The following is a 72089-nucleotide window of genomic DNA, read 5'->3' on the forward strand; positions in this document are numbered from 1 at the left end:
CCACTTACTTTACTATAAAAGTAAAATAAGTATAGTAAGTATATACTTACTATACTTTACTATAAAATTGGCCAAACTTACTTTTGTGAGGGTAGCAGTTTTGCATGTATGTGAGATATACCTCCAGAATGTTTAACAGAACAAGTTCCTCAGCAAATGTAGGCAAAGCAACATCTTGTTTCCAGATCTCAATCTAGTTTTGGCAGAAGCTAGACACAAACTTGCTCAGACTGGGCAGAAAGTCTAGACACCCTAGTAACAGCATTTCCATGTTTGAACTGGCTACATCAATGCATTTCCGAAGCAAGGAACCAACTCAGCAAGATTCATCAGAAACACGGTTTTGGATGTAGGCAACGATGTTATATTCTTTGTGTTTAAATTCTCATTTGGATACAGCCACTATACTCATCATAATTTAAATGCTTTTAAAAAATGTTAAACATAATCATATTCAAATAAAAGTGTGACAGTTGCTTTATGAAGGTTTAGATACATTGGCATGCTGTGTGATTGTTCATTATACAGATAGGCTTATTTCCATACTATGAAGGAACTGCTTCAGATGGGTGGAATAATTTCCCCCTTCCTTTGTCACGGGCCGGGATTTTTTGCACGAAAGGGTGCTGGTTTACATCATAGGACTTGCCTGATCATGAGCTTCTTTAGCAAAACAAAACAAATGAAAAACACATACCAGTACTAATTATCTTTACTAGTTATTCTTCCTCCTCAGAGCAGTCCCACGTTTTTAAGCACCGTATGTAATGTGACTAAAGGAGATGATATGGAGCCATTTATTAGTAATAGCCACCACTGAAGGACTTTTCCATTTCCTCCCTACGGGTTTGAACAGGTTCTACAGCAAACTTGTTGTAGTAGTTTTACTGTGATGGCGATGGTAAATATATGCTTTAACAAGATTTGTAAGGAAAATTATATATTTGCAGGGAAGAAAGAAGCAGGCTTTCAGGAAGACAAACACAAACCTCCTCAGACTACAGGAAAGACACTTTTGTCTGCACCCATGGAGACATTTAAATGACTGATTCCTTTCCCAGAGAGTTAGGTGTTTAAATCATATTCCATTTGTACGGAATGTGTACCACCATGTTCCCCCAAAATGACAGAAAAATGATCTGTTATATCAACTCATTGATAGGTAGAAAGTTTTGTTATCCTTTCCATTGGTTTAATATTGTTAACTAAAGGTTTCCTGAGGGAAAATAAAAAGAACTACAAACCAAAAGGAAGGAATGGGAAGAAAGTCAGTAATTTAGGATCCAAATAAACATTTAACTACCAGTATGGTTTTATGTGCTGAAGTTTGACAAATGCACATATATGAAAGGCCACAGGGAACAACCAAATTGACACCTGGAACCCTTCTGGTCCCTGAAAATTCTGAGTTTATAAAGGAATAAGTACACAAAACATTTTTTGCAACTGAAATAGAAGAATAAGCCCTCACTAAAATAATGAATTGAGAAAACCATTTAAACTACTGTTCTCTTTTTTTTTTTTTTTTTTTTTTTTTTTATAAAAAGATCTTCACTGTCTTTGGAAAGATTCATTTCTAACATCTGGTACTTTTAAGAGAAAATGAAAATAGAACTAACCCTCAGTGTAAGCACTATAGGGTAAAGGATTAGAAACATAAAGGAGGTAAATTGTTTTAAGATAAAGGAACCTGGCTGTAGGCACCTAATGCATGTGTGGGGAAAGTGAAAAACTGAGAACTATGAATTATCGAGAGCAAGGGAAAAGCCAATATTATTCAAAAAGTACCTGTGACCAAAAGGTGACATTTTAAGTTAAAATAAAGGCAAAGAAGAAAGAAAAGAGGAATATAGGGCTGCAGGCTTGCCTATGAATTGTGCCCAAATTGGGCAAGAAACTATGTTTCATATCCATTATTGCAATCTAGTGGCCAGCTCTACTTCCACTTGCAATTTATGAAGTTAGGAGCTTTGATTCTCAACCTCATTGTATGTAGAAAGAACGACATTTTCTTTCCCTGAAGTATTGTGGATAATAACCAGTATCTGCAAGATAAATTTTGAGACGGTTATAGAGAGGTGGCAAAGCACCCTAATAATATGTTGACATTCTAAATATAAACATTGCAATTATGTTACTACAACTACAACTAGGAAATGCCTTGCACACAAAGGAAGGAAGCAAACTTAAGAACAGACACTGCACTGAACGGAACTAATGCTGTGCTTGGGAGCCTTGCTGAATCACAGCTCTTTTGAATGGGACCAACTGTTGAAGCATGGCAGTGAGAGACTCTTTAAAAGAAAGTTTTGTAATCCTGAATGCAAGTAATTTAAACATTAGGTAAAATTCGTAGCATAAATGGAAATATCAGTTGAAGATAATCAACACCTTAAGTAAAATACTTTATGCTGTTTTTAACATCTAAGAAGTGAATATTTTCTTAGTTTTTATCAAAAAGGAAAGGTTTCAGGAAGGTCAAATACCAATTTTCTTGGCTAGACCAAAGTTAATGTACTCTCTTGAAAATAATTAGCACAATCGGCTTATACTTTTTTTCTCAATTTGCAATTATTTGGCTAGAAAAACAAAGTTAGATTTTTAGACACACTAAGATTTTTTAAATGTTTTGATGTATATTTTTCAAATTGCTATCTTAAACAAAATTTTCAGTTATTGTTAAAAGAGCTTTGTTGGCTTGCTTACCTTTTGACCAAACAGAAATTAAATTTACAGCTTGCCAGAATATTTATAATTTGCAGTTTAAGGAATCTTCAAAATATATCATTCAAGGCCTAAACCATCATAAATCTATGGTGTTCTGTATAGAATGTACAGAACATAGTCACAGAATGGGTAAGGTGGGAAAGGACCACAGTGGGCCACCTGGTTTAACCTCCCTGCTCAAGTAGGGTCATCCCAGAGCACATGGCACAGCATTGCATCCAGATGTTTTCCGAATATCTCCAGTGAGAGAGATTCCACAACCTCTCTGGGTGACCTGTTCCTGTTCTAGTGCTCAGTCAACCTTGCAGTAAAGAAGCAGAAAGGGAAGTAAAGCAGTAAAGTAATAAAGCAAAATAGAAGGACAAAACTTGCATTCCAAAGAGTTAACAGATGAAATCTGAAATTTTGGAGCAAAAGTGATGTCATCCTCCTTGACTGGTGACTTTTCAAAGGCTGACAGGAAGCAGAGATGACCTAATGATTTTCTGAATTAGTCATAACCCTTCATGTCAACAAGCTAAAAGATAAAAATGCATTTTGTGTCCTCTGATATTACGACTATAAATTGGACTCTAAGGATACCTTAAAATTCAGGATAAATGTACATATATTTGTAATTCTTATAAATAATTTATATATTTGTACTAACTTCTTTTGTATACACACAATTATTTCTCATTATTATTGAACCTACACCACGTAGAAACTAATAAGCCTTACATTCTCGTGATGTCACATTTAATGAAAAGGAGATGCCAAATGCTACCCGTGTGACTTGATTTACACATCAGCTTCGCAGATGTCCTGCTCATGGGAGCATAGGGTAGTAGCTGTAAATAGGGTAAAACTGGGCCAGAACAAAGCATGGAAAAAATTAGGATTTCCTTCCCAATTTTAATGTGTACGCTTTACAGTGACTTGGTTCACACACCAATTTGCCTTGTCTTCCAGCATTATCGTCAACAGCTTCTTGGCTGCTCTGGAAGGAGCTATATTCGGCACTCCACTGTTGCTGCTGCTGCATGAGGCGGGTGTCTTGTCGCCTCGGCCGCGCGCAGCCCAGCAGTATCCCCAGCTATGCCCAGGCACACAAACACCCTGCAGGCTGGAGCAGGGGACGCGGACGGGCTGTGACCGGTGCGGAATTCACACCTGCTTGGAAACGGGGAGTAAAATAAGGCGTGCGGGGGGAGTTACTCGAACGCGCTCCCACGCGTGGGGAAAGACCAGATCCTCCCAGGGCTGTTACTGTACAGCCGAGGCGGGGGCGGCTGCCGCTTCGCAAGAGCCCCACTGCTCATTTTTAACTTTCTGCGGGGAGCGGACGGGACCGTCCCAGGTATCCCTGCAACACTGAAGGAGCGCGGGGCAGGCACGGCAGCCGCCGGCACTTCCCTCCACGCCGTTCCCCCCGCAGCGCTGCCCCTCGGGCGGGACGCAGGGTGGGGAAGGACGAGTACAGAGGAATTGGGGCTGGCACAAGGTTCCAGGCCGTGCCTGCGGCGAGGGGCGAGGGCCGCGCTCCCGCTGTGCGGCGGGACCGCGCTTCCCCCGGCCCCTCCCCGCCCCGCCAGCCCTCAGCGGGACGGTGCCGCAGCGGCAGCGGCAAACCCCGCCCTCCGCCCCGCGTGTGGCGCGGCTGGGCGCACCCTCGCCATTGTCTGCGCGGCGGTCCTTGCCTGCTGCGGGCACCGGCGGGAGGCGCGGCGCTTGTGGCCGCGATGCTGAAGGGCTGCGCGCCCCCTCAGACGCGGCAGCGGGCTCCAGCCCTGGGGAGCAGCCACCCCGCCTGCTGAAGACTGAAACTTTGCGTCCCCGCCGCTTTCTCTCCTCCCTCTTCCTCTCGCCTTCCTCCATGCGCTGAGCGGCCGCGGGGCGCCCGCTCGGCCCCATGGACGCCTTCAGTGCTGCCAAGGCCAAGATGGGGGCGAAGAGTGGCGGCGAGGCGGCGGCGGCGGGAGTGGCCGCGCCTCAGCCCGCCGTGCCGGCCCCCAGCCCCGCCGGTCCCGGCTCGCCCGCCGCGCTCGAACCCGCTGCCTACAAGCTGGAGGACCTGGAGACCCTGGCCACCGTGGGTGAGTGCGGGAAGGAGGGGAACAAAGGAGCTGCCGAGGTGCCTGTCTGCGACCGTGCCCGGAGAGAGGTGGTGCCCGAACAGCTGGCTGCCCCCTTCCCAGCGCCCTCTTTTTTGTGTTCTTTTCTCTCCGCCTCCTCCTCCCCGCTCCGCTCCCTTTTCTCCCGCCGCGCCATCGCTGGCCGGTGTGAGGGCAGCTGGGGTGGCTGTAGGTGCCTGTGGGCGGCTGACGAGGACGCGCCGCAGGCTCCGCGCAGTTCGGGAGCCGCGCTGCGGGGTTGCGGGTATTGTACGGCCCAGTGCTGCCGTGTTCACCGGCTCCGGCTGCGGGATCTGCAGCAGAGCGAGCCTGCACCCAGACCTGGGTTTGGCTTGTCTCTGGGTTGAATGCTGACGCTGCTGACGCTGAAAGACCTTTTGGTATAAAACCTGGTTTATCTGGTTTAACTTCATCTACCTGCATCATGATAAAAAATTCATCATTTAAATTAGCTGTCGGGCCAGGGAAGAGATCAAACAGGTTAACCGAATGCACCTGAGTGTATGTCAACCCCCCTACACGCTGTTGCCCTGAATATTGATGCAAAGATGCTTTGCGTGTGTAGAATTTTGGTAGAAGGTAAGGTCTCATCTCACAAGTAACACGCTTAGTAAAACTGCCTGTAATCGGTGGCACTGCAGGGTAAAAGCATGTGCCTAATAAATAGGCTTTTCAGACATCCGTGATGTTCATGGTGTTCATGTGTGTTGTATCTGTGCATTGTATTTGAACATACATACTGACAGTTGTATATGTTTTTGCACTTGGTTTGAAGGCTTGTATGTTCAACTACATGGAAGTTTCATTCAATTTTTCATTATAGGACTGTGAAATTATCTTGGATAGATTTATTCCAGTAAATAATGTGATGTAAATCTTAATTTCCTGTAATCTCTCTTCAGCCAAAAGGTATAAACCCTTTCTTAGTGAAGTTTTGATGGCTTTAAACATGGAATTGGAAAGACCCAAGAGTGTTGTTGTCAGTGAAGAACACATTATCTTCTCCAGAAGTGCGTTGTGTTTTGAGATAGTATTCCAATTTGAAATGTGGGCAGACATTTTACTGATAAATTATTTGAGATTATTAAGAGACTTCTTGAAAGGTTTGTAATTTTTTTTTCCCCCTCCAGAAGTGGTTGCTTTTCTTCATTACATCATGACTGTTTAGTCGTCACTGAGGATTAAGACTTTGGGTGAAACACAGATTGCTGAAAAACAGTAATTTTTAAGGAAGGCAGCGTAGTCATGGAAATATTCCTGCGGCCAATGAAGAAATGCGGAAATAATCCTGGTGTCAACTTTAAACAGTATACCTTTATTAGAGTGTTTAAGATGCTCTGTAGAGACTAAGGAAAGGGAAGATTGTGATTCCACAGAATTTAAAGAGAGACTTAAAAAAAGTGAGACACTACCTGTTACAAAGAAACAGAGAAAAGAAATAAAAGGTAAAAGGAGCAGATAGCTGCCAGTCTGGCAGCTATATACGCACTGGCATATATAGTATATATAGTATACTATATACGTATATATAGTCTCCCTTCATTCTCTGTCTTCTCCAACTTGATTTTTTTTTCTCTTTTTTTCCTCAAATAGCTCTGTCTCAAAAGATGACCATTCTATGCATCTGTTTTGAACTGTATCATTGTCATTTTATAGGGAAAATAAAGCTAAAAAAACAAAACTGGAAAGGCATAAAACTGTGCTGAGATAAATACATAAAGCCTTACCTTGTCAAAGGTAAGCTGAGCTGGCTTATTTTAAGTTGGTTGAAAAATGAATTTATGACGTGCCTGTGTGTCTTGCTCCTGACTAGGAAGCAATATTGCAGCCTCAAGGTGATACTGAAACTGAACACGTGAATACCTGCTCTGAGTGGCCAAGTTTATAAAAGACGTAGTGCCCCACTAATGCTTCTGTATTGCATTAGTCAGGGATCTGAGTCTGCGTGAGGTTGGGCAGCTCTGTGTGCACCTGCTAACATGAAGCATTGGACACCTGATTTAAATGGGCTGCAAGTTAAATCAGTGCAAAATATTGAGAAACTTTTTTGCTTGGCATAGACCTTTTTAAATTCAGTTAGTTTAGTACACTGTAGGTTTATATCACATGTACTGAAAGAGTATATCTACAGTTCTTTTTAGCAGTGGTTTAAGTCAGTAAGTCAGTATTACCTTATCCTCCATTTTGATCTCCCTGCTCAAACAGATGGCATTAATGTCATCAGTTACAGCAATTTAGAGTAGACTGCAGTTTGACTGCTCTGATAAGGATAACCATTTTCTTCTGCTGATGTTCTTGAAAGCTGTATACTTTGTCTGAGATAATTGGGGATGGGAGGGGAAATACCAAAACTTCCTGTTATGTAATTTTTGGGTATCTCCTTTAGTAGAATCATTGCTTATAGATATACCCAGGCTTAGAAATAGTTTTGGTTTTGGAAACTATCAACTTGAGAAAGTTGAAAGTCAAAATAGGGAGATGAGTTCCATGTTGTTGCAGCTGTTTAATATTTAAGGTAACAGAATTGTGTTGCTGTCTGTGAGATTGTAGTCATCCATGACTTGATGCAGCTTCTCTCTGAGGATGGAATAAAATCCATGTAAAAAAAAATGTTGAATGCAATACCTGCTTTGAATACAGCAACTACTGTTTTAAGTATCCTTCATAGTCTGAGAGGATTGAAATTTCTCTGTTAACCTGACCACCATAATGCAGGCTGGATTTTCTGTGACAAGTGTTTTCTGTGATTTCTGTTGGGATGCTGTGCCTGGTTTAGCAAAGGTGTAAAGGTGGGAAGAGCAAAAGGGAAGTACGGTTTAGTGTAATGATTCAGAGGACATTTATCTCCCCCAAACATCCCAGGATTCAACCTTTGTTTGAGTGTTTGTGGACCCTTTGTTAAAAGGCAATTGGAGCAGAGTCTGGAGTGCAGGTTTGCTTTGAAGGGAAGTGCTTTAATATTTAGTTGATAAAGTGAAGTTACGGCTTTGGGGAGGGGACAGGATTGGGGCACGTACTGGTTTCGGCACTAAGAGAAGTTAAACAGGAAAAATATTTCTTTGAAGGTACTTCCTGAGGGGTTGAACATGTGGCTTTGAACCTTTGAAGTGTATGGGTTTTTTAACTAGTCTCCTTGTATGAAAGTTGAACACTCTTGCTCTGGAGCCCTTGAAGTTGCCTGGTTGTCCTCATCTTGTTTTGAATTAATTTTCCTTTCAAAGGAGGGTGAAATACAAATGTTTGCTCAGCACATTCAGAAACTGCTGTTCAGGCCAGGCTGAAATACTCTGAATCTCAGTGAATTTATGTACTCAACTGTGCCAAGATTGAGTTAGTTTTGTGTTGTACAGAAACAAAAAAATTATATGCTATGACCACCATGTTCATTCAAAGTTCATGGCCTGTGCTTATCTGAACCTATTTCAAACTTCTTGTGAACCTATTTCAAACCGGTCAATGAAAGAGGGAGACTGAACACTAATGGCATAGTTTCTGAATCATCCTTCGTTGTGATGAGCATTTAATATGGGCAAACTTCTTGTTCCAGAAGCCACAGTGCCAGCCATTGGACACCTGACACTTATCTTGAAATAGAGATGCTAAATTTTTAATAATGCCATAATGAAAAAGTAATTCAGGTAAACTACAATAAGTAATAAGGAAAACCAGAAGGTACTTCTTCACTTCTGGGTACATAAAGGTGGGAAAAGTGTTACATTCCCAGTTGAAAATCATGGTGATGGGAAAGGGAGAAGGAAGAAAACACCAGGAGGAGAAAGGTGAGAAATTTTTTCTTGCCCTCTCTCCTTTGAGATCTGTTTCTTGTCCATTTTTCAAAGTGCAGTGAATTCCATAGCAGACTGTGTAAATGTAAATTTGGAGTTGTGAATCTGTTCAATTGATTGAAATATTTTAATTAGGGTATTTTTATGTAAAAAGATTCTTTTAAACTACTGTTCCCATGAATTGCTTTACACTAAACAAATGCAGAATAAAACATTGGGCATACCAGTATTTTCATTTTTATGCACATGGGAAAATTTAAAAATGTTCATGGGAAAAATGAGCTGCTACATATTTTCAAATACTTAATTTCTCTATGTTCACACACAAAATATGCTAGCCAAATATATTTCAAGTGGCATTGTATCAACATGACAGTAGGTACACAGCTGTAGTCTAATGCCAGGGAATTGTCTGAGTAAGAAATTGTGCCCCAGAGTAGCTAAGTTCTTTACATGAAAAGAATGCTGGTGGCTTTTTTCCTTTTCTTAGAAGCTTAAATTAGTTCACTTTCTTACCAAGTGTTATTTTTGTTTCACTACCAAGGTTGTCACCTATTTTAAATTTTCTAAGGCATGTATGAGCATTTTTTCCCTGTTTTGTCACATTTTCTTGATACTGCAATGATAAATAATAATCCATTATTTTACTTGGCAATGTTCTTGAATACCACACATTTTGAAAGAAAACATGGTCTGAATGTTGTGACTGTAATGGTGACCTGAATTCACCATTACGTTTGTACATCTTTGATGCTTTAGTCATAAAGCTAAATTACTTGGATTTTGTTTTCACTCTCTCTATTTCTTACTTCATTTTTCCCTCCCACAAAATGACACTTGTCCCAAAATAAATCATTATTATTATAGCTGCTGTTGTAGAGAGAAATGATCAGGTGTGTGACTCAGCTTTCTTCCCTTGCTTTTCCTGTTATCCACTGCTAAGGTGAATTTCAATACCATAAGGTTTATTGTAGATTAGGCAGCAACAGGTTTTTTCCTATAAGTTTCTTGTTCTCTTTAGGATGGAAAAAAATGGATTGAAACAAGTATTCTCTCTTATCTTTCAGAGAGGTCAGAAAAGTGAGAGTGTATGGAAGAAGTCTGAACATGTGAAAATTGAAAGTTCAAATTTCTGCTTTTCTATCTTCAGTGTTTAAAATCAGTCTTGAGGTAAATTGTTAGTGTTTGCCTGTCACCTGTTTCTTTTGTCTGAATCTAGTTTAGATATTTAATTGATTGTAGAAAGAAATTCAGTATTTCTTTTCTGATGTTGTAAATTTGACAGTTATAGAATATGTTATAGAATAGGCTTTGACACTCAAATATGCTTCTTAAAGATAAGTAATTTGTAAAGTCCTATAAATAGCCCAGAGATGCCCAGAAGTGCTTTTTGCAATGCAAATAATCAAATAACCTGGAACACAGCTAGTATTAACATTTCAGAAATAAGAAGCATGCAAAACTCACCCACAAAATCAAAAGTACCTAACACCATACATTTCCCCTGCCAAGTTTTACACTTAAAAAAATCCTGATGTACCAGGTGAAAATACTTCGGAAAAATTCCTCTGTTAAGTGTTGTGTCTTAGCCCAAAATGAAGAAGATAAGAAACCTGCAGAGAAATGGAGATTTTAACTATTTTTTTTTCTTTTTCCTTTTTCAGTGGGAAGAAACAGGAACTTTAAAATGCTAGGGGTTGAAAGCATGTAGGCTCTTAGGGCTTGACTCAATTTTTTCTATGTTTAGCTTCTTGAGCATGCTTGTCTGGACTATTTTTAGAGGACAGGGAGAGCAGCCTTTTGGAGATGACTGTCTTGATATTTTGGCTTTCATGTAATGAAAACTTAGCGAAACAAATCCCTTCCAAAAGTGTGTTTAATCATGGTTTGGTCCACTTTTAAGGGTGATAGTCAGTGTAACTAGAAAAAAAAAAAAAAAGCCAAGTGTGGTGAAATTTATATACCATTTTGTTTATTATGAGAGACATAGAGGTGTATACAGCAATGAAGAGTGTTTTTTTGTAAAGTAAAGATAAGAACCTGTGTTTCCTTTCCAAGGTCTTGTCTGGGCATAAGTTGTTTTTAACCAAATTACTTAGCTCAGTGTAATTCCCCTACTGTTGACATTTACCAGTGTAAAACATTTTCAGTATTAGCTTGTACTACTAAGGAGTAATTTAACATGTTTTGTTTACTTGGGAAAGCATCCTTTCATCTCTGCAATATTTTAGAGGGTTTTTTAGCAGATTCAAACTGGTACATAAAATTTTGCTGAGTACTGTGTGTTAGTGTGCACCTGGGATATTTAGGGTAGAACAATTCTCAAAATTAGACTATTTCTGTTTTCTCATAGAAAGACTGTCAAATAAATGACTGAACAAGTGTTGATTTCTTTTTTTAAAAAATAAAGAAGGGAGAGATATATGATACAACTTTTTTTGCTAATAATGTTCAGTTTGTGAACTGCACTGTTTGCACTTCACATTAGAGCACTAGTTCGGTTTTTTGTATAAAATACGGATTTTTTTAATCCTTATGTTTAATACTGGAGTGGATCAAATATGGCGATCTGTAGAATTTGGTCTTGAAAACTTTCCACTTGGGTGCCCTTTTTCTTCTGGCCAGTTTCTTCACTCACGTCCCAGCTTGGAGCAGTTGCTAGCTGGTCTGTTAATTAATGGACTGTAACTTTTGTGTAAATGTGTTGTCTTTTTTCTTCAGGGAATCAATTGGTCTGCTTCAATACGTTTCAAATCAGACAAATCATATGTGTGTGTGTGTTATTTATTTATTGATAACTGAGGCACATTAAATGAAGGAAGCATCCTTTTCATGTCACTGAACTGTATGGTACAACCTATTTCTATATGCTACTGATGGTGATGGAATGTGAGACTTGTCTGCTGGTTGATCTGGTCAGTGGAACCATTGCGAAAGTATCTGATTTTCTAGTCTTGTAACTCTTTTATTTGTTAGGGAGAGTATTTCATAACCCTTATGCCAACCAGCTATCTTGTCTGTATATCAAAAGAAAAATTTTTACGTGAAATCTTTGCTCTTGTTTCTTTCCTGGATATTTGGTTTGAATATCACCTACAGCTTTTTCTATTGGATTATACATTATATATGTAAATATGTATATATATTTAAGTTTACACAAAGTCAAAAATGTTACATTTTACTGTTCTGCAGCTTGGTAGAGGAAGAGTGAGAATATGTAATTCTTCTGCTCATTTTCTGTCAGCATACTTGGACTTTTTAATGGCTATCACACCAGATCTTTGTTTTTAGAAACTATTCATACAGTACCTACAGTATGCAGGAGTGAATTTTTTTTTATTTAATTTTTAACATGGGATATATTTTACTTCCTCAAAGGATTGGTTCTGAGCTAATTTTACATGAAAGATCATGTACCTGTTATTTGTTAATTTGATTCTAATATGCAATTTGTATATTCGCGTGTAATTATTTGTATTTTATATTTATTGGAGTGCTGGAGAAAGGGAACTCAAAAGCAGAAGATCTATATATTATAAACAATTATCAGCAGTTTAACACGTGACTTAGATGTGTTGTTTTTTGTATATAGTCTTGCTATTGTCTAAGGCATATTTTTAAAAGCACTAAAGCTAACAATGCAGTAAATTATTTTGTCTGGGAAATATGATTATAGAACCTCTGACATTGTCTAATACAAGAGGAAATCAGGTGAAAGTGCCAGGGTGTGGGATTTTTTTGTTTTATTTTCTGTTTGGTTGGTTTCTTGTTTGTTTGTTTCTTCGTTACTTCTTCGTTCCTTCTTTCCAAGGAGATAAAGGCTGATTACCAAAATCCTATAAAATGACAGTTTAAGTTGTCCATTATGCTGTGTTTTTTATGAATTTTGAAATTGTTCTTTGCCAAAATGTAGCTTCTTACAGAGCATTCTTGGTATTTGTTAAAGTGTTGTTATGTTTGTTTAGGGGAATATGGTGACTCAGAGCAATTTGAAATATTTATAGTAATGGCTCTGCCATTATTGTTGAAGGAGCAAGGTGTTCTCTAGATGGAAACAAAATGTCTAGTTAGTACTGCTTTTTATGCCTCTCAGGTATTTGCTCCAGTCAGTAAATTAAATGCTCTGAAATGATTTAGGTTGATGTTAAGGAAACTATCCCTCTACAGACTCTTCCAAAAACAGGCTAAACTGGGTATAAGATTTTTACTTGGTCTGCTAATGGGGTTGCACTGTAATAGCTGTAGGCATGGCAAGTATAAAAAGGGAGGGGCTGGTGGCTGACTGTGCTCATACTGAACTTCTGGGTGCTATAATAGCAGACTTCTCATGCCACCTGCCCCAAAACTGATGACAGACTTCTAGCCTCAGACCTCTTCCCTCCCAGCTTGGAGTGGCTTCCTACAGCTCTTGGCTGCAGGAGATGATAGCCTGTACAGTTTCAATTTGCCTGGCCTGCCAAAAGTACCTTCAGAGTATGCATTGTAAAATTTTTGTTTGTTTTCAGGAAAATTAGTGGGTAACTTGTTGTCTGTCCCTGGAGAACAAACAATGAGGACAATGCTGGTCAGTCTGTTTCTAAACTGGGATTCTTGTCCTCTCTTTTATGAAAGTTTTTTCCGATTGCATGTCACTATGTTGAGTTTGTGTTCTGAGGCCATTAAATTCTCCCTGATTTCCGTGACTTTCAAAACCCTATAAAAACTTTGGCAGTATGTCTTTATTTAAGCCACCCAGCTGTCACACTCAGAAGTGGTGAATTTAGAATTTATGGTGAAGTAGCACCATTTTTCTTCCTCATTTTTTAGTTACCAACGCAGTTCAATTCCCATATTTGTAGAAATTGTTCATTCTTTCATATATTTGGAAATAGTGGAATTTGGGTTATAATAAATTTTAAAAACATTTCTAAAATTTTCCCAGTATTGCAACTTAAATGAAATTATTAGTTTGAAAGCTTTTCTATATCTCTTCTAGTATTTTTACAATGAGTAGCTGTGTATCCTTGGATTTGGTTATGGAAAGTTTTTTCTTGATTAAAGTTGAGTTTGTTTTGTTTTGTTTTGTTTTTCCTGCTACAAATGGCAGCTGGGAAGAAGCTGTGAGAAAGAGTGTGTCCTACAAGACAGAGCCATTAGAAGGAAAAACAAAAGTAACTGAGAAGAGAAATGGAAAGAATCTGGAAAAAAACCCTAACAGTTAATGCAAAATATTTTCAAAACCATGAAGATATTTTTTTTCTGGGGGGGGGGAAGAGTTTTTAAACATTTTTTTTTCATTTCAGTTTTACATTTATTCAGGCTTTATACATCATCAGCTGAAAAGTAGATGCAAATTGGGGCGCATCCAATCCTGATGCTGTGAAATGACATCTATCCTTTTTAAGTAATTTAATAAAATAAATTATATTCTTTGTTCTAATAAGTAGAGAGTTTCTGTATTTATCTTAACTCTTTATCTGCAACACTTGACTTACTATAAGGTAAAAGATTTATTTTGGTGGCAGTGGTGATAAATTTTGCTGCCTCGGTTCTTAGGCAGACCTAAATTTTTCAATGCTCCTAGACTACTGTTGGTTGTGGATTAGACAGAGTACAGCCTGGTTTGTTTGATTTGGCATAATTCAGTGAAAACAATTTTTTAAAAATACAGGTACATGAAATACATATGATTTATGCTGTCTGGAGGTGATGTTTCTTATCAGTGAATTCTTGATCTGTCGAGAAGAGCTTGCTAGATGTGCTAATCATTAGTAGAGAGACAACATTGTGAAATGATAAATGAGGAAGACAACTGGTTTTGTGACTAACTAACCAGTGTCTCAGCAAGCAGTCTTTTTTTTTTTTTTCTGTATTTTTTTTTTTAATCTGGACAGGTTTGCAGGTAAACCCATCTAATTTAAGGGTAAGGCAGGAGTTGATTTCATAGTTAGCAATTTCATAGCTTAGTGTCTGCCTGTTTCACATTGCTTTAAGAGTTTCCCATGATTGTACCTGGGTGATAAAAGACTGCAATAAAGATAATTTTGTCTTTGAATTGCAACTGAAATGCTTTGGCATAGTATTTGGAGACAAGGGTTTACACTTCTGTGTTCAATATTCTTTTAGAAATTTACTGATTTTGTGTGGTTGCTATTTGCATTTTTAAAAGAGGATTCTTGGTGAAATGGGGACTTACCAAAATAAATGAATAATAAGAGAAGGCTGGCAGGCAGTGGAGCTATGTGAGGTTATACCTTTGGTACAGAATGTTGGAGCTCCTACTAAAAATGGTGTTGGAAAAAGAAATAATAAGGGGGCTTAATGCTATTTTGAGACACTTCCGTTTTGTATAGGTGGGTTTATATTTCCTGGATAATTGTTTCTTTTCAGAGCAAAACCAGTAGAACTGAGTGAAAGTGTTACCAGGAGCACAGTTGGGTATTCTTTGTGATTGTAAGTGAAGAATCTGATGTCACTAGTTCTTGATAAATGCATCTGAATGTGTAGTTCTGCTAGGTAATAGTAGGTGTGCAATGTCATCTATTCATGTGGAAATAAGTCAGCTATGGTGCTTTTTTGATGGATTCTCTGATATGCTCAGGTTGGGCACTCCTGCATGAAACATGGCCAGTTTATGTCCTGTAATAAAATATATTGATAAACCTCTCTCTAATCTTTGTATGTTTTGGCATTTAAAACATTTGTACAAGGGGGGAAAATCTCCAATTGGCAGTTGGGTATAATACCTGTGGGGAGATTCAGAACTTCAGGTCGTCCAGTGATATTTGAGATTTCTAGTCTGATTGGCTTTCATTTTTGATAGAAGTGTTAAGAGCTGCATTGTTTGAGAACAAACAAAACTTTGTTGCTTGGTCTCCTTTAATTCTCTGAAGTATGAATTTAGATATAGAATTAAACAATGATTGTAATAATAAGACAGAAAAAAAAGAGCCATCTAGAAATACAATACCACTTGAGGGAAGGGGGAGCGAAGAGGAGAAAAGCCATACTGTGATCACTTCATTTTGGAGAGCTTTTCACAGCATAGTTTTATAAATTTTTATAAGCAGACAATTTTTTTTGGGGGGGGGGGAGGGAGGGAAGGGTGGAAACTCAAATGATTTGCCATAAAGTACAGTCACCTCTAAGGGGTTTTGCATGTTGTACACAGACCTCATTTTAGAGACTGAAAGTAAGCTTGACTTAAAAGGGCACTGTAGTGAAAACAGGTGCTTAGGGACTCTAAACATTGATTATACTTAGCTTGTGTACTGACATGTCCTGCAAAGGATAACATTTTTTTTTTATGTCAAGAAGTATGAAATTTTATTAGTCATTGGCAGAGCTTTCTTCTGGTACCTTGCGAGGAGGTGTATTTTATATAGTGCAGTGCTAGTTTCTTCTTCCATTAGTGATGTATGAGGACCTCATATATATGACACAAAAATTTCATCAGTCTGTCTTACCTTCTGAGACTATTACTTGTTCCTAGGTGATCTGCAAGCATCTGAATCTGAAACAAGCTTCAATAACAGTAAATACCTAATGTGCCTGCTAATTTTTCTTGTTTGGCTATTTCATCTGTCTTCGGGGAAGAAATACACCTTTTGGCTTTGCTACTAAAAACTTACATGCTTCAACTTTTTGTAAAAAGTGTTAATGGATAATATAATAACCATCAGATTACCAGTAGCTTTCATTTACAACTGATTTAAATATGAGCAGGCCCAGATAGATTGGTTTTGTGTTTATTTCTGATATTAAATCTGTCCCTGCCTTCTAATTTTAGCAGCCTTGAGCTTCTTTCCTTAAATGTAGATTCTGAATTATAAATGATACTGAACTGTTTGTTCTTTAAATTCAAAACAAGTCAAAATATATTTCTGTTGAGCTGTGTGCTATGTCAGCTATAATAGTGAGTGACCCTCAGCAATGATGTTTCAATTTTGGAGAAACAGGGTCTACAAAGGGCACATTAAGTACTCTTGTCATGTGAACTATAACTCATTAATTCAATTATCTGTAATTTAATCTATCCTATCAAAATAGTGTTTAATTTGCTATTCATTACTTCCTTTACTACTGACTGTGGTCTTGTTTTTAAGTGTATCAGACAAGGTGCAGGTAATTCTGCGGTTGTATGGGGTGAGAGAATTGTATAGAGTAGAAGTAAGAAGCAACTATAGCAGTAAACAACAGAATAAATTTACCTGAGTTTTTGTAAATGGATGCGTATGTAAACCTCTGTTACTTACATGAGAAATTTGATGTATGATGAAGACATACATGGGATGTAGAGTGAAATAACAGAGTGAAATAGCAGAAAATCTGAGAGGAATGTTCATTCTTATGAAAAAGTGAACTTGGTTTTATTTTCAAGATTTGAGTAGTCATAAAATCAGAGAATGCTTTGAAATGGTTAAAAGGGACCTTAAAGACCATCTGGTTCCAACCTCTCTGCTCTAGGCAGGGACACCTTCCACTAGGCTGCTGAAAGCCCCATCCAAGCTGGCCTCAAACACTTCCAGGGATGAGGCATCTAGAATTTCTCTGGGCAGCCTGGGTAATCTAACTTAACATCTGGCCTAAACCTACCCTCTTTCAGGTTGAAGCCATTCCCCCTTGTCCTGTCACTATCTGCCCATGTGAAAAGCAGTGCTTTATTTTGGTTTTTTTAAGCCCTCTTTAACTGCCCAAAAGTCTCAATAAGGTCTCCCCTGATGCTTGCTTTCTCCAGGCTGAGCAACCCAGCTCTCTCAGCCTGTCTTCACAGGAGAGGTGCTCCAGCACTTTCATGACCTTTGTGTTCCTCCTTTGGACCCATTCTAACAGGTCTGTGTCTGTCTTGTGCTGAGAACCCCAGACCTGGGTATCCTACTCAAGTGGGGTGTTACCAGAGCAGACTAGAGGGGCAGAATCCCCTCCCTTGACCTGCTCACCCACACTGCTTGTGATGCAGCCCAGGATGTGGCAGGCAGGCAGGCTTCTGGGCTGCAAGCATGCATTTCTTGTTAATAATTTCAAATCCGATAAATTCTGTATTATGCACATATATTTACTCTTTAAGTGTATTTGTTCAGTCATTGCTAATGAGATTTATTCTGTAATCTTGTCTGTCAATCTTCCTTTTGCACGGAAAAAAAGTATTGTGTCGGGAGTTCACTTCTATCCTTGCCTGTTCGTGATATACTGCATCTTTCCACCTGTCTCTTCAGATGTATGAAATTTGCAAACTGTGTTTAAAACAATTTTTAAAAACAATTTTTTAAAAGAATGAATATTGGATGATGTTATACTTAAAGAAAAATTAAAGGAAAGATTTTATAGAAACAGTGTCAACACAGAAATGCCATCATGTTGTCAGCAAAAAAAAATCTTTCCTTATTGTTGCAAAATTAATGATACTGTTAAAATATATGCCATAGCCTCTGAAACTTACTCTAATATTGACTTGATTTCTCTTTTCTTGCAGAGTTAATTTCTTAAGAGTTGTTTGGAAATTCAAGGTTGTTTTGTGAAAGGAATTTACTTGTAGCTTGTTTTCAGTGTACTTTTAAATAAATTCTCAAGTGTTCTCATCCTGGTCCATTTAAAAATGTCAGTTATGTACAGTGTTCTATTTAGTCTTATTTGTTGATTTGGATGGGTTCCTTGAGCATGATATTGAGAGAGATAGTAACAGAGAGAGACTGGATCCCAGTTTTGATATGGGAAGGAACGGAAATGTGCATAAAACTCAGGGGAAGATGAAACTGTGGGAGATTGATAAAATGACTTTTCTTTCCTATTAAGGAACTGCATAGTAAAAATAGAACAAAAACTACTGTATCCATTCTATGTTTCAGTCATATAGTTGGCTGATAAGAAGTTAGAACAGAATTTAAGTTTAGCCTTATTTTTCTGCATTCTAGAGAAATAAACAGTGACTGGTCCATACAATCCTGAATAGCATGAAAAATTCAGACCATGGTCCTTTTCTGATAGAATATTTAAATGTTAAATTGCCATTGGCATGTCTTCAGTAACATTAGGTATTAATACGAGTGATATTTTCAGTATTTAATTCCATTAGTAATGTAATTCTTGGGTACTATCAAGATTTTTTTTCCAATATATTTAATTGATATTTGAGAATGCAATTTGGAGACTGGGATTTTGAAACTTAATATTTTGTTAGGGCTTTTGTTCCAGTTCCATATCAAATACAACTTTTATTTGGATATTCTAGACTTACTTCCTCTTTCTTGGATAATAGCTCTTTATGTGGAGATTATGGTGATATTCATTCTAGTGCCAAACAACGGTGATTTCATCATCTTATCTTGTACAGAGTTACACTAATTTTTGTAAGGTATACTATGTGAGAATTTGGAAAGGTAATGGAACACATGAAGTAAGATACCTAAGATACCTAGATACCTAAGGCATTGTTATTGTGTAGTCTCATAGGAATATCAGTTGATACTGCCTTCTGAATATAAACAAAGCCTTCTCATTGAGGAATACTTTTTTCCACTCATGAATTCTTAGTGTATTAACCTTTAACCAAATACAAATATATTTGCAGTGCTTGTTCCAGATTTAGATAGTGTTTCAGGAGAAAATACTTGTGTGCTTGTAGTTTAGTTTTGTTTTGTAAAATTTCATTTGCAGAAGATAGAATGCAGTGTTGTGGTGGTACTGCAACTGTTCGTAACTTGTAGATGCAAAGGAATTATCTGAGTGTTTTGGAAAGGCTTTCCTTTTCCTGTGGTTACAATGCCGAGTCATTTGCACATATTATAATAAAATCTCTAGTACTCACTACAATCCATTCAAAACAAAGATCAAAATAAATAGATTTTTAAGAAAAGGTCATAGTTATATCAGAAATATTTTTCTCTGTCAGCATAATAGGTCAAGTGTGAGAGTAATGTTTTAAATATCTTCTAAGACTATTGTGCTATATAAACTTGAAAAACATATGTAAAATTACAGACTATAGAGATAAATTCAAACTTGTAAATCAGATGTGGTTTGAACCATGATTATTTGTACACACAATATCCTTTCCTGTGTGCAATGTTAAACTATATCAATATTATGAAAAAAATGCCAGATGAATGAACTGTCATTGTTAATACCGCATTTGTGACACTGGATCAGTAAGTTAGGTAACAGTGTTGAAGATTATAAAGCAGTATAACTATCATTTGTAGGCACACAGTTTGTGATAATTGGGAGTGGGGCTGCACCAGAGCCTTGTCCCCAGTGGGCCTCAGCTGTGAAAAGCAGGTGAGCAGTATTGAAGGTAATGAGACATGGAGTGCCCAGGTGCACTAGCCAATCACCAAAGGGAACAGAGGGCACAGAGGTGCAATGGATGAACATGAGGGGTATAAAAGGCTGGGCTAAAGAACAAGAAGGGCAGGTGCACCTTCTGATGTGGTATGGTGTTATTCTGTATGGGTTGAAGCCTTTTGAAGTGGCATGACGATACTCCATGGATCATGGCTGTCTCAGCTGGGACATAATTTGGCATAGATTTCATGACATGGAGCCTGAAGAATTCAGTGAGTTGCCAACAATTCTTTTTCAAGCCTTGCAAATTTATATGCTTTCTTACACAGATTAGCATATTCTGTTTCAGTAGTTCCTATGTCATGATAAGTGTCATGCACTTATCAAGCCATGTAACTTTGAGGTAGTCTCTTCTGTCTGAACGTAGACCTATGCACTGTCAACAGATATCAATCCTATGTGTTTAGAGTCACCAGAGGGAAATAAGTAATTCTGGGTTCATAAGTTAAATGTGTGAAACCACTCTATTGAATACAGAAATGCTGTTTTTCTCTTCTGATAAATTGCAGGGAATTCCTCTTGGCTGGTCCAAAGTTAAGCTGTGCAGTAAGTGAAGACATTCTGGCTCAGGGTGTCTGCGGAGACTGTTGATTATTTGCCTAAAAGATGGGAGAAATTGTATCTCTCACCTTGTGTTTGAGGTATTATAACAGCTTGCACATTCTTAGCCTGCAACTTTGCTACTTTCTTTTTTTTTTTTTGTATTGTACAATGAGTTTTTATAAGTTTCTACCATAAATTGGAACAGGCCAAGAATAATGGTATTTCTTTCAAAGCATACACTTACTGTGTCTTTTAATGTCCAACCACAGAGAAGATAGTATGAGCTATTTTGAGGTGGTGCTTTGTGGTATTCTGTCTTTGAAAGTGGAAGTTTTACTCCAGTTTTCAAAAATACCAGTCCTAATGTTTTACGGTATAATGTGAAGACTGAACTTTCTGATGCATTGAGGTCTTTAACTACTACTGAATGGTCAGGCATTTTCTTCTGTGGGAATGTCCAGAGGTTTTGTTTGTTTTGTTTTTCCATATCCTGAGTTAGCTCTAGGTCAGTTTAAAATTTTAAAATGAAAGTGACTGGACTAAGGAGTTCTGTGTTTAATTGTGTGGTAACAGAAAATAGCAGGGAATTAGTAATCCAGGAGCACTTTTCTGTTAGTTGACTATTTACACATTTCCTGAAACACATGAGACAACTAAAATGTCCTGAGTCTTAAATGTCTCACCTGTCTTCAACTAGAAGCTCTTCAACATAATTTCAGTAGTATACTTTACAATCATTGTAGTACATATTAAGTAATAAATAGACAATCTGTTTGAAAAGTGTTTAAAAATACACGTTTTGTGCACTGTGTGGAATATCTCCTCTTGGTTTGTGACTGATTTAGCACTGCTTTCAGTGAAGATGGAAGTGAAATGTAATTTAAAGGAATGTATTATAAGAGGTACTAGTCCCTCAAAGGATTCTATCCAGCACTGGTGAAGGAGGAAATCGGTCAAGTACAAACAATGTGGCTTTTATTACCTTGGGTCAGCAATAATAAACCTTTGTACTTCACAAGACTTTATTGTTTGCTTTTTAAAAGGACACTAACAAGGGTATTAAGCTCATGCTTTCTTTGCATTAACATGGGACTGACTTGCAGCAAGTAACTGTTTAGGAAAAGCTGAGTTTCAGGACAAACTAAAAGATGATGATTGTGTAAAATCATACAAGTATGTAGAGACAAATATTTCTGGGTTGAAAAGAAAAGTTGCTAATCAGATACTAAGTACCCCTGTTTAAACTTACCTAGTTCAGAGGGGGCTGCTGTTAAAGTTTTGATCTGTAATGTTGCATGGATTTGATTTTTATTAGACTCTATATAGTGTGAACTTCTTTGGAACTAAGTGCTTCTAAGTCCTTTATGGATTATTACATTGGTGTTTGCTTCTTAGTCATCAAAACTTTATTTTTATTTCTTTTTCTGGCATGAAAATGTGAGTTTTGTGCCATGTTTTGTAGTTGTTTGGCTGGCCAGTTTTGTTTTGAGTTTCTCTTTTTTTCTTTGGGTGTAACTGTGAGCTTACAATGATGATGTGTATAATTGTTTGATGGTAATATATGCGACCTCATAAGTTCAGCTGTAGCAACTGAAAGAGCAGAAGATACTGGAACAATATTTCAAATACTTGAACAATCATATATCTTCTGCAGAGGCGCTGTTTTAAACTTGGAAGACCTTAATGGCTGTGTCTTTTAGTTGAAATTACCTAGTTACCTGAAAAGGATTTCAGTCTGCTAAAACTTGTTATTGCTGTGACATGGCAATTTATTTAGCTTTGGTTCTTTTATTTTATTTTGCAAGGTGTGTGGTTATTTTTTTGTTTTGTTTTGTTTTGTTTTTTTTTTTGTTTGTTTGTTTTGTTTGGTTTTTTTTTTTTTTTTTTTTTTTTGGTTTTTTTCTTTGGTGGAGAACCAACTAAATTTCTTCATGCTGAATTTGAGTAAAGCAACCAGCCAAAACAGTTCTGTAAATACTTCCTGTCACCAGGGAAATTGAAGGTGAAGATCTAAGTGCTGATAAATGATGAGAGAGAGCTTTACTTGTCCTTGTGGGTAAAAATTTGATTATGAGAATGAAACTTAGAAACAGAGCTTTTTTTTTTTTTTCCCCAATATGAGATGTCCCTGCTTTTTTTTTTTCCTACTTACCTTTTTTGGAAGGGGATAAAGAAAATCATTGAGAAACACTTTTCATTAACTGAACAGAATACATGGAAAATGGTGTATTAATGATTTATTTGAATTGATTCTTTGTGTAGTACCAGAGGTAAACTGCAAGTTATTCATCCTCATTGAAAATTAGAAGCCTTTTGGCTTATACTGCTTCTGGGACATCCAGTTCAAGATACTGAGTGTACTACTAATCCCAGCTCAGGAAGCAAGAGCTGTGTATTCACAACTCACATCTATTCACAGACACAAAATCAAAGAGTATCTGAAGAGAGATCAGGATTCATTTCTTTGGATTGTACTAGAAAATGTTTCTGTCATAACATTTTTTGTTACTTCTTTTAAACTATCAAGACAAATCTTATAGACTAAAATTTGAAGCTTTATGATATCTGGCATAGTACTTTATTCATCTTGTTGGTTTTCCTTCTTTTTGCTGGAATCTGGGTTATTTTGTGTCTCATTTTGTTTGTGGTAACTGGAAGTTTAACACACTTGAATTGAATATGGTAACTTCTGTCCTAAACATCCATTTGTGTTAGTTTTAATTTTTAGGAAGCTGTTTCCTAGTGGGTTTAAGCACTTAAAGATAATTAACAACATCAGAAAAGATGCACTTTGAACACATTTATTTAGGAAGAGTCCTGAATTACTCAAAACTTGATGGGAATTTTTTGGCAGCAGTTAATGAACAAGTGTCGGGTTTGCATGCTTGGCTTTTGTTGTTTGAGAAATAATTAGGAAAGAAACCAATACGTTAAAAATTCTTTCCTTTAATATTTATGTTCCAAGAAGTTGTTCATGTGCTTATTTTAACCTCTCCCTACCTGAAAGAATCAATTCTGTGAATACAATTTGAATGTTATAACTGTAAATTCCAGAAAAGATCTTTCATGTATAATTTCCAATTTACAGATTCTTCTCCAGCTATTAAAATGTCACTTTTTGATAATGCTTTAATTACCTGAAATTCTCATCAGATGGAAGAGAGAATTTAATACTTCCAACTGTTTAGCTTGGCAAGTGTTACTAGCTAGACATGTACATTATTCTTAGCTTAAATATACTTGTCTTTTAAAACATGGAAGGCCAAGTTTTTTAAAAATTATAGTAATACAGATTGATAAGCTTCACTTCTAGCAAGTGTTTGGTATCATTTAAAATAAGCTGTTTGACTAGGCCTCCTTAATTTAGTTCAGCAAGTAATATAAAACTTAGTTTCTAGGTGAAAAAGGAGTTCATCTTTAGAGGTTTCTATTTCAGCAGTTTTTATAAAAAACCTTCAGTTTTGAAGTTGTGGTCTATCTGTACTTCAAGTGTAATATTTAAATAGGTAAAAGTAGTAGAAATAATGATTTTGCAATGTCCTAGTTTCACTATGGAAGAAAAGCTGTATCATCCACTCATCTATTTTCTTCTTATCAATGTTGTTTTTTTTTTTTGTCAGTGTCAGGAATTGCAGGTTGTAGAAGACTTTATAGAAAGAGCTGCAAAAATACCATTGAAGAACGGAGTAGGTAAATACTAATTTTATGAGAATTGTTCTGAAGATTGTGGATAGTAAAAGTTTTGAGAAGGGAGATGCATTTAGAACCAGTATTCTAAAACCTGTTTAGAAATTGAGAGGATTTATGGTTATCATAACCAGCAATCTGGTTACTTTCTGGTTTCATTTATTTATTGGTCCCTAGTATTTCAAAATAAATTTAGAAAGAAAGAATAAAGAGTCAGAATAAACTTTCGAGAATTCTGCATGTTTTCCTTAAGGGCACCCTGATATTTACAATATTTTTGTGGAGAGAATTTGTGAGCAAAAAAAAAGAAAAAAAAATCAAAAACCTGAAATTACAGAGAAACTTGCATTATTGATGTTCAGTTGATTGTCACTTTCTGGAAATCAAAAATGTGTCTCTGAACTATGTGAAAAACAAGAAACTTGACTGATGAGTATTAATTAGCCTGGTGATTCCCATGTCCTTAGTTCTTAAGGATTGTAGTTCAGTAAGATCTAAATGAGTGGGTCAACAACAAGAGTTGTTGACACAACTTCTTGGTATTCTCAGGCATACTTGTATGAAATTGAAAAGAGACTAAACTGAATTCCAGATGGTTAAATTGTTTTAGTGGTGTGCTGTTACAGGTTCCTTGTATACCGAGTAAGAAGGAGCCTAAAAGTTACCAGGTCTTTGGGATCTTTGGAAATTTTTTGTAGCATCCCCTTTGAGTCAAAAGGTAGGCTGTACTTTGAACATGCATTGCTACTTTCTTTTTAAGCTCAACTGAGCTGGGATAAAGAATTAATGATACTGAGCTTTCAATTGATTTGTTAAGGGTTGTGGCTGTCATCCAAAACAGAAAAGAAAACCAGTGGTATGCCAGTGCCAATAAAATTTGTGGAACAGGTAATCCAACGATCTTGCCTGGAATGTGATGGGTATAGTTCTTGCTGTGTACTGTCTCACATTATTGCTAAGTAGAAAGACATTTTTGCTCTTCAAGGGCTGCTAGGTGGAAATGGAATCACAGCACAATGGATGAATAAGAAGCATCATAGAAGCAAGCTCCTCTGGCAGGGCTGTCCATGGTGAACACTACACATGCATCTCTGTCTTCTGTGCCATTAAGGTCATAATCAGACTGTCTCTGATTTCAGTGCATATTGTTGAAGGATACAAAAAAAGCTTCATAAAAATTGTGATGAGACATTTCTTTTGTTGATTCAGCAGTATGAGATGTGCAGTTCTAGACAAAAAAAGGCATCCTATAAAACCTTCTCTAACTTCTTGTTATTTCTCTGATATGTTTTTCAGTGTTAGATCTGAACCCTCTAGAGAAATGCAGATCTAGAAAAGCAGTGATCTAAGACTTATAGTGAAGGATCCACAGCTGGCTTGCAGAATAGTGAAGACACTGAATTTGGCATTTTCAGTGACATTGGTTTATGGGTTGACATATTAATGAAAATCTAAACTTTCCTACCATGATGTCCAAAATCATCATCCTCATTTTGAGTTGCCCTATTCGTGTGCCAACCACATCTTGTAGTAAAAGCCCACAGTTGTTTGTGCCTTGTGGTTTCCCAAAATCATTCTCCCATGTGTTAATGTTATGATTACCAGTCTGTTTAGGCAGGCTGGTTTCTGCCAATTCTTTGTCAAGAATTATTGACACCCATATTTCCAAGTCTAGGCTGTTGAAGTTCCATCCCAAAAAAAGACAGCGATTAAATGGCAGACAAAGTTTGACATTCAGTAGTTAGTTTGCAGTCTGATACATATCACTTAGTTAATCTCTGATATTTAACAGAATAAAGTCTGTTGTGCTTGTGGCTATCAGTAAAGACTGTTTCACAGTAGGAAATGTTTCTTTTAACTGTAAATAAAAGTGAATGCATCTGATGATTTTTCTAGGCATCTGTTGAAGTCGGGGCCCATGCTTCTGGGAGTCAGAAAGCAGCCCCCAGGGTCACAGAGCTCACATGACCTAGTTTATTCTTCATTAAAACAGATGGTATCTATCTGAGCAAGGCAAACTTGGTTTTAAGAAAGAGCTGGAGATTAAAAGGATGGGAAACTGAAACAGATGGGTCTAATTAATGGGAGCAAATAAATAGGCAATCTAAGCATTAGTCATCTACATCAATAGCAAAATAGTCACTACATGACTACTCACTAAATTGTTTTAGCTGATCAAAAGTTGCAGGATTGGTTTACCTAGCATCAAAAGTATCTGAAATTGCATCAGAAATGTTCCCACATTCTTTATTCTTTTCTGCTGGGCTTCAAAGAGAACAAAATGGAAACTGGCTGTGGTGTTTTTGAATGGTATTAGGGAATCCAAAATCTTGTTTTGTAAGACTGAAAATACCCTACTTATGTTTGATACATAGGCCGAGTTGGTCCTTTGCAGTTTTTGTCCTCATTTTTTGTGTTTAACATGAGAAGGTTAGCTAATGGAGAAGATTGCAGGCATTCCTTCAAGCACTGCACCCACATAAAATTTGCAATGGAATCCAAGAATTTTATTGTTTCTGTTGTAAACAGATTATACTGGATTAGTGGTTAGCATTTTGCATATTTTATTCTTGTTGCAGGGACATTCTTCTTTCTTTCCGGATTTTTCATAGAGCAGCACAAAGGAAAGAAAGAGAATACAATTTCTATTTCTGCTCCTTGTTTCTCTCATGTGGAATGTGTATGGAGAATTGTTTACCTGGGGTGATGATCCTGGTGAGGATTGTTTGGCCTGATGGCCAATCATATCCACTTGTGTCTGGATTCTTGAGAAGAGTGTCACAAGTTTTGAGTTAGTTAGAGAAAGTAGGTTTGTAGTTTTAGTATCTCCTTTAAATAGTATATTCATGTATTATAGTATAGTTATAATAAAGAAATTATTCAGCCTTCCGAAGTCGGACATCATCATTTCTTCCCACCAGGTTCACCTGCGTTTACAAAATTAGTCTGTTTGCCCATTTAGTCCTGAAAATCCTGAATTGTGTTGCAGACAGTACAGGCACTCTTCTTGCTGTTGTTACTGGTGGCCAGAGACCTTCACTTACCGTATGCCTTGGCAGGGAGAAGGGGCCTGTTCAAATAAACTACAACTCTGCCTTCAGACTTGGTGTAAGAACAGCTGTTTTCTTGAGGTATGGCCTTATCATGTAGGTGCTTTGTTTTGCTCTGAAACTCTGGTAGCATGTACTAAATTAAACAGGGATACATGTAGGGAGTGTATGAAGCCACTGCTCTTCCTTCAACAGGATAGTACTTGGTAGATCCTAGGGTTAATCCAGAATGGTGCAGTTACCTCAAGTTCTCTTGGTTTGAGCCAAATATGAAATAAATATGAGTAGACTGAAGTGCAGATCTGTTTCCCTTAATTCTTACAGAGAAGTATAGGGTATTTCAATTTTAAGGTAATCATAAGGAATGTTTACTTATCTGTCACAAAAGGTCAGCTTCAGTTGAAGTTGAACACAGAACTGTCAGGTGATTGGGGGGGAAAAGTTGAACAGTTCTTTCATAGGGATTAACAGAAATTGTTCCATGAGTTAGGTATCTCCTCACCTCGAGTAGTGCTTTGATGGAAGACTAATAACACTGCCTTTTTCGCTGCCAAAAATCTTCCCTCAGATATATGGAGCTGGGCCTTTGTCTTGCTCAGTGCCACTTACTGCTTCAGGTTTTTAGTGTTCTTTTTATGAATCTGAGGGGCAGAATTGCCATCTAGTCAAACACAGCAACCTATTCTTATAAAACAGATTTACTTGACTGTGCTAAACAACCACAACAATCTTGTTGCAGCCTCCTACTTTGACTATCATCCTGTTTCTCCCTCTTCCCTATCAATTGCAAGGAAGAACACTTAAGGAATATTAGCAGAAATGGCTAAAAGTATGAGCAAATTTGAAGTGAGATTTTTAATTGCAGTAGTTTATTTATGCAAATTTTATCTGGTTATTTGAAGACTAGCTAAGCATAAAACAAAACAAGAAAAAGACATAGCAGTTAGTCCCATGGAAGAGTGGTGGGTGTGTGGGTACTGCCAGCTAATGCAGGCCTAATGGATTTTCTGAGAAGACCTGATGGAGAGAAAATGCATATTTTGAGAGGAGATATCTGAAAACAAGTGTTAGATGGCTTCTCGGTCTGTATTGTCTTGATTTTCATAGTTGCTTGCAAGTGAGCTAAAGATGTTTGAAAATAGACTGCCTGGGATCAGTTCAGCAATAAAACTGGTTAGGGTGGTTCTCTGTTCTCGCCTGTCTGTGTGGTCGTCTGGTTTTCCCAGAGGCTTTGTAGATTAGGGCCTTGCCACTATTCTGGAATAGCCTGCCAGGCTTTGCTGTTCCTGGCAGAGATGTTTTTACGGAGGAAGTGTTTCCAAAGTTAAAACTATTACTAAATAAGTCCCTGACAGGTTCTTCTTTGAAATTAGGTAGAACTTGTGATTTCTGTTATTATTGTTGTTATTTCTGACCAGTGGTTTGTAAAGATAAACTAATAGCATAAGGAAAAGTAAAGTATTCTAGAATAAAAATTTCTTAAACAAGTAGAACAAGTCCTGAAGCATGTAATCACTAGAGATCTAGGAACAATTAGATATGTGTTCACTTTTGACTTTCCTGTTGGATATGTCTGTGAAAGCACTTTGTTTGTACGAGTATGAAAATGCATGTAAAACCACATTTGCTTATGGGGTTAGTATTGTTAATTTCCCTGAGTCTGCATTTGGAAGTCTCAAGAATGAAAGATGGTTTCTAGTTTTAGTGTGCCATTTGACTATTGTTATTCTTCACAATGTTTTTACTCAGAATTTAAATTTCAGCTCCTAATTCAGAAATAACCAAGTTAATTTTTTTGTCTGTGCATGCAGTGTAAGTAATCAGTATTTAAAGGAGCTTGAACAGATGTCTCTGCTTGGAAGCTTTTGGGCCTTTTTTTGGTGTCTGTTGGGTTTTTATGTTATTTATTTGGGTTTTTTTTACTGCAGAAGCCTATCCCTGAGGAAATAAAGTTGTTTGCAGGTATAGTCATGTAATGTGACTACACTGTTAAAAGATTTCATTGCATGATAAATTTTCCAGGGTAACCTGATGGTTTACTTTGCTATAACAGCATTCTTTTTCTGAGAGCTATATATAGTTTTCATGGATAAAGAACTGTAACTTAGATAGGTGGGAATGTAAAACTGCTTTGATAGAATCTTTTGTGCTTGGACAGTGATAATCCTTGATATGTTTGTGTAATGAGAACTTTTATCTTGAAAATCTGCTTTGAAAACTGTATTGGTAGTGGAGCTGCAAATTCCATAAAACTGAATTGCTGGAGTTAGTAGCTTTTAGTGTTTTTTAGTAAATGCTGTGTCTTAAACACAATTCTAAGTGATTGGAAAGAAAAACTGTTAAATAACATAAAAATTTTTAGCTGAGAATACACATACAGTAAACAAGTACTTCAAACATAAATTGAAGCTACCAGAGGCAAAAATTCACTTTTTTTTTCTCATCTCCCCAGTAACGCAATTTTAGAAGTTCATTTGTTGGTTTCTTGCTCCTACCTCTCTCTCAAAAATGTTATTTCCTTTCACATACATACTCCTTTCTCTGTACCTGTTGCACATCTTAGGAAATTGTCTTTACTATAAATTGGCCATAGCTGATCAACACAATCTGAAATCAAGTAACGAACCAGTTAATAATACTGTAACAGTTCTGTGTGCTGCCTTTCCTAGGGTATGTGCAAATACAAGAACGATAGGGAGCTGAAGTACAAGCTTTTGACTTTTATGGAGAGAGTGACCTTTCACAAGTTAGGTGATTGGTTTGAATGCCAAGTGTCCTTTATAGTGGTACATAGTCTGTCTGAGAATGGGATTAAAAATATCAGGTGTACTGTTGTAATGGAACCTACGTGGCATTGTTAAATAAGAAGAAAAACAATACGCAGTCACCCAATGAGCTGAAATTTGTGTTGATCTTCAAATGTGTTAAACTGTGACAAATAGCAATCTGGCTAAATGTGCCAATTTTAACTTTGATTTCAAACTGAAAGAGATACTCAGTTTAGCTATATATGATTATCTTGAGTGCAATGCACTTAAAAGGAACTTTAATGACTATTGAATAGAGAAGTGCCTAATACATTATTTAAAAGTGCATACATTTTTATTTTCCTTCTTTATTCTTTAGAGTGAGTTAGAAAAGGCATACATTAAATATAAAAAAAGTGGTGCCAGACAGCTACTGTTTCCAAGTGATAGGACACTGAGCACTATAAGCAGATACTAAAAAAGTATTAATTTTCAGAAGGATCAGCAAATTTTATGTATTTTTTCCCATCACTTCCTTATCCTACTGAATCGCTTTGTCTCTCTGTGCACATTTAAGTTTATAATCTCCTCACCTGAATAATTTGAATTCCTGTAGGTTGTAATTTAGCAAATTATCTTTGTTCTTTTTCCCTTTTTACGCTAAGTTGTTGTTTCTGCTCCATCTTTTCAGGCACAGGTACCTTTGGACGTGTTCATCTGGTAAAGGAAAAAATGGCCAAGCGTTACTTTGCACTGAAAGTAATGAGCATTCCTGATGTCATTCGACTGAAGCAAGAGCAGCATGTGCACAATGAAAAGTCTGTCTTGAAAGAAGTCAACCACCCTTTTTTGATCAGATTGTAAGTTGTTGTATTTTTTTAAATTTATTTCACTCATACAGAAAGTGCAGTTAAAATACTCCAGAGTCTCATTGCAAGTTCTTATGTACTTAACCAATGCTGAGCATTTAATTTCTCATCTGTAATCTAGATTAAAATAGACTTTGGAATGAAGAAGAATCAAGAATTTAAAATAAAGAGGCATTATTTAAACATTCAAGCAATAATTTATTATAAGTTTTTTCTCTTTTATTTTCACGCTGTAGAAGAGACATTTTGCTAATGAAGAATTGTTAGGATTGGCTCGTCAAAATGACTTCTAGAATGATTCTTAATGTTAGAATGGTGATGAAAGTGTTTCTACATGTACGTGCTGTAGATATTGGTAAAAAGCAAAAGACATTCCTAGACTTAAATAGCTAGTTTTTGAAAACTTAAGTGAATTTTTAAACTTTTACTTTTAAAGAGTTTAAATAACTGCAGCACTTCTTGGACTTGGTATTCCTGTATTTGAGATTAAGTGATGGAACCTATTGAGAAGCATTATTTAAATGCAGTTCATAAAGAATACTTTTTAGTGGAATTGAGGCAACTCTAATGATCCCAATGGTCCCATTGTTAAAGAGAGAAGGTATCATACTTTTCTGCTAGAGTGCTTCTTGTGTATCTGAGTCTGTATCTATTAATGTCATAACTAAACCTCTGGTAATTGCAGGTTAATTTCCATTTATGTTTTCTCATTAATGAATATATGGCCAGCTATTAACTAAAATTTGTTTCCATTTACTTGCCTTAATCAGTTTTACATAAAATTACACAAAATTAGCATTAGTTAATCTATCTGCAGGGAGTGCAGCTTCCTGCCAGGATTAGGCGAGTATCAGAGGGAAAAGAAGAAGAGAACATTCAGGTAGTCATTCAGAACATGGAATGAGCCCTGCAGGAGGAGGCTTTTTCCCTGCTGTGGTGTTGGCTTTTTCCAGTATCATGATGCTATTAGTTTCCAGCTAGTGTTCAAAAATCCTGTGTGTGGCATGCTATCAGTATGACAAGCTCTAGAATATGTAGAGATTGAGATTCATGGAAGAAAGCAAGATGGAGAGGCTGAGTACATCTGATTAGACTAGTCGAAGTATGGATGGAATGGGGGGAACAGGATTTTGTATATGTTTCTAGGTACATCTGGAAATTCTTTAAGAGAAAACCCTACCAAAAACAACAAGCAGACTCACAAACTAACCCTGTCTCAGTAGGTCTGTGTGTCAGGAACAGCAGGAATAGAGAAATGTGGGTGAGGTGTCAGAGACAGGGAGGATGCATATTCATACTGAAGTGATCAAAAATCAAATGGGAGTTTTCCTGGATTTCATTCACACCTTATTTTTCAGGTTGCCAAAGGCAATTCAAATAGTTATCTTTGTATGCAAAGCAAATATTCTTCATGTCTTCTAGAGCTCTGCTTTTCTGTTGAAATGTCCAGTGAGATGTTGCATCAGCTATGCTCATGTAATTGTCCATGTGATGCCTTTTTCCTTTGTCGGAGGAGACTCCAAGCAACATAGCTGAAGTGATGTAGTTAAAATTTAGGTCAGAACAATATTTATGTGCTTTAGGTTAAACAAGGCGTTCTGGATGATTATCACTTGATTGTATGACAAATAGCACTTTCTGCAGCTTTTTGTGTGACTAAAAGCTTTTTTCAGCCACCTCCTGCCCAATATATATATGTATGTTAGTGGTTTTTTCTGTTAATTGTTTTACTGTCAGTGTTTAACAAAAACACGGAAAAATTATATAGTTCAGCTTTAATGCCTTTAAAGTGTGTTATCTGCATGGTCTGGTTTTTGCGTTTTCAGTTAGCCTCACCATCTTTAACACTGATAGTATTCTCCTTTGGTTGCAAAACAGGGGATAGGTGTCAGTGCAGCATAATATTTCATGATTTTATGATGGAAAAGTATAAAGTAATGCTGCACATAATTGATTTCTGGTGTTCGGAAAGTCCATATGTCTTCCTATACATGAAGAATAAGGATTTTTTCCTGTACTTTTGAGAAATACCTATTCTAAATATAGGGAGGTACAGTTTTCTGTAGACACTGAAGTTATTAATCTATGTATTTTTTAAACAATTTTTTTCTAAATGCTTCTTAGGTGCTTTTGCAGCAACTGATCACTGGAGATTCCTAGGCAGTCTTTACTGACAACTGAGTATGTGTCATACTCAGTGTGGTGCAGCTCTGCATAGTGATATGTAATGTTGATATGTTTTTGAAGAGAGGAAGAATTAATGAAAATCAACTATGCCTTGTAGTTGTATAAGCTGAAACAGGTTGTTTGTAGGAGTTCACAATGGCATCTGAAGTTTATGTAGTAAGCTGAATTAATGGCAAGTAAGCTGAGTTAACGGCACCACACATGTTATTCTAATCACAGCTTCTATGTTTTTTTTTCTTTTCTTTTTGTATTACATTACCATTTAAAGCAGTCTGAATTGCAAGTACAGAAATTCTTCATTTTGCTCTTTTTCATGTATACCAAATAATGTATCCATTTTTCTGTGGCTAGACAAACCTTTGAGTCAATTTTTGAAGAAATTAATTCAGGTAGAACTGCTGTGCTTAATGACGTAGAAGTTCCATTTTTTCCCCTCTGTAATGTCAGATTTTGCTCTTCCTCTACCATATATATGTGGTTTGCTTTGTTTCACCTACTTCTGCTCTTCTTTCATTGTTTATTGTAGGTATAGCTTTGCCTAATTACCTAAAATACACTTTCAGAGTGTTTTTGTGTAGTCATTATCAATAGCCAATTAATGATGTTGATGACTGTGATAAGGAAGAAGTTCCATAAAAGCAGAAGACAAGTCTGGGCTCTGCTTTCTCCATCACTGAGGGAATTGAAGAGCTGTAGCTGATACCTGTTAGTCTGTCTTATTTCCTTGGTTGCCTCAGTGCTACTGTCAAAAATAAAATCTTCCGGAGAAAGTGTCATTCACATGTTGGGGGAGTTCAGTTTCTGCTTATCTTTCCTGAAGCTCTATGCCCTGATTAACCATGAGGTACTTGTGATACTGCAGAAGAACTGACTAGAAGCTGAAGTAGCTTCTGTTCTTGTATCAATGAATCAATAATAAAGTAGGTAAGGATACAGTGTTCTCCATCTTTTATTATGGAATTAGGGATAGTTCTTTGTTTCAAATGGCAGTGTTCTTCAAGATGTTACCGCCTGTTTGTTTTTTTCTTAACTATTGAGCTACATTTAGGGGTGTGGTGAGTTGTTTCATGTAGATAGAATGAAATACAGCATAATTTCGGGGAATGTGGAAGAGAAGATTCCTGTATTTTATAATGAAGCATTTTAAAGCAACATACAATTTTTTTCTTTCTTCTTTACCTGTTCCTCTCTGACTACCACAGAAATAGCTCTTAAAGGTGGTAGTCTGAGGAATGGAAGGTACCTATCCTTGGGTTAATTCTGATGTACAGAAATGAATCTTGTTTTGCTGTCATTTTTATTTTTCTATTGCTTTTGTGAAAGATGCCATAGAAGAGCAAGTGTTGTCATCTGATGCTTTAGGTTTGGGATTGTGTATCTCCAGGGAAGAAGGCATAGGAGACAAGAAGGACAACTCTTTGATGTCTGGTTTTGAAAATATTGTCATGAAAGTTTACAAAAGCATATTCTGCCTACCCCCATCACTTTGTTAATGTTTGATAATATGAAATGTAAGGTGTGTAAAAAATGTCTGGTCTTTATATCAGGTCAGTTATTTGGTGCTTAGAAGAGACCTGTTTTGCATGATGAGACAGAATCTATCAATTAGTTTTTTTTAATAAGTACAGTCTGTGCTGTACTTATTGTCAACTATCTGGTTTTGTATTGTACGTTAAGGTGGTTACTTGAATGTCTTACATAATCCTGCTGGATTCTTGGGGGTTTTAATATTTGCAGACAATGAATCAGAAATTAGTTATGTACATGGTTTGGGTGGCAGAGGCCATTTTACTGACATTTACTTGTAAAGCAAATCAAAGACATAATTTCTTTATCCAGTAAAACAATACTTCTGTTACAGATTTTGGACCAACCACGATGAACGTTTTTTATATATGTTAATGGAATATGTGCCAGGAGGGGAACTTTTTAGTTACCTGCGCAACATGGGGCGTTTCAACAACAGCACAGGACTGTTTTACTCAACAGAAATTATTTGTGCAATAGAATACCTGCACTCCAAAGAAATAGTTTACAGAGACTTAAAACCTGAAAATATATTACTAGACAAAGAAGGACATATCAAGCTTACTGACTTCGGATTTGCAAAAAAACTGGTGGACAGGTAAGTCAGGTTTTGTTCTGGTAGTTACACTTTGCATGCTAAACAGTTAGAAAAAATGTTTGATTTCAAGTGCTCGGCATTTGGTTTAACAGTCCGTGTGGTTCATACATGTCAAATCCCTTAATATGAAGGAAATTATCATCTTAAAATGGCTGTATGGAAAGCAGTATTACCCCTTAAGTATAACCAGGAGCAATATCACACATAAGCAATGACATAAAAATATTTTTATGTAGCTGGTTTTGTATGCTTAAGTTTTCAGCAGTCATGTTGTAAAAAGGGAGTTCAGGGAAATAATATGAATAAATACTAAGATACATAAATTAATCCTCCATACATACAGAATATGTTTTATAACTCATGTTTCTTCTTAGATATTTTTGAAGTGTGATTTTAAAACTGGATACAGCATTTCCATGAGTCTGTGGTGAAAATGAAACTGCAAAAATCTAGACAGAAACCATAAGGCAGCTTCAGCAGAACTCATTTATTTAAATCTAGCTTCTCTATTACTGTCAGCTTTAATTACATATGTAAATTTTGATAATGCAGAGGCTTCCCCCACCAGTGATTTCTCTGTTCTCTCTGTTTGGACTATTCTTCCAAGACCGTAATACATGTTTTTAAGAGTAAGCAAGAGCATTGGGATTCACTAAAAGGGAGGTAAAAACCATCCTGTTGTATCAGAAGAGTAGTGTGACAGGGTTTGATGTTATGCCTTTGAGTCATCTCTTGAGGGAGATGGTATTTGATTGTTCTGATAGAGGCAGCACAGTGCTGAGTTAGGTGTTACATAGGTGCTCATCCTCTTCAGTCATCAATCTGTTTGATGCTGCTTCAGCAACAATCAGGACCATGTGTGAGGAGAGTTCTACAAGGTCAATTTGAAAGGAGTGTGTGGATGAGGGTCCGTAGTGATGCAGAGTCCCCAGACAGGTGCAAAGGAGCGCTGCTTTATTGCAAAAAACAGGCCTTTTAAGCAGTTAGCCCATTATCAGCTATGTATTTTTAAATCATAACAAACATAATTCAGCCACCATACACCAGGATGTGAACACACCATGGTTACATAATTCGTTTTTCTACCCCTAATTCAGCTGAGTCTTTCCCACAGTCCTTTTCTGCTTAGCCAAAGTAACAGGCCTGAGCCATGATTTTACAAGGCCTTTCCCTTTTTAAGGTTTTACTTATCAGTAACAAGAGTGGATCTGAGGAAGCTGCTTAATGGATCCCTTAGGAAGTAAAAGTCAGATGAGACAAATGAAATGACAAAATAGAATCAAAATTCACCTTTAAGGTCTGAAAATCTGTTTTAAAACCATAGAATTTTATTATGAGTATATTAATTCAGTTTCCACTGGGCAAGCAAAAAGGCCTACCAATGCTGGCCTTTCATTTTAATACTTTGTTTTTACAGCAAAAAAAACTTTTTTCAGGAAGAGCTCACATACTTCCATGCAAGAATGTAGTACAATCTATTTATAGGGCATTTTCATGCAAGTACTTATGGTTTGCTGTTTATATGTAAATACTGCCACTTAGTGGTAATTCTTGTTTTGTGTTTCTGTGGGTTTAAGCACAAGAGAAGTAACCCTTCATTAAATAAGGTGAGAGTTAACATCAGAGTATATTTTTCAACCAGGTAGATGAATCTCTAAGAGTAAAATGGTTTAAATATATTTTAGGATCTCAAACTTAGTTATCACTACTGATTTTAATTGGGTTTGTATTTTCCATATTGCTTGGGGGACAGTTGAGTTGATCGGTTTGTGTTGAATCCTAGAAGACTATAGTAGTTTTATATTCGTAGCTGATTTTCCTTCAAATGTACAACAGGTAACATAAATGCAGAACATAAAATTGAAATGAGCAAAAACATAATCAGAGCATAGGTGGCAAAGATTGCACAGTTGGATCTATGCTAATCTGGTTTAGTTTTTTATGTTGCTGTTTTTTTTTGAAACTACATAGTATTCTCCCCACTAGCTGAAGTCATCTTCACAATGTTGGTTTTGTCATTGTAAAAATAGTTATCAGCCCTTTATCCACTACCACACTCCGGTAGGTGCTTTTGTTCATGGCATAGCCGATTTGATCAAAATTATAGGAGATATTTTGTCATTTTTATGCATGGCAAATATCTGTACACATGAATCTTATGTGTATGGGTGTCAGTGAGTGTATAGATGTGGGCATATATACAGCATACGTGAATGGCATAAAGAAGACATGAAGTATTTATATTCTTCAAACATTGTGAGGTAACCTGCTCTCAGGATCAGCAGAGACATTCCTAGGAAGAAGAATGTAAATGAAAACATGGTCTGCAGAAGACTTTGGATACGATCCCACATTCCAGATACCTAATACTTCACATGAATGATTCTCTAGCTGCCTAATTAGGGTTTTTCTGTAGACATTTTCCTTTCTTCCTACTGCCATGTGTGAAGGGATGAAATATTCACCATGTCCCTCTTCAGTTAAGATGCTCTTCAGAAACAGTGTCTGGCTCATAGCTCACGTTCCCACTGTGGGAAGCAGCCTGCACCTGTATCTTTTTGTTAGTACAACTTCTGAAGGGCTATACTCTTAATATTTTCCTTTTACAGAGGAAAGAGAGGAGGTTTTCTTTGCTCCTTCTGTTCCTTGTTGGTATGTCCTTCTGTTTATCCTTGTTCCTCCCTGCTCACTCTTAGTGTACATTTAAAAATTTTAAATTTTTTCTCCAAAACAGTGTGTCTTTGCCTCAGCTGCTGTTTATTTCTTCTCTTTTTCACCTTTATGTTGCTTAACTGAAGACTTAATAGCCTTTTCAGTTTCTTGTAAGTACATTCATATAAAATAGATGTGCCACTACTTCTAAAAAACGGCACTGTCAAGAAGAAAGTTGGGGAGGGGTTTTTATAAATTACTGTTGCCTGAAGGCTGTAAAAAGGATTTCCTTGGAACTTTACAGCTGTTACATTTGTAGGCCTTTCTCTTTCTGAAACGCATATGCCTCTTTTTGGGTATAGTATTTTTATTGAATTTTTTTTCTGTTCTGTTTTCCATTTTTGTGTGATTTTTGGTTGGATTTTTTTGTTTTGGTTTGGGTGTTTGGGGTTTTTTGGGATTTTTTTGGGGGTTGGTGTTTAATTCCCATGTTCTTTCAGAGCAGGACAAAACTAATCTGCATGGAATTTTATGGTTTTTTTAATGGACAGATTTCACTCAGAAGGTTATAAACATTTTAGGTGAAATTAAGACGAGTGGTCTTTTTTTTTCCTGGCATGTTACCATTAATTTTAATTTACTCAGTTTACATTCCTAAAAAAGAAATATACCTGTGAGTCTTTCTAGAAACTTGAGAAGTGATTAATCTTAAACATATTGGGGATAGTTCTGCATTGTTGCATAAGCTGGATGTGCATCATGACTTTTCTACACAGTGGATTTGAAGAGAGAAAGACTATGTAAGACACAGTAAGTCTAGTTTGCAAAGCATACCTTTTGTCACTGTAGAAGCAAGAAAGAATGTCTTGCAAAACAAATTTTTGTCGGCTGGATGCAAAGCAATATTTGTTAAATATAATTATGGAGAAACTGCAATACTTTCTTGTATTTCAGCTTTTGTCTTGAAAATTCAGAAGAGTGAATATTTTGTAGCAATTGAAGGGAACAGTCTATTCTTATCTTTCTGCATTGTAATTTATCTTCAAAAAAGTTATCTGGAATTTCAGATGAATATGCAGTAGCTATGAAATAGTAATGATAAAAAATATTTTAAAATACTTTATTTTTGTAGCATCTACTTGATGTGTTTTCCAAAATATTAAATAGTCTGTTTCATGACCAGCAAAAGAGGAAATACAAGTTTCCTTTTATGGAACCTATTCCACAAACCTTGTGGCACAAATGCACATCTTAGAAAAAAAACATTAGCTTCTTCCAAATTTTTGTGTAGTTAGTAAACATACATTTCTTGATTGAAATTAAGGAAGTAGGTAATGTGGTGGTAATAAATTTTACCTCCTAGTGCAGCTAGGAGACTTCAAGTTACATTGGCCTTAATTCACAGTTTTCCTCTTGCTTGAATAAAAATAGTAAAACTGTCAGCTGCTTCATTTGCATAGCTGCCTAAATCAGTATGATTAGGTAACACAATGGATACAGCTTTTTAAATTTGGGAGAGGGAGAAGTACTTCATTTTAAAAGATGACAGAGCTTTGCTCTGTTATTAATTTCATAGTCCTGATATAGGTAGCTGCTAGATGGCAGTAGTGTTAAGCAGCACTGCACGTAAAAATTCAGTATGCTTGACTTGGAAAATTAGTGTTTTTATTTTTTAGATAAATTCATGATAAAAAATAAAGATGTATTCTTTACACTTAGGAATGTAGCTTCAAGAGCCTTGAAGCACATTGGATGCAAAATGTGCCTAACACTTCTAACAGTTTAGCTGGAGTAATTTGGCTTTTGCCATAGTAAACTGAAGCTTAAAGAAATTCAGGTCGTAATTCTTCATTTAAAGCCTTAACTGACTGTACAGCTCCCCTTCCTTTATCTTAACTGTTTTTATGAATCAGGGCTAGGACTTAAAAAAAAAAAAAAAAAAAAAAAAAAAACTGAAAAAAAATTATCCCAAAGCTCCCTTTAAAATATTTCAAAGAGTCATAGAATATGCTGAGTTGGAAAGGACCCATCAGAATCATCAAATCCAAGTCTTGGCCTGGCCCAGGACATCCCCAGGAGTCACATCATGTGGCTGAGAGAGCATTTTCCAAGCACTTTTTCAGTTTGCTTGGGGTTGGTGCTGTGGTCACTTCCCTGGAGAGCCTGTTTCAGTGCTCATCCACCCTCTGGGTGAAGTACCTTTTCCTGATATCCAGCCTAAATATCCCTGGACTCAGCTTCATGACATTTCTTTGAGTACTCTCACTGATCACAGGAGTGAAGAGATCAGTGCCTGCCCCTCTGCTTCCCCTTTTGAGGATGCTGAAGACTACAATGAGGTCTCCCCTGAGTCTCCTCCAGTCTGAACAGACCAAGTACCCTCAGCCCCTCCTCATAAGGCTTCTCCTCCAGACCCTTCACCATCTTCATTGCCCTCCTCGGAACATTCTTTCGTAGCTTAATGTCTTTTTTACATTGTGGTGCCCAAAACTGCACACAGGGCTCGAGGTGAGGCCATGTCAGCGCAGAGTAGGGTGAAACAAACATCTTCCCTGCATTCTCAGAAAAAAAGAAATTGAATTAGCATTACTTCTAAGGGTGATTGCTGTTTGTCTTAATGTATTTGTTCAGGAGTGTGTTACCAGTTTGACTGGAGTAAATTCTTCCTCTCACAAACACTTAGGTTTTTTTGGTGCAAGTTAGAAATTGTGCAGTGACCATTTGTGATTATATTCTTTGTCATATTTTACTAGAACGCCTTTTAAAATGTGGTACAATTTTCTTTTTCTTTGTGCTGGGATTTCAGTTTCTCTTGAATAGGTGAGCACATTTTCAAAGTTTCATCTTCTGACTTGCCAGGGAAGGGTAATTTATTAAAAATGAGAGCACCTTTTTTTCTCAAGTGTATGTTTAAACCGAAGTCAAGGGAGTGAAGCCAGGCAAATTCTACATGGGCATTTTTACAATGAAAAGGTCACATTTTTGGAAGAAATTATTTCAGAATATTCTTATTTTCAAATGTAATTTGGTCTTTGTAAATATAACTGCTTAGCTTCAGTTTGTTTCATGTCTTTATAGAACTTGAGCTTCAATTAGTTAGTAATATAAGAGTTTTATTCTGACCTTACCATAGAAAGCTATGACTAAAAATGACTTAAAAATATATCACAAAAAGTATTGCTTACTTATCTCACACTTGCTTGACTACGCCTTGTGAATATTTTAAATAACTAAAAATACAAATGTTTCCCTTTTAATGAGTATTGTAGAAGTGATGACAGGTTAGATTTCAATACTATTTTAAAAACTTTACTAGATTGTAAAACAAATCCTCATGTATGTGCTGTTATTTACTGATTTAAACTACTACTGCTTTAAGAACTCCCTCTTTCCCTTTTCTTTTTTCTAAATGAAATTTTGTTTTTCTGGAAAAGGCCATTAAGCTTGTCTTTGCTGGGCCTGTCAGAAGTAGTCCATGAAAAACACTGTTAATAATTGAAAGCAATGTATAGTCTAATGGGTAGAGTACCACAGCACCAGCTGGGAAACTCTGTGCACAGGTATTTTCTGAGATAGGAAGTTTCTTAGTTTGCATATATCTGTGTTCCAGGAGAATTGTAGAACATCATCAAACCAGTCTGTTTAGATCTTGTAGAGGCCTTTCTTATTTCTATGTTTCTTTGTACAGTAAATACATAGGTATATGTTGGGTAGTTCTTTACGTGTGTGTTTGGTTTTTCCTATTACTGTTATTTCAGTTCCACTTTGATCTGCTTTTGTTGTTTGTTTTGTGTTTTTTTTTTCCTTTCTTCTACAACCAGAACGTGGACTCTCTGTGGCACTCCTGAGTACCTTGCACCCGAAGTTATACAAAGTAAAGGCCATGGAAGAGCTGTGGATTGGTGGGCCCTAGGAATTCTTATATTTGAGATGTTGTCAGGGTAAGTGATAATTACTGTATCACAGCAATATTATGTAATACAGAATTGTTTGCTAGTTCTGTTTACAGTATTTGGATTAGCAAATTTGGGCTAAATTTATTATTGATACATCAGTTTAATTTCTGCCTTTGAAGAAAGGAATTGGAAAGCTTTACAAAACAACATATATCACTGTTGTTACAGTGATGTAAACATCAGTAAATGTTTTAGGATTTTGAGTTCATTGGTTTTGTTTCTTGATTTGGGTTTTCTTTTCGGTTTGGGTTTTTGTGGTTTTTTTGGTTTTTTTTTTTTACTTAATACTTTTTTAACATCTCTTTTCCTTATGTGTTTTGGAAATTCAGGTTTTGCTGAAGTTTAGATTTTTATTCACGAGGTCCGTTACATTTAAAGGGTAAAGAACAGGACTACTTCTGTAATTAATTTCCAGTGTAGGGAAATCCTAGTTACAGTGGGAGCTTTAGTATGTAAAAATGCACAGTGGCAATTAGGAAGACATTTATTAACGCAGTTTGTAATACAGCTGAGCACTGATTTCTTTAAACCAGAGGAAGAACAGCAAAAAGCTTCATTGGTCTGTTTGAAATCAGTTTGCTCAAATGCTGCTTTAGCTGTTGTGGATTTTTTTGATAAAGCAATGTTCTCAGAAGTTACAGATTCAAAGTGAAGAAACAGTTTCTGGCATTAATATACTTAACTATTCATGACTTGTTAGTATTAGATAAAAGTAATTGTTTCAATTTGCTCTGATTTCAAAAAATAAATATTTTCTTCAGTAAAATAAATAACTGATATAAGTAGAATGTGAAATTGTGCTTGTGTGCTAAACAAAGCATCTATGTGGTTTTCCTTTTACTTTTTTTTTGTCTTGGCTGTGTTGTTTGAAGGTACTTGAAAAAAGATTTGGATTTTTGAAAGCAATTGGCTTTGCCATGGTGGGTGCTGTAGGACAAATGCAGATGAAAGCAAGGCTTTCATGGCTTCTGAAGAAACAAACAGCTTCTTTCATCAGTTTGATTTCATAGATCTGCCTTCTTCATAGTTTCATACCTTCTGCCTGGTATTTGGCTCAGTGCATTCTACACCTTCTTGGTCCCCAGGTGCATCAGGTGTCCTCTGAGGCCTTTCCTTATAAATCTGCAGCCTTGCAGAATGATCAGAACAAAGTGTCCTTGCTTGGATTTATTCATCCTTTTCTCTGTGCAGTACTGTCTTTTCAAAGTGACTTTGGTGACTCTTCCAGTCTTGTCCAAGCTTGTTTGGACAAGCTTGTAAGTTTGCCTGAGCAAGTAGCTCCCCTGATGGATGGGGTGGTTGCTTCAGAGCTCTAATCCGCTGCATTGTACTGTTGTGAAGTTCACTCAATAGTAACACAACTTTACCCAGCACAGCATTGCTACGCAGTGCTTGCTTTCTGAGTGTCCTGAAGGCTCGCATATATATTGACTTTGAATCTCATGACAATTTGTAGACAGAAAAGCAATAAAAATAGTTGCTGGCTGACCCAAGCAGGCTTGGCTGACTGGTCTAATATGAAGTTTTTATTTATGTAGACTGATCCATACAGAGACCAGGCTTCACCTTTTTTCCATTGCTTCCTGTAAGGTGAGCAGCCCAAGTTGGTTAAAAGAGTCCTTCTCAGAGAGAATCTGAAAGATTCTCAGAGAGAAAAAAGAGATTCCCAGCAAGCTTGTTGTCACTAATCTTAGTCCTAGACAGCAGGAAGATTGTAGATAAGTATCTGGGCTATAATAAGAGTGCAGGTGTTCCAGTCACCCAGCTGTGATTTACCTTCCTGCCATAGGTTTTAGTGGGACCACTCTCTGTTAGGTCTGTGTGGTCTCCGTGTAAGTGGATATTGGACCTTTTTTATTTGCATGCCTTACAGAGATGTTGGTAGGATTCTCTCCACTAGACCTCTAATAGAAACATGGTTTGCAAAGTTAAAATACTGAGTACAGGTGGCAGTCAAGCAAGATATTTGGAGCCATTGAGACCTCAAGACTGCAGGGTGCTGAAGTATGACTTCTGTATACTCTACTGGTATATATTGTTCATAAAAAAAGGGAGCAGCTGCTGTTGTTTCTGTGTAGGATCTTCTGCATCATGACGCTGTCTGGCTCAAGGGGTAAGACCTGGATTTTAGAGTGAGGGGATAAGTGGATGGTGGCTTAATATTAACACTTCAGCTTTTAGAGGCTTTTAACCAATAGAGATAGCTTACACTATCCTGAAAATCAAGTGAGGTTTTATATAGGCTGATTGACAGAGCAGCTGTCTGCTGTAAGTTTTTTTTTTTTTTTTTTACTATAGTACTTGTATAGACATGCTCTTCATAATGATGGAAAACTGCTTTGGATAGGGACTCCATCCAACACTAAAAAATTAAACACAGCAGCATTCAGTCATTTTCCAAAGCTGGAATAGGGACTCCATACAAGCTTGTTTGGGATGTTTGCATTTTGAGGTTTGTTTTGGGCAAAGATTATGGTCTGTATGTGTTTGCTTTAGATGGGAAGGTTGTCACAATGAATGTATGTTTTTAGCATTTTATCAACTTCTTTCTGTTCTTGGCAATAGTATTTTGAAGCACTTTACCTCACCAACTTAAGATCTGACTAGATATTTACTGTCAAGGCTTTTATTACAGGAACAGTCCTAGTTAACTTTATCTATCAAAATTCAAAGATTTAAGAAATCTGAAAATATTTTGAAGGTGAACAAAATCTGACTTCAAGTCTCTTAGGTTATTGTCTGTAAGTAAATTAATCTAAGACATTTGATAGTTATTTCCTGAAGTTAAGTCTCTCTGAAGCCCAAAAGCAATTGAAAAGAATTGGTAGGTGTGTGTGTGTAAGGAAATGGCCTCTCTAAAGACAAACAAACAAACCCACACCTTCCTGTTCTACAGTGTCCTAACTTAATCTCCAGAGGCCCATTCAATTCTTCTTCTGCACAACCTAGGTTTAAGGCAAAGTCCTGTTTAGGTTTAACATAGGAAGGTACAGAAAGGGCAAGGAACAGGGAGAAGCAAGGGTGAGAAGAAAACTTAACAGATTAATAACACCAAGTTCATTGAGTTAATGTAAACAAGCTAAACAAACTGTTAATACAAAAAAACCTATTTATTTTGAGTAAAGGAGTTCTGTTACAATTCAATGCAAGCAAAAATATACTTGTTATTTAACATTAGATAGTTAGGTTGTAACTGTACTGTTATCAGATATGCAGCTAATATTAATTTTGTGTATTAATATGGGATTTGTGTTTTTTATTTTTGCTTTGGTTGTCATATGTGATGTGCTGGTCTGGCATTTTAGGTAGGTTAATGGTTCCTGTCTGCAGTTTCATATTCTCAGACCTGTGTGTTTTCCCTTGAGGTTTTACAACTTCTGTTCTTCAAACTGTCTTGGAAACTTATGTCCATGCCATTGTTATGCTTCAGTTAGCAAAAGGAATGGTTTGCAGCTGTTCTCCTGTTTACAGGGATGATATTTTTTGTAGCTTCTTTTCAGTTGGTGAAAAGGCAGCTGTTTGTATTTGTGTTGTGGTGTGAAGAAAGTCTGAAACTCAAGGGGATTTTTGTTGATTTATTAGGTAGCTCCCCCCCTGCCCCCCCCCCACAATACTTACGTTGTTTTGTCTAAAATCTGTGCTGTGTTGAAGACTGACATTTTCAAAAGGCGTCAAAATCAAGTTACTTGGTTTCTCCATGAGAAATCTCTGCAATCTGTCAAAGCTGTTGTCATTTTACATAGAGTGCAAATGCACTTTAATTGCCATAAAATTACTTTATAGCCAACTGTGATTTAAATTTTTCACAAGAACTCTAGACATGTAATTTTGGATTTTCAAAGTGGGAAAGCAAAGAGCAATTAAAACAATGGAGTGTAAATATGAAAAAAATTATATGTACTTCTGTTCTTCTTGATTTCACACCTCAGTAATATACAGTAATCTGCTTACTGCAGCTGATAGCTTTGTAATAGATAGTTTAAAAATTTAATTGCTTTATGCGTTTATAGATTTTAATAGGTAATAAATAGAAAATTGGGTTTGTCAACTTGCTGTGGAGAAAGTGAATGGCATTTATGTTACTTGACTAAAAAAGAAACTTTATATGATAGTCTTTCTTGTGTAGGAAAAACTTGTGCGTGTTAAATAGCAATCATGTTTTCCTTGTTCTTTAGTGTCAGAGCAGGAATTTTTAATAGCACAAGTGTTATTCCTGAGATTCTTCCACTTCCCAGTTAGCTGGGAAGTAGTTTTTCATAAAGTACTCTGACTTTCTAAGCACCAACAAATGTCCTTTAGTCTTTCCCTAACGAGATAGTTTAGTTCATGCTTTTCAGTGCTTTGAATTTTTATGGATTTTTTACCATAAGCCTACAGACACCTTTACTTGATTATTACCATGGCTGAAATTTATAGCATTTCAAAGGGAATGCTAATCCACTTGATCATCAGCTGAATAATGAAGAAATTAATACTTCTGAAAACATAATGGAAATAATGTATAGTACTTATTAAAAAATAAGCTAGTCCGTTGTCATAAAATTCAAAAAAAGAGCCTCAAGTGAAGAAATGTTTTCATCCTTGTTTTTGTGCCATCAGTGATTTCTGAAGCCACAAGCACTGTATTTGTGTGTGTATGTACACAGTTAAGTTCTCTGAGAAAATAATTATGAATTGTTAGGAAGATGGGAAAATATTTTATTTAAACTGTAGTAGTGGTTTGATGTTACTAATATGGTCAACACTCAAAAGCTGCAGGTTTTTTAATTCTGTGGGGATTTTGAGGCAGAAGCATAGTAAGAAGGTTGTTTTGGTCTTGTTACAGAGGGCAAAGCAGGACTGAGATTACTGAAGGAGTTACTCCATTGCCTTAGAAGGTTTCCTGTAACTTTTAAGGGCATGACTGACACTCAGAACGCTGTTGGTGCTTGGGTTCAGCTGCCTGAACTGGCTGTACTGAGGCACCTCTTGCAGCAATTGGGCATGTACTGTACTAGTAAAGGAAGCCCAGCAGAAAACTTTTTCAATTCTTGCTGTAGCTGTACAACAAGTAGTCTCTCTGTTAGCTCATAGCTTCATGAAGAACTTCATAGAAGACATAAATGTAGAATTTTAATTACATGTTATTTACTGTTCATCGTGGGGAAGATTATGAAATGAGAACTTTATCTGTCCCACACAGAAAGGCTGCTGCACTTGGAGAGTTGTGAGCAGTCTGACTGTTTCAAAAACCTTATCTAGCAAAACATATACTTGAATTCAAGATGCACAACAAATAACTGAACTGGATAACGTATTCGTGTGACGGTCCTTTAACACTTGAGAGAGAAACTGGTAAATAAGGGTGTGCTGGCAGTTACAGGACAAGATGAAAAATGGTAATGCTCTTTTGGAGAGTATATCCCTGGGTTTTAGAGATAAAAGCAAAGCATTTTTTACTTTTAATACTGAATTTTTTTTTCATAAATTATTTTTACTGCAATTATCTTGCAATCTTATATTTTTCTCTTATTTTGTAATGTTTAAATTTTAATTCTGCATTCAGTGTGTTGCATACAAAAATGTTTTCTGTTCAATGGCAGGTTTAAATTATTTTTCAACATAGTATTTGATTGGTAGTGTCCTACCAAAAAGAACAGTATAATCAATTATTTCTGAGGGGAATTGCTGTAACATAATACTGCTTATAAGATTTTTAGAACTTCTTTTTCTAACATCTGAAAATTTTCTATATTAAAATAGGTTTCCTCCATTTTTTGATGACAATCCATTTGGTATATATCAGAAGATTCTTGCTGGCAAAATAGATTTCCCGAGGCATTTGGATTTATATGTAAAGTAAGTTCATGACTCCCAACACTATCTTTTCTATTCTAAATACCTCCTGATCACTGTTTCTATAAAATCTTTTTAGAAGACCTAATTTCAGATTGTGATATTCTGAAGCAACATGTTGGAAAATATTTTATATTGCATATACACTTTCAGTCCAAATTAACTTATGTATTTGGTAGACTTCAAGGTGGTGATACAGTTGTAATATCTGACTCTGTTTTCTGTGTATTGAGTTATTAAATGCTTTTCCACCTTGTGCAAACCCCATTGGCATGTACTGTAAGAAGGTCAAGAGGAGAAATATGAGGAGATAATCTGAGTAAAAATTAGGAGAGCAGGAATAGGACACTAAACTGTTTCTATCTATAGATACATACCACTTAAATCACTCTCAGCATGATTACTTGAGTGAACTTCAGAAGTTCTAGTGTAAAATCAACTTAAATTTATGATAGCAGAGGCTCAGTTCAATATGGAGTATTACATATACATGTAATGTGGGTTTAATTCTCAGTATGTAGCAACTGTTAAAGGTTTATTGCAGATGAAATAAGTTTTTTTCCGTATTTAAAAATTTCATAACTGAAATAATTTTTAGTAAACATTGAAACCGAGGAAATGGCAATTATAAACATGAAGTTTATCCTAAGTGAGAATTGAGTGAATGAGTGAAGACAGGAAGTTATTCCTATGTTAATCACTCATGATGTTTTGATGGTGACTTCAGAGAGGCACTTGCTTACTGTCACTACTGGGTAAACAGATACAGGCAAAATTAATCATTTGAGAGAATTTTTTTGTTTTTTTTTAAAGCCTCTACTGAATCATCGGATGCACTGAATGAAGCATGTCTGCTTCCCCTTAGGCTGACTAATGTATCATATTTTTGTGTCTTTGTAGCAGTTTTCTCTTAGTAGCTCCACTCAATTTACAGTTCAGTGTAGTCTCATTGTCTGGTCTTCCTAATCCAATTGGTCTTGGAAAGAAAACGGATTATCTCTTGTGCACTGAACTATAATATTGTGATCAGAAGGTGGAACACCTCAAATGAGGTTATCATCACTAACGATGTGTCCAATACAGTGAAAGCAGTTACAGAGACTGATAAGGTTACCCCTGAGCCTTCTTTTAGCCAGGCTAAACAATCCCAGCTCCCTCAGCCACTCCTTGTAGAACTTACCCTCCAGATCCTTCATCAGCTCCATTGACCTTCTCTGGGCACACTCCAGCATCTCAATGTCTTTCTTGAAGTTAGTGGCCCAGAACTGGGAACACTAGGTGTGGTCTCACCAGAAGTAGAGGGGGATGATCACTGTTCTGTCCTGCTGGCTGCATTTCCATGACTTCACTTGCTTTCTGCAGTGAGTGTTGAGCACAATGTCTTGGATATCAGCCCCTTTTTCTTCTTTTAATCCACAAGATGCAGAACTGGATAGTCCTTGAACATCTCTGCATCATTAGGTTAAAGCAAGTGCCAAGATTATTTTGTCCGATGAAGGCAGTCTGATTCTTACCTTCTAACCCATCTGTTTTCTCTCTCTCCTTCCAATAAGTCAGTATTTCAGCCAGAAAGGAGGCTATCTTAGGTCCTGTCAGATCCAAACTGTGTCTGAAGTATTAGTGCTATACAGTGTTTTAACTCTCTGTTCTGAGGCAGCAAAGCTCTTTCCCTTTCTGAACTCTTGAGAGTGCTTCTCTCCCTAGGGGTATGTACTACCTGAGCTTATGGGCATTGACATTTTTCACTCACCTACCCCCATCACTCTCCTCTACTCTGTACTTTCTGAATTTGTACCACTTCTGCTTTCCTTCCTGCTGCATGACTGTCACTCTCTCTTACTGCTTTTTTAAACTTTTCTTTGCAGGGCCACTTTTGGAGACTTCCAAATGAAATGTCACTGTTATGGCATTTTACTGATTATTGGTCTGCAGAGACCTTCATGTAGAATTTGATTCTCAAAAACATACACCAGCATATCTATTGAATTAATTTTAACATAATTTTTAAATGATTTTTTAGAACCAATGTAATAAAGAACTACTAAATTATCTATTATTTGTTTCAATTCAATGGATATTTCACTGGTCCAGTGCAGGAAGTATCATCTTTAGTAACAATACAGTATTAGCAAGTAAGCTCAACCCTTAACTGTTTTATGCTGAATTTTTGAAGCAAGGCAAGAATGATCCATAATTTGAATTTTAGAATTGTATTCCTGCCAAATGCAACAGCTTTTTAAACAGTCTAGCACGTTCAGTTCACATGTTCTTTCTGCACACACTTTTGTGATTTCAAGGATAGGTGACACAATACTATTTTTGGGAGGCATAGTAGATATTACAGGTAGGGATGGAGAGAGGCAGGTGTGTCATTGTTATGTTTGTGTTCTTTTCTGTAAATAAAACAGTTGACTTTTTTAACCTTTGATATTGTTAAACATTTGAACTCTCTTTAATCTCCATCATTTCATGCTGTATGTCATCTCTCAGGAATACTTGAGATTATAGAAATAAGGATGGTTAAACTTTTGTTCTTTCTTGTCATTGCTGCTTCATGCAATTAGTCCAGAATGCCAGTTTTCTAAAATCAAATATCAAAATAATCTTTGAGATAAAATGTAACTGCTTATAGAAATATGAAGCCATATTTTTCTTTCAACTCATAAGTAATCAAGCTAATTCCATAAGTTATGATACTTTTGGTTTATGTCATCATTGTTTGGGGCTTAATATTTGAAGTACTTTGCTATTAAAATGGAAGAGTTTTATGTCTCTAAACTTCTAATCTTTTAAAATGTTGATTTAGCTTTATGTATAACTGTTCAATGAGCCAGTATCTCAGTGAGGCTTTTTGTTTTCAATTAAATTATAGATGTTACTAGTGTTAAGCAGATGACTAGCTCTTCCATGGTTTCCCTGGATATTTAGCATAAAGATGAGGGTGAAGCTTTATCTGCTTTTTTAATATATATTAGTGTTGAATTGTGACAAACAGATTGGAGATCCATTTTGAGATTTGGAATGCCCAGCAAAACACAAAAACACAAAGAACAAAATAGTGCCAAATACTTGGCAAGGGGCAGGGAGGAGAGAGAGTTTTTTTCCTTTGTTTCTTGGAAGAGTCTAAAAGAAATCTGCAAGAATTCTGTTAGATTCTTTTTTATTGCTTACTCTTAAATGTCCTGAAAATATGAGGAAATGAATGGTCAAAGGTAAGTGTGTCTCTATTCTGTAACACTTGACAGTCAAATATAAATCACTTCTGTTTAACAGAGAACATGTTTTCTCTGCTTCAGAGACCTTATTAAGAAGCTGCTTGTGGTTGACAGAACAAGACGACTAGGAAATATGAAGGTCAGTCTAAAATCTTTAGTGTAACACAGCACAAGGTTAAAAGAATTCTGTAGGAAAGATAGAGACCAGCTCTTAATAGAGTTTTTGTCTTTATAAGCAGGAAACAGCTACATTTCCCCATACATTACTTAGGTTATACAATCCTAAGTGCAGAGTTTTACTTCTGTATTTCTGTGTTTCTGAAAATCATTCCCCTGTTTTGATTAATGCTACTCTTCATTATGGTTTTCCTCTCCCTACCACCAGCCTATTCATTAATGTGAAAACCTAGATTAGACCAGAAACATGGTATTAAGTCCTGTAGTGCAGAGTGCCAGGTCATTTGGTTCTTCTTTTGTGAGGGTGTTAATACCAGAAGGACCACTAATCAAACTTGAAGTTTAAAAATTATTTTAAAAGTATAAGGATTGGTGTAGTACTGTGATACGTGGTCATTGTCTTGGTGGGGCTGAATAAGCACAGTCAAATACTCTTCCACCAGGAAGAACTATTTACCCTAATCGAAATAGATTTATGAAGACAATAGATACTGAAATTAGCTTGTATAATCTTTCTCTTTAGAGACATCTAAAATTTTTATTTCTCTGTGCAAGGGATGTTAGAGGTTTGCTTTTTGGCCCAAAGCACATGGACTGGTAACCATGGGTGAAGATGGTAATAGATGCACAATCATCCAGGGTTTTCTTAACATATTAATATAAATATAAATGTTTTAACCAGCTGTCAGTGTTTTCTTTTGGAGCCTTTTTATGGCACAAAGTTAAACTGGTAAGAACAAACAGGAAATAATGTTTTTCTTATCCTTCAGAATCTTTTGTAGTCTTTTTCAGGAGGGTTTCTTAAGCTGAAATTTTTTAAACTTATTTACCAGTGAAAACTTTTATATCTTTGGACAGTTTTGAAGGAAAACAAGAACAAAAACAAATCTTGACTTGTTCAAACATGGGCTTTAGTAAATGTGTTTGGCTAGGTTTTGTGTTGTTTTGGGGGATGTTTTTAGTCCATGGTTGCTTAGGTTTGTTTTGGGACTTTCCCTACAATTGGCTAAAATTCTTTAATCAAAAATAGTTCTAATTAAGAGCAGATTTTTGAGGTGGGACCACTAGGTCAGACTTGTGTCTGATCCTTTTCCATTGTCATAATGTTTTAAAAAGATGTAAATCCCACAAAACATTTTCTGGTGAAACATTCAGTCAGATCTGCTTTTGAGGGAACTACATGATACTCTTCTCCTTGATGCCTCATTGGATATGAGCATGAATAGTTCCACTCCACATAAATCTGAAAAAACCTAAATGTGTGATAATGCTTGGTTTTGTGGAGCTTTTGTATTATAGTCTTGAGTCTTGTTCTTTGATCAGGCCTGAGATAGAGAACCAGCTGGTTTTCCCCAGTCCTTAATGCCTAGAGAACAAGTCCGTGCTTGAAACAAGGTTAATCATGAAAAAAGTGATATTTTTGTTTCTTATATACATAAATAAAACAGGCATCTCAGATTAATCATTACAAGGCAAATACACCTTTAGCTATATATCTAAAATGAAAACAAATGTTTTAATGTATTTACTTTCGCAACAGTACTGAGAACCTCTTGCTGTCAGCATTAAATGCCTGTAATATTTAAAAAAACTGTGTGCTTCCGAGACATTATTTAAAACACCGTCAACCCTCAGGTTTTTTTTATAGTGCAAGAATTAGAAAGTTTATCTGAATAAAAGGCATTCTCTTAAATGTTGTTGAAAACAAAAGTGAATAGGATTATAATGGTTTTGTGCGTACTTTAAAGCCTTTTCTTGATCTCCATTACTTGGGTTTTGCTGGAACGCAGGACTTACTAGGGAATTAACACTATGGATTTATCCTTTAGAATCTTTTAATGATTAACACCTGAAAAATAGAAAAAAGGATAGACCTGATATCACAGTCCTTGTAATGAAATACATGGTTTGGCATACATGTACCTTAAAATATAATTAGTATTTTGATTTCTTTCCTTAAAGAATGGAGCAGATGATGTGAAGAGACATCGATGGTTCAGGTCTATAGACTGGGATGCTGTACCTCAAAGGAGACTAAAGGTACATTCTACAAATACTGTATAGGACATCACAAGGAGAAATCATTATTCATTTAAGCTGATCTGTTGAAGGTTTGTTGGCTGTTGTGTTTGTGTGTGTATAACCACATGTCTATATGCACACTTAGTAATTAAATGCATATTTGCCTTTTTGCAATGTGGAGTTAATTGTATTAATGTCTGTTTGCACTTTTGTCTATATACGAACTGTCTAAAAAAAAAATCTGCTTTAGTTTGCTGAAGGTGATTAGTTAATGCAAAATTTAGTTTTCAGGTTTAGGGTTTTGTAAGTGATTACTTGTTGTAAGTGGTTTTTTATTTGGGGATGTGGAGGGGATTGCTAATTTGTGGGTTTGATTTTTTTTTTTTTTTTTTTCCTTTTGTTTTTTTTTTTCCTTGTCCTTACATATATGGAAGTATTTTACTCTGGGCTTTAAATTTTTGTGCCAAGTTCAATTCAGGTAAATGTTTTAATAAAATGTAAAGCACATGGGAGTAGGAGGAATAGGGAAGGTGAAAGAGAAGGATTTATGAATGTAATTCCAACATACTTTTTTATAGCACTGAATTCTAGTATTGTATGATGGCAGATGTTTGCAAAAGCTATCAACAGTACAAAACGCTTTTTAAAGTCCTTTGGAAGTAAAACTGCTTTCTTTCCTTCCTCAGAGTTCTAACCTGTACAGTTCCTTACAGCAGTGATTTTCTGTAGCAGAGGTTGGGTTACCACATGCAGTTAATCAAGTAGCAATTAAATATTTGTTTTTCTTTTTTTTGCATTAGTTTCTTGCACTTAAATTCCAGGTAGATACCTTGAGTTCTTGCAAAATAAAAAGAGACAGTATTAAAATGTTCTTGATGTATTGTAAACAACATCTAATATAAAGCTGTAGATGACTTTTCTCTTTAAGAAAAATAAGTTTACAGTGTTTTAAATGTGTGGGTTTTATTTTTAATCCTTACTGCAACCAGTTGATATTTTATGAAAATGCATTGTAATGAAGTCACATTTTTCTAGGTATTTACTATAAATTCTGTTTACTGAAACCTTCAAAGAACACAAACTGGATGATAACCTGTTTAATAATACATAAACTCTGAAGTTTATGACAACCAAAGCAATAAAAAACATAGAATTAAAAATTATTGTTAGATGTACAATCAAATGTCTCAGGTCCAAACATCCTTTGTGTGGCATTTTTATTTAAAAAATTAATTTAAAAAGAGTCACTGTAGCATTCAGATTATTATGAATACAAAACTTGTTTCTTAATCTTTCTGATGGTTGCATTAAGCTCTTAGAAGATGAGATGGTGCTTAATTAAACTTAAGAGTAGGGATGTGAAGTGGATCAGAATTTTATCTGGTTATTTATAGAGGCAGCTATATTCTTCAGAATTTGTTTTCATGATTTCATACTAATGAAGAGATTGAAAATATGAAATAATGCACACAATGCTCCATTTTCCCTGTAAAAAGCGTGAATTTGTCTATTATATAAATTATGTATTGATTCGTAGTCCTAAAGTCCTAATAAAGGTCTTAAATATCAATATAATATAAACAATAGCAATGCCTGAAAGGGAGAAAATCATTTCATTAATCATCCTTTCTCTCTTTGGGTTTTTCTTTCTGTATGTCACCTCACAAAACTGTTTTTTCTGCCAAAATGCTTACAGGGAGGAGGGGTACCACGCATTGCCCACAGTGGAACAAACGTTTCTCAGAGGCAGAGCAGATTCTGTGCATTTTCATCAGCATCTGGGCAGTATTGCTGTGACTGCCAGACAAAAAATTAGGACTCTGCTTTTGGCTGAAGGTTAGAAGTACTAGGTTACAAGTTAGGGACCCATCTTTCCCATTGAAAACCTACTGATGATAACATCATTTTGAAAAGCCCAAAAACTCAGATAAGATCTTGTGAACTAGTGGAAGCCAGACTTATCTTTACGAGCATATGCAGGATAGCATTTTGCTATACTTCGTAGTTCTGTCTGTGGTATGACTTTGAGCCAGTTCATCCTTATGATCATCCATAAGGTTTCCTCATTCTGAAGTGTTCTGTTAGATTCAGCGTGATAGTTAAGTTCCCAGTTGCTGAGAAGAGGATAGAGAGATGAATGTCCCCTGAGAGAGGAAAAGAGGTTTGCCCTTCATTAACACCTGCAATTAATGAAATGTTCCTGAAAAGATCTTTATCTCATAGTCTGTGGCCAGAAGCGCAGAGCATTCTCAATGTTAGATTTCAGACAAATTAAAACTACAGGTACTGTGAAGCTGATACTACTCTTGGCACCCTCAAGTTTAATAAAAACAATCCATTTGATTTAAGATGCTCTTAAAGCCATCCTTGTGAAATGAGTTATGGTGAAACAGTTTCTTTACCTGCTTCAATGTATTGCTAGGTTAGGAAGAAACACAGCTGGTAGACAGAAGTTAGTAATTTCAACCTCTTTAAAAGCAATATTTTTGAAAGCAGTGAAGAGGAGGCTTTTTTCCTTCAATATGGTAACAGTTTCCTATGCTGCTGTGAAGATTCTTAGTTGAAAAGAACCTAGTGCTCAATAAAATAGGTATCTATATTAAGTGTATTAATTATCTATGTGTCTTTTAACCACATATCTAAGTGTAAAATTGACAAAAAGTGGGAATGTGTTGCTGCAAGCTTCTCTCTCTCTCATGCCACTCATTTTTAGGGGAAAGTTGAACTGTAAATCTGTACTCCATTTGTTTAATAGCTCTTTTACCAAATAGTATGATGGAGAGAAGCTCATTGAGGAAACTACTAACATTTTTGTTAGCTACTAACATTTTTGTTGTGCTTCTTCTGACTAGCCTCCCATAGTGCCCAAAGTATCCAATGATGGAGATACTTCCAATTTTGAAGCATATCCTGAAGATGACTGGAACAAGACACCTCCAGTACCTCCTAAAGATCTAGAAATTTTCAAGAATTTCTGAGTAGAACATCTACACTGGACAAGGTATGTCCAAATGTCAAGAGTGCCCTTGAAAGAAACCTTACACAGAAATTACATTGTCTGATTCATAATAGGTTGAAGTGACAAAAATCACTTAACCTCACAGGATTTGGTTTTCTACATTGATGAAGGTTTATTTGCATACAAATATTTAAGTCCTTCTGTCCTTAAATTTTTAAAAATAGTGTGTAAAAAGAAATACCTAGATTGATTTGACAGATAAGGAAATATGATAGTTCTTATAACTGTAAGGTTTTACTATTAAGAATACAGACTCTATAGAGGAATAGGATTGTCAGGTTAATTCTGTACCCTGGATATTCTCTCTTATAAATGTGATAGGTTGATATTTGTTACTGAGTTCAAATAGTCCACCTTGAGTTATGTTTTTTTTGTCTTAGAAACTGGAAGGAAATTGAAGCGCTGAGAGCAAGTCTGACGAACGATGGAGTTCAGATATAAAGGAAGATTTTCTTTGTGGTTAAGAATAATACTGCATTCAGATATATGTATTAGTAAATGTCAAAAAAGATGGAGGCAGGCAGGAACAATTTTTTGCTGTAAACATTTGACTTTAGTTTATTAAATTGTAATAATGATAGTCTGCTCTGAAGTAGACTAACTAAAATGATATTTTTAGGATTATTTTTTTAACTTATGGTTGAATTAAGTTTCCTGCTATTCCCAGATCCTTTTTGCATAGTTAACTCATAGACTTAATTTTATAAGTTTATACTAAAGTTGTGTAATTAAAAGCACAAATTAGTATATATGTATATAATGGATACAGTACAACTAAAGCACAGGAATTGTGCAAAGATGTAAATTTTTGTACTTTGCAGAGTCTATGATTTTTATTTTTCAAATAATGTTTTTCAAGAAGTTCTTTAGGAATAAAAGTCTTAAAAAAGGATAAATGAGTTTTTCATCATCTTATATGCATTTTATAATTCTTTGTAAAAACAAAAATAATTACGTTTTAAAAAAGATTTGTACCTAAAATTTCCAATGCCTCACACTTACAAACATGGTACTTGAAAGCAGAAAGACCAGGCCATATTTTATTGTTGTTGAAGATGTATCTTAATGGCTAATTTATGAAGTTCTGTTACAATTATGTCTCTTTGCAAACCAGAATTTTGAGTGATTATACACTGTGTGAAATGGGATTCCTCACATGAAAACTTTAAATAAACATGCAAGTCAGTCCATCCTGATAAAAGGGCTGTAACTGGTTCTTATGGGAGTTGTTCCCTCACAAGCTTGTTGTCTTCTCCAAATGTAAAGCATGAGCCGTAACAGACCTTTTTCATTAGTGAAATAGCTGTTGTTTAATGATGAACACTTCAGAATATCAGAGGGAAGACTGAATATATAGTACAGCCTTATTTTTCTGCTCCTTTTTTTTTTAATGTCCTAGTCCCTGCTGCCAGCAATTTTATATGTACAGAGTTCAAATTTTGGATGCAGAGAGTCTCTTTTTTCATCCTATGTTAACATCTTTCTAGCAGCTGGAGCACACTGTTTTGGAAGTATTTGCAATATTGCTTCATTTTAAGTAGCACTAAATATCAGTATGTGCATATGTATGTACCTCTAATATGAATGCACAGAAACATGAAGGTAGTTGAATACTAGGCAGAATCTCTTTTTTTAGGTTTTTTTTTTCATGTTACATATTGTGATACTTGTGTTAATATAAGAGAGTTGATTTTAAAGTGCTTCAATTAAAAAACCAATATTTTTTAAGATGTTATCGGTTTAGACAACTTCTAGTGAAATTACCATATTTAGACCATTTTTTTTTCTCAGAACACATCACCTCTCTGGAGTTCTACTACTATGGCATAATACTGTTTAATTAGTTCATACAGACAGTTTTTCCCAAAAACTACTCTCCACATTTTTGATCTGAAAACAATGAGAAATGTAGGCCAAAGATTTGTTTTTCTAAACTAAATCCTGAATGTCTACAAAATAGGCATTCTAGCAATTGTTACTGAAATTACCATATTTATGATTTTATTGCAGATCTGTTACTGGAGTCTCTTTGTGGAAAAGTGATCTCAATATTTTTTTTGTTTAAACAGTACAGAAGTGTTATTGAGAACCTGTAACTTCTAGGATATTAGATTACTTCTTCATAAAGCAAGTCTTACTAAAGGAGACTGTGCATTTTTGACAAGAGTTATGCAACATGTAACAAAATCAGGATATTTCAAGATTATAATTCTGGAATATCGCAAAGCTATCTTGATGTTATGCAAGTTGATGGCCTCAGTTGCCATTCAGTAAATATAGTGTAGGAATGTATAATGAAATACAGGACAATCCATAGGAAATTACAGTTTTAACCTAGTGTAAGTACCTTAGTCTATTGGAAAAATGAATCTAGCCCACTACATTTGTATCTGTGGAATTAGTTATTCTGAATCAATTCGAAAAACTGAAATACATAAAACACAGCAAACAGTTGGGGAGTTTTCTTAATGTGCAAATGTATGGTATCTTATGGACTCTGAATACTACATACATCAATTTCTTAATTGAAAATCTACATACTGCAACAAGAAAGTGTGCTACATATAGAATTTTTCTTCAAATTTCAAAGCTGCTCTGTCTGAGGAAATGAAGTTGAAATTGAGTCATTTGCCACAGTGGCAGTTAGAAGTTTTGACCGCTTGAACAACAGGTGATAGTGAATTTTCTTTTTATGACTCTTACCCATTGCTGGCAGTGGATGCACTGACACTCATGATGGAGACTTAAGGAAGTGAATATGTGTTATTAATAATGATAATCCATTGACTTTACATTGATTCCGAGCCATGTGTACATAACACCTAACTACTGACCTCGTCAGCATGCTTTCTAGTACAAAACTGCTTTCAATTTTTTTAAATTAAAATACTCAAGTAAAAAGTAAAACCAAAACATTTTTGAAGCATTATTTCAAGCGATCAGTTATTTTTTCTACAGTCCTGGACTTAATGAGGTGTTATTACCTGGCTGTTCTATTTGTTTGCACAAGTGAGTCTGCTGTAAGTCTTCACTGAGACTTCATGGCCCACTAATGTAGTTCTGAGTGTTCATGTAGGTAAACACTGCACGAGGATTTCTGGATTTATGGATTTCTTAAAAGAAGACTAGAAGATTTTTTTAGTTCCTATTCAAGTAGGGTGTTCTCTGAAGTTCATTTCATTTTCATTACTTCTGTTAATGTCTACTTTTGCATATAGACTGTTGCATAAGGACTATTTTCTTGCAAGAGAGCCCAAAGGCCTTTGATATTCTACATCCATGAACAAGAATGTTAAACATTAAAAAAACAGCCTTTATTTTTGAGTTTTATATTTGTATTTTTAATTGCCCAATCTGAGGTTTTAAGTGATAAACATGAATTGTAAACTCAATTGCCTTGTAACCAAATGATACAAATGCTTCATGATTTCAATGAAGAACATACTGTAGATTTTCCTGTAAATGAGCTTGATCAATGAATATATGTGCTACTGAGCTTTAACTAATGTGATCTACCACTGTAGAAAGTCATTGTTATGGATCAAATATAGGTACTAAACTATGTTTAAATGGATAAACAGGGATTTTACGGTTTTGAAAGCAATGAAGATACGGCTGTTCCTCAGCCCAACTGCTTGCCATTCAGAAGAGTTGTGATGCAGTGCTTCCTATGCTATAGAATTATTTTTAAGCTTTCAATGACTGTAGCATGATTCCTTTTTGTACTGTACTGTGTACAGACTTCCCATGTTTTGCACTTTTCTATGGCAAACCTTGACTGCTTTATAAGTACTCTGTTGTATAGTAAGTAGTGATAGTGGTAGCAGACATTTGTGTGCTGCATAATCAGCTTGGACTGCTCGACTTGGAGGTTCACTTGGGCTAATGTGTGTTGCTGGTTGCTTGTTGTAGCTTACGTGTAAGTACTGTTCAAGTTACAAAGTCAGCCCTCATTGCACAATGAAAAATCACTGTGATCTGTACATAAACCCTAGTAAAACTTTATTGCTGTTTAATTTAATGTAATATCTGTCAAATCTGGATTCATTTAATAAACCTTTATATCTTTTCAAATGTTTAAACCTAGTTTGCTTCCATTTATGCTGGTAGGAGATTGGGGTTCTTCATCCAAGAAAATGGTGAAGGGGAGACGAGAGGAGCAGAAAAACAACTGTTCCTTCTTTTCACATTTTTAAGCCTTTTCAGAAAAGACACAAGTGTTGGAACAGATTTCAGATGTTATCAAAGAAGCACCAAGAGTACATTTTCAAAACCATTTCAGATAGTGCACCAGGTAGTTACACCAAAAGTGTTAATTTGAACTTCTCATTAAACTTTGATTATATGACCATAATTGCTTTGGCATTTTTACAACTTAATGACCTGAACGCTGTCCAGAACACTCAGTTCAATCCGTTTCTTTAAGCATTTAAAAAAATTCTCACAGTGTCTACCTGACTTACTCTTTATTTCATCTTCCATCAAAACTTGAAAAGTTTGTTTCTGACAAAATTTGTTTAGCTCTTTAAATTCCTTCTCTTGGGTCAAATGTATTTTATTTCTTATCTCCTAGATATCATAATCTGGTGATAATTACATAGTCATAGAACCTACTGGATACAGTTTGGGCTAGTTAAGGGTTCACTTGTTAAAGATGGAATTGGTTTTTTTTCTGCCTGCCTTCATTCTAAATTCTGTGCATTGATGTTTTTCTCTTGTAAACCACTATGTCATGTGCTTCAAGAGATTGGTAATGGAAAGTGAAGGAACACTGCAATGAGCCCTGGCAAGTTTTTAGTCATGTCTTTGACATGAATCAAAAGAACTTTTCAGTTAAAATACAGGAAATTTTTGAATGGCAACAAGAAAGAATTTTGTTTGTTATCTTGTTCATACCCCAGCCATGTGGTGCAGTTTTTGTTCATTTTCCTGAGTGCTCCATCTTTTTTGAATGCATGTGTAACTCTTTTCCAGTAGAAGCCATTCAAAGCACACTTTTTTCGCTCATTCAGGGCAGGTAGGTTTTGTTCACTACCTCCAAATCTCTCACTTCATGCTTCATTAGGCCTTTTTAGGGCAAAACACTCTTAAAACCGAATTTGACAATCGCCCACTGTTTTGTGGCCCTCTGTTAACTAGTAAAGGTATGATACTCTAAGGAATGGTAGAAAGCAGATGGCATTGTTACATCTAGGTCCTGCCCAGTACTTTGTGGATTCTTACTCATAAATCAAGCCCTTTCACATGCAAACTCCTAGCTGCTTCAATCTCAGCTGCAGAATTCAGGCAGCTTTTCACAGGGAAAGTAAAAGGCTCTTCTGCTGCTCTCAGTAGAAAACAACTCCATTCTGTCTTTCATGCCCTCTTTCCATCTACTCTTCAAAAAATCACCTATGAATGTATGTCAGACTTTGTATTTATCCTTGAAACCAGAAATACTGTAGAATTCTAGCAAGCTGAATTGTACAATTTTCTATGCATCCAAATACTTTTCCAGTTTTGTGCTTAAGTTTATGCTGGCTTTTAAGCTAAAATTCCTGTTTTTCTCAATATTGTATCCAAAATGTAGTTTTGGGAGTCAGAGTTAATTTCAACTTAAGTCAGTAATCAGTCTAGTTTAGAGAATCCTTGATACTAAAATCCCTTGGTTGGAGGACAATGCTTTAAAATCATAATGCTCTTACTTTTCTGCCCAAGTGTAAGCTGTGCAGAGGAGGTAGTTGTGCTTTCAGTGCCAATACTACTGCAGTTCACATGAAGAAAACAAAAGCTTGCTCGAGCCTGCAGAGCCTAAACTTAAGCCTTTTCAACTTGAAGGATCAAATCAATCTCTTTCTTTGAGCAGCTTTGTGAGAGTATAACTGAGCAGCTTAGCAAATATCAAGACTGAGGTATAGAAAAACTCTGAGCTTTACAAAGGCAGTTCTTCAGAAATTAAGTATTAGCTCAGTTTTTGATTTGGAATACAAAAGTAAAAGATTCTGTGCTGTTACGTGCTTCTGAAGTTTGGTGAACAAATGCCAAAAATATGGAGTGTTTCATATTGTGTGTATAATATCTAGTGGCTTCTTTGGCCTGCTTTTATTTTCTCAGTTAAAAAGAAATTGTAGTTGAATTTAGGACCTAAATCTAAAACCAAGGTGCTTGTGAAGCACCATTTAAGTGAAGTAGTGCTGCTAGGCTGTATTAATCTAGTAAATAAAACATTCACAAGTGGCATGTTTTCCATTTGTACTGATAACCAGTTTCCTTTGATGCATGTTAATTAGATGGCTTAACATTCTGTTCTTCGTTTTTGGTCAAGCTTTTACCTATTCTACTAGCAGGTTTTGCAAAAAATAAGCAGATGAGTAAACTGAAGCTGAGCTGTCAGTGATAGTGTAAATGCATTATCAAGGAACAGCAATTTCATGTAAATGCATTATCCAGAAACAGCAACCTCTTCAGATTAATAAATTCCTGTATTGAATGTGTTTAGATTTAGAATTTTTCTTATTTTTCTCTTATTCTTCTGTGAATTCTTACTGGGCTGTGCCATAAAGCAGCACTGCAGTCCTGTGCCATGACACTTGCTCCTCCTGCCTCTCTTCCATGTAGCAGCTGTAAGTGAGCCTGCTAACCCAGCTGATCTGTCAGAAATGTTTCCCTGCTGGCACCTGAACTTTGGATCAAAAGCACTTCTTCCACCTAGTTTATCTGAAAAGGAGATTTCACAAGCTGAGTGTGACTGAAGTCTTTCTATGCTCTTCAGGTACTTGCCACCAGGGAGTGTGACTACTGCAATGTTGTGTTAAATAAAACAAAATTCTAAGAGTTCATTTTGAACCTATCTTCAAATATTTACATAAAGCTGCCATGGCTCATGTAATCCCCAGCGGAATCTTGATGATGCAAAAAGGAAAGTGTGGTGGTGAATCACTTAAGCAAATGTTGTTAGAGACTGAATCTATTACTTAATATTATCATTTGGCTATTGAGGAAAGGGAGATTTATAACAATTATAATAATTAATAATTATTTTAAAATAGATTTTCTAGGCATTCTATCAGAACATGAGTGACCATTACCCTTGAGTCAGGTTTTTTGTTGACCCTTGGTTTTGGATTTTGAAAACATCTGAAGTCTGTTTTAGGGACTAGATTCTACCAGTAACTTAATAATTTTTTTTCTATGGTGATTATTTACATGCAAAATATGGCAGAATTGAAATTATTATGTTAATTTGTTCAAAATTTTAATTAATGCACTGAACTGGCAACCAAATAAGAAAAGACTATGCATTCAGTTTAGGAATAAGATATTTAACCATATCAAAACTTTGGATGCAAACTATTTTAGGTTGGAAATAGAGTAATATTGTTTGAATAAACAAGTATCATGAAGGCGGGCTGATTTCAGTTCTTCAGCTGGGGATTAAATTAACACTGGGAGCTACTGGATGAGGAATAAAAAGAGGAAGTTTTCTTCAACTCCTCTCTTCAACCTGTCAATAATTATGTAGTAAAGTGTAGCTATGGCACTAGCCAGTATTCAGGAGTGAAGTTGGGATATGTACAGGGCATTTCTCAAACCTGCACTCTGGCTTGTGGTGATGCCGAGCAGCTTGTCCTCTGTTCTGTATCAGGTTTCACTAGGGTGCTTTCATGTTTGGAGTCACCTCCTGAGAACAGATTGTTGGTTGTTATCACTCTAAATGCCTTTTGTATCACTTTGAAGTAGGTTTGATAGAAGTATAAAATCTTACTTATTACCCCCAAGACCAAGGTTCACCTCACTAGAAAAGGAGCAGCTGAGTTAATAGTATTAACCTTTTCTCTTATTTTGTTATACTATCTTCATGAAATATTAAATGGTTTTCATTTTGACATGTGATGTCACATTTCTTAAGCAAAGGTGGCTTTGCAGCTTTAAAAGATGGGGCTTTTTACTGATTTTTTTTTTCTATTTATGTGACACATGGAAGTTGCCAATACAAGAAAGTTCTCAGCTTCTGAGTTTGCTGCAGAGTAAAAATCTTTGGATTTATGGAGTGAAATAGCCTTCATTAAGATAACTTACAAGTCTAGGAAACAAACTTCCATTGGTCTTCTGGTGACAGACAAGATTTGATTAAGATTTTTTATATTTTCAAGTATAAAATAAGAAGATTGAATGATCAGTGAAGTGATTATTTTTGTCAATGTAATTAAAAATTAAAACAAAATCGATTTTCTTATCATGCCAGTACCAAAATTATGAGCTGTACTGAAAGTTATTTAATTTGTTGTGGTCTGTGTGCTGAATTTTCTGTTTTCAAACTGTCAAATAGAATAGTAATTAATACAATAAAAAATGCAAATGAGGAGTCATTTACATTGTATTGTCTTTAAGCTTCAAGTGTATTCTGTACATTGAGTAGAGATGTCATCCTACTTGAAATAATGAATTCCATAAGTTTGTTCTCTCTCTAAATCGCTTTAGTTGATCCGAGATTGGCATAACTTCAAGCAACTAAAAGAAGAAAATCTGCAAGAAGAATATAGAAACAGTCAATGACATTTAGAACATATGTTGTCCAAAAGTGTGAGGGTTTTGCTGGGTTTTGGTTTCTTTTCTCTGAATAGGGCCATATCCATATGATATATTGGAAGCTAAAACAAAAGCCACCTTGAGACACAGCTTTGTGTTACAGCTTTGAGTTATAGTATAGTTTCATATATTGCCAATAAAGTTCTTGCATTTACTTTTCTTAGCTAGTTCCTTTTAAAGGATTGATAGCTGTATTTTCCTGTAATGTTTTGCAAGTGCTTGCTTCATGTTCAAACTTGTTTCCCTGTAGCCCCGAGGGTGACATTCAGTGGATTTCACTGCTGTTTATTCTATTGAAAAAATCCCTGATCCTGTTTTTTTTCTCAATGTGTTATGAGCGATAGCAGCAATACATTACAGATTAATTAATCATGAAAGACAATGAATGAGGAGACAAACAAAAGAGAGAGAACACATCCTATCATGGTATTTAAAAGGATTTCCAGTAACATGATTAAATTAAAATTCTTTAAAACAAGCCTTAAAGATACAAAGCTTAAGGAATAATAAATAATAAATAAAATTTCTCCTATTAATGTCAATAGATCCATTTACCCAATTTATCTCAGTTTGCATGTTTTGAATAGTGGGACATGAGTAAGGCTGTATGTGTCTGTCTGGGAAAGCAGGAGGGTGTCTGGGTAATGTGAAAACCTTACCTTCTACAAAATGCTCTAATAGAAATGTAACACTGCAGAACAAATATTTACCTGTGGCAAGAAGGGGGAAAAATATATCTGCATTGTCTGGTATCACCATAGCACATATAGGTAGTGTATGTACCTTTATTTGCTTGAGGGTCAAATGTTTTCAAATTGGAAAAAGGACTATGTGAAATAAAAATTTCCAGTGCTTATTTCCTTTGATACTGTATCCCCTTCTATGAGAATAAAACCAAAACCAACTAAAAAACTCAACCACCCATGCAGTAGTTGATTTAAGGCAGATGCAGTTTCTAGGGGTGGAGGGAGTACTTGAAACTAAAGAAGAGCAATGTCTTGGGAATGGAAGTGTTACATCCTTGGGTTTGAAAGTTTTCTGTCAGAATCTCATGCAACTACCTTATGTTACACCAGAGTAGCTCAGGAGTTCAAGGATCAAATTAGGTGGATTAATTTGAGGCAGAGGAAGGAAATACTTAAGAAAAGTTTTGACTTTCATTTGACCATCTCACCTGTGGTTGAGGTTGGAAAGGCTCTCCAGAGGTCAGCTGGCCCAATGCCCCTGCTCAGGCAGAGCCCTCTGGAGTCAAAGCAACAAAACAATATTTTATACTCATCTTAAGTGACATCCTTAGAACCGTCCTCAAAAGCCGAGAAAATAAAATATACACTGCTCCTTTTTTTCTGTATTTCACTGAAAAAGAAAGCATTTTTTTTAGATAAATATTTTTTCCATTTTATAGTTTTCTAAGCAGCCATTAATACCAAGTTATTATTTATAAGTAATATAATTAATTGTTCTCACAATTTAAACTGCAGTAGAGTTGAAATTACAAAGTATGAATTTTGTTCAGTTCCTTGTGTTCTCAAATGCTACAGAAGGACTATTTAACCTCTCTGGACTTAATTCAGGTCTGAAGCTGTGAAAGGGACCGTGTGTTGGTGTCAGCTGCTGCACGCTGGTTTGCTTATGACAAGCAAGTCCTGATTAAAGGTGGTGCTGGATTTGCTGTCTATAGACAGCTTTGAATTTTCATTTGGAAGAAAAATGATTTTTTTGGTCAGCAAGTTCATGAGTAAGAGTTGTTACCTTAGTGACTTCCATGTGTAGAACCACAGTTTCCAGTAGTTAATACATCTTTTTACCTCAGAGGTGTTCTAAATGGCCATGCTATTTAACCTCTATTCTTTCAAGTCTGAAAGCTAGTGTGGCCTTTCTGTGGATTGCAGAGGCAGGTTGAAGTTAATGCAGGACTCGGTTCTTTGCAAAATGAGGGACAAAACCTGGTGTGCTCACAAGCTGCTGGGTGTGCACTCAATCCAAAGAGTGCTGGTTGCTGTGCAAAACACGCCTCTGTCAGACAGAGAAGTTTCACAAGAAATTAACTTGCAGCCAGTTCTTTCTGTCGTGGTGTGACAAACTGACAAATAATCACATGTTGTGGCATTGTGCTTGCATTTCCACCAGACATAGTCTGTCTGATTAATAAATGCTGATCCTACATGGCTGGCTGGAGTGTGGGAAGGGAATGTGTCTCCACAAAAAAGCCCATGCAGGAACCAAGAGCCCAAGCATGATCCCATTTGGCTTGCCAGCCAACATTTATCCTGGGCAGATGGGAACAAAGCACAGCAGACCTCTTGGAAAAGATGTTTCCTGGGTCAGGGAAGGCATTCAGGATGAAGGCTAGAGCAGCCTCACGTCTGTTCCTGGGGCTGGATGACAGAGTTGTGCCATAGGTTTGAAGACACACACTTGCCTGCTCCCACCTGGTTTTATTCAAGCAGCCCAAATGTATTGCATCCATATTGCTCATGCAGGGGGCCTCATGTCGGCAAAAGAATTCCCTTTAATATTTTGGATTTTGGTAATGCACAGACTACATCTTCTTTTCTCCTCCCCTGAAAACTGTGCCATGGGAATTGGCCTGGAATACATGTAATTGAAAACAGAGGGAAACTGATGCCATTTCCAAGTCATGCCTTTCTTGTGATATACTCCGCATTTACTTAAGCATCAGTTTATGCACATACATTAGTAACACAATATATTTTTTAATCCTCCTCTTTTGAAATATGTAATAGTTTAATAAATCATTTCAAAGTCAAGAAACATTTTTCCACTGTTAATTAACAGAGCCTGAGTTGTTCTTTGTCCTTTTGGTGACAGAAGTATAGAGGAAGAATTGTTCTCCCTCTAAAAAAAAAAAAAAAATTAAAAGGAATAAAATAACCACAGAAGTACTTTTAAAGTATACTCTGGAGTCATATTTATTTTTAAATAATAGTAAATAATTTAATTGTTTCAACTAGGCTTAGTTCCAAGCAGTTCTAAATTTGGAGTTAAAATAATTGATCTTAAAATGATGTGCAGGAAAACAAAACTCTTCCTCTCTCATTTCCTGTTTGAATTGATGTGAATTTGGGCTCTTCTTTAGTTTATTTGGCATGCATTGCTCCCCCATGAACCATGTCAAGGATCACAGAATGTCCTCTTCTCACAAGCAAAGCATGAATTTGTAATCCAGTGTGTAATTTTTTTTTTCTTTAAAAATGAGCCTATTAAAATAACTATTTTAAAACATTTCAGTGATTTTGTACTACTGGGCACAGAAGCGATTGCACTTCCAGCTTGCAGTGTGTTGAATATGTTATACATTGCCCTCTAATGCTGCTGATCACAATACTGGAAGTGTAATACACAGCAGCAAAATCACAGCAAGATAACAGGAACATCAGCTGACACACACCAAGTGCTCTGGTTCCTCCCAATGGTCCTGATTTGAAAAGGAGGGGTATAACCAGATCAGGAGATGGAAAATCTGCCCCAAGAATTTAAGTAAATGGCCAGGGAGCTTCAAAATGTCTCCTTGGACAAAAGGAGATTCCATAGATCTCTGGAGAGGCTGTGTCTGCTCGTTTAGGGCGTCACAGAGTTAAGACATTAAACGTGGGCTTGGAGTGTAGGGGGTCTCAAGAGTTTTGACACTTCAATCCCAAAACTTTTTATTGTGTTCTTGTGAGTCTGGAAAACTTCACAGAATTGAAATCTATAGTTTATGATGTTTATGTCTGCAGATACAGCATCACTGGATCAGTGAGGGTAATAATACAAAACATAGTGAATTTAACTGGGAGGCATCTCATGGAACTATTTTATAAAACAAGGTTTACTTCAGGGGTTTTCTTTCTTTTTTTCTTCTTCTTCTTCTTCTTTTTTTTTTTTTTTTTTTTTTTTTTTTTTTTTTTTTTTTTTTTTTTTTTGTGGCATTTTCCAAGAAGTTCTAGCCTAGAGTGACACTTGTAGGTTTATCCAGATGAAAACTATGCAACTGTTTAACTGAATAGCCATTAAAGACTCCCTATTCATAAAAAGATCACAAAAGTAGCTCTGTTGTGATTTAAGAAGGCTGTGATGTTGCTATGCTCTGCTATACTTTTAGGTTGCCTTTACTCACTGAAAAATAATTTTGTCATCACATTAATGTTTATAATTTTGGCTAATACTTGAACACAGTCATGAGATTGGAAAGATTATTTCTCCTATAATAGCTTAGGAGTTTCCAAACACTTACAAAGAACATCAGTTTCTTTGTATGTCTGCAAGTCTGTCTCCCTTAAGCCAGTCATAGGGGGTTAACATCATAATGTTTCTGTTTTAATTGAATGTAACTGTCATTATTAAATTTAATATATAAGTCAGGTATTTTGAGGGAAAAAAGTATGGTATGTGGGCTAGCACCAGAGAATGTAAAGGAAAAAAAAACCAAAGTTGAATCAAAATTTCTATTTTTTTTGCTTTAAATAATCTCACAGAGAAGTCGCTGGGAGAGAAGTTAAGGACAAAGTGATTCAAGTGATTTGATTCATGAGAATGCCTCAACACATGATTTCACAGACATGTGGAAATCTTTTACTAATACACCAAAATATTTTCAGATCCAGGTCCCATATGGAGTCTTTAAAAGGTGTGATTCAAGAGGCTGGAAATATGTCATTTTCGTGTACAACAGGTGTGCCATGGTCCAGTAAAGACCTTCTGCAGATCTGTCACAATATGATCTTTCCATAGTATCCTACAGACACATCCAAATAGTGGGAGAAACTCTGAAGGCCTGCAGTACACTGGATTTTTGATTGTTGTCAGACATAAGTGCAGGGAGCCCCTGAGTCACCTATTTGAGCCTGAGTCAAGGCTTTGTACCTCCAGGTGGTTATCCAGCATAGTCACTGTAAATGACCTTCTTGGGTCAATTTAGTCCTTAAATTAGTACAATGAGTACTTAAAATTCTTTGATACTTTTGTCTCTCTCAGTGTGGTGGAGGTGTCAAAGCATCCTGGAGTGCAGCGTGCAGATCCAGACACCCACACGTCTCTTCTGCCTCTCCTCAGACTTTCTGTAACAGCAGCATAAACACAGGAGTCAAAATGAGGAGTGGTCTTTTTCCACTGTGTTTGAGTAAGATGAGAGTCTGTAAGAACAGTCCAAGGGGAAGAAAGGAAAAAGAGCTTGTAGGGTAGAGCCTGTGGTCTCGGGTTTGCACTAAGAAATGACAGCCAGAGAGTGAAAACAGAGCTCTGACAGCTCATGGGGGGAAGAGGTGAGATCTGAAAGAGCAATGGGACAGGAAAGGGAAGTTGTCACGCAGCCAAAATTAATTTAAAAAGGAATGAGGCTGAAAGTACTTGAATGGAGAGGTTTCACTTGCCTTGCATCCGCCTTCACTCAGATGAAAAATCAGCCTCCTTAAAAAGTAAAACTATTTAAGGGGTTTTAGCATGCTGCTCCCTAGGAACAGGCTTGTTCTTACAGCATGAGTCAGCCAGATGAAAAATCCCCTTCTCCTGAGAGGACTGTGGAGTGGAAACAGATCTGGCTCACCTCAAGCAGCTTTGCAGAGATGCAGTCCTGTTCACTGCACAGGCAGGGCTCCTGCTCCAGGGGCTGCTGCCATCATTTCAGCAAAGTTCATTGCCTTTCTGGGAAGCCCTATCTTTTGCTTTGGAGGCTGCAAATATAAATATACAGTTGTTTGTCCTCTCCTTGTAGTCCTTTCATTTTTTGTTTAGGTTTTTTGTGGGGTTTTTTTGGGGTTTTTTTGGGTTTTTTTTTTTTGTTTTGTTTTTTTTTCTTTTAGAAGAGTGATTACTCTTCTATTATATAATAAGCTACTTAAATAAACTTATCTATTACTATAGTTTTGTGTGAAATAGCATAGTTTCTAAACTGGAATAGTGAGGAGGAACTTACTCTCCTTTCTTGAGGTTAGGTGGTCAGACAGACGTGCTCACAGGATGCCTCAGTCTGATTGAGTGAAAGCCTCAAATCCTCTCTTACACATTGGCACAGGCAACTGTGAAAACACAGTCTCTCAATTAAGTTATTTTTTGTAAAATAGTGGTTATTTAACCAGAATATAAAAAGAAAGTAGAAGTTCAAAGACCACTGTTTACTTTCTCATCGCTGGCCGTGCTTTTTCTTGAAGCTAGGTGATGCTATAGGGGCAAGGATCAAGTATGGATGGGTTTTGCAGCCTGGTAGGGGTCTAGCACTCTGTCCTCGAACCAGAGATTATTGCTGTGCAAGGTAAGCTGGGAAGTACACATCTCTTCTTTCTCAAAATCCTACCTACTTTTGTAGTAGTCATAATTTGTAGTTGAACACTTGGGAATTTGCTCTCTTTCTATTCCTGAGCCTGTAGGATAGAAGACCTTGGAAATACTGTGGGTCCCTGTCTTTGCTTATTAAATTTCTTTTGTTCCTTTCTTTCCTGAGGAAATTGAAAGGATAAGGAATAAATAATGAAAACCAGATTTTTTTTTTAATTATATAACCATCAAGTAAATAAACAAAATGCAAACAGCTCAAATAATTACAGCTGTGTTGCCAAGTCTTGGCAGACTGTCTTAGTGAGTTTGACTGTCTCCATCCAGCTGAGTTTGCAAAGAGACAGTGCTCATGGAAAGGGGGCTTGCTTGCCTCTCTGCTCTTCCACACTTAACAGTTTCCAAGAGGGAAGGAAAAGCAGGATACCAGCACAATTCCCATTTCCTTGCTCTCCATGTACTTTTAATCCTCTCCCAAAGCAGGAGCAAACAGCTGTGAGGTGAGTGTGGATCACTGGCGCTCGGGCGTATGTGGAAGAGTTGCTGTGCCCTTTCATGGCTGTGAACACAGTGATGATTAGCACTTAACATGCAACACAGTTCTGGTACAGCTGCAGGTCCTGGAGTGCTGCAAGTGCTACAAATGAGGTTGGCCAAAGCCCCTTCTATCACAAGGCATTCTCCAGCTCAGAGGTTTACACTTCTGTTGTGTTGCAAAGGCTTTGGCCAAACTCCTTTCTTCCCCAAGGAAACTCAGCACAGCTCCCTCACCCATCACAAGGTCCAAATCAGAATCACATTCTGGACAATGAGCCAGACTCCTGGCCCCAGGCCCAGCTCCTAGATCTGCCTAGGGAAGCATATAACAGCCTTGAAATCTGCCCTGAACACACTGTGGAGCAAGACAGAGAGGAAGATGCCTTCTGCCCATCAAAAAAGCTCACAGCAGTAAGGGGAGATGGATGTGCTAGAGCTGAAAGGAGCTCTTGATGGTGCCTAAGTTAAAAGAAACATAACTCTCCTCCCACTCTTCAAATATCTGCTACATTGGTTTTGACTGATTTTCCTCTAGCATAAGAAATCTGGGGGATGGAAGCTGAGATAATTTTCTAATAGAGCAAAAACACATGTTAACCTTGAGTGCTATCATGTTTGCCTCCAGCAGCCAAGAGACCTCCATTTCTGCTCCACATTATCACTGGGTGATACTTTGATCAGCAGA

General features: G+C 36.3%; 1 protein-coding gene across 1 annotated transcript; it reads left to right on the forward strand.

Moving 5' to 3' along the window:
• The first annotated feature begins 4618 nt into the window (after window positions 1-4618).
• On the forward strand, window positions 4619-60111 carry PRKX (protein kinase cAMP-dependent X-linked catalytic subunit). The gene is made up of 9 exons (XM_053935793.1): window positions 4619-4802; window positions 30664-30832; window positions 34890-35153; window positions 41627-41746; window positions 47504-47599; window positions 50893-50950; window positions 52951-53028; window positions 55863-56011; window positions 56410-60111. Exons 1-8 carry the CDS (start codon window positions 4619-4621, stop codon window positions 55986-55988), a joined length of 1095 nt encoding a protein of 364 aa, XP_053791768.1. The 3' UTR covers window positions 55989-56011; window positions 56410-60111.
• Window positions 60112-72089: the final 11978 nt, after the last annotated feature.

This window comes from Vidua chalybeata, chromosome 2 (assembly GCF_026979565.1).
Source record: "Vidua chalybeata isolate OUT-0048 chromosome 2, bVidCha1 merged haplotype, whole genome shotgun sequence".
NCBI lineage: Eukaryota > Metazoa > Chordata > Aves > Passeriformes > Viduidae > Vidua > Vidua chalybeata.

Coding starts and splice junctions, on each gene's coding strand:
- PRKX (XM_053935793.1), top strand. CDS start 4,619: ATGGACGCCTTCAGTGCTGCCAAGGCCAAGATGGGGGCGAAGAGTGGC. Junction 30,833..34,889: donor CACCCTTTTTTGATCAGATT/GTAAGTTGTTGT, acceptor CTTCTGTTACAG/ATTTTGGACCAACCACGATG. Junction 41,747..47,503: donor ATATTTGAGATGTTGTCAGG/GTAAGTGATAAT, acceptor ATATTAAAATAG/GTTTCCTCCATTTTTTGATG.